The sequence below is a fragment of the Homalodisca vitripennis genome, chromosome 5, assembly GCF_021130785.1.
Source record: "Homalodisca vitripennis isolate AUS2020 chromosome 5, UT_GWSS_2.1, whole genome shotgun sequence".
Lineage (NCBI taxonomy): Eukaryota > Metazoa > Arthropoda > Insecta > Hemiptera > Cicadellidae > Homalodisca > Homalodisca vitripennis.
Genome location: NC_060211.1, coordinates 180,793,139 through 180,865,227, shown reverse-complemented (window position 1 = coordinate 180,865,227; position 72,089 = coordinate 180,793,139). Strand labels below are relative to the sequence as shown.

Here is a 72,089-nt window from a genome sequence, read left to right as displayed (position 1 = left end):
AGGTTAAAGTACATTCTTGAAGCTCTTGTCTTATTGGAAATTATATATTATTAATTTAAACAAACTCTCCAATAATATAAAGTTTTTATTTTTGTGAGCGAGTCCTCTTCGTACTCAATGAGTACATCTTCGGACTCACACAACTGAGTCAACCGAGTACAACTTCAGTTGAGTCAACTGTTGTGTGAGTCCGAAGATGTACTCATTGAGTACGAAAGGCCTCACAAAAATAAAAACTTTATATTATTGGAGAGTTTGTTTAAATTAATATATAGGTTAAAGTAAACAAATCATACCAGAGCGTTGTGACACGCGTAAGTCAGGAATCACAACCACCATGTTGTGTGTCAACTTCATTAACTCTAAAAACATGCACTTAATAAAAAAAGATAAAAAAACTAAGTTGAAAAACAAACTACAGTTGAAACAGCGTCTTTTCGTGGAAAAAAATTTTACGGCATCGTTGTATCTCGTGTATTACCACTCCCTAACATTATTTAGTATTATCCACACAATTGTGGTTCTAATTTCATTCTTTTCACGCCTTCATATGTGTGCTGCTTTTAGTAACAAACACGATTTATTCTCATTGCACCTTAATGACTTCTCAAGTATTAAGTAATATGTTTTAATATAATACGAACTAATTGAAATACTCATTTAAAAAATCTATACAAACAGTTTGAATGTTTCGATTAAAATATTAAGTTATCCTAATTTTGCTCACAATACGTAGACTAATTCAAAGGAAAATAAAAACGCAAATGTTCCTGTTTCTATATAAACATACCTAAACAGTTTGTCTGTTTTAGCCCTATATGAATTCATTGTATTGTTTTACAAAGTAACTTAAGTAAGAGAAAATGTTAAATATTTACTTATTCTGTACAAAATATCCACATATTTTGCGTATATACCTATAAGTACATTTTGTACAACCATTTGTTTAAAAACGTTCGCTGGATTTATTATAGACATTGTAGTTCAGGAGTCAAAAGGAAATTTGCATTGTCTAAACACACAACCTGTTTTTTCTTGAAATCGATATAGGACTTTTTTCTAAGAAAGAAATCGATGGCCAGCTACGCTAGTTTTGGTGAAGGTCAAAACGGAATGGTACTGTAAGGGTTTAGAAATATCAATGACTTTTCTTAGTTTGTATTTTTCCTAGCTTATATTTTTTCCCTTTTACAATTAAAGTTGTAAAGGGGAAATGCCTCTAATGATTTACAGCAAACAAAGTTCTGTGCCTGTGTAATGTAAATTGGTTCTTAGCTACTAAACTAATGGCCATTAGTAATTCTGTAAGTTGATTATGGATTGATATTAGAAATCATTCTAAAAAAATCAATCGTTGTTGTTGTCAGAAATGGTGATAGTTGAAATAATTGCCGTTATCAACGAAAATAGTTAATACTGATACGGATTCCGACAACAAATACTTGGATTTATTACTGTTTAACGGTACATTTGAATTTTCGGACAGATATTGGTATGGTGAATAGTGTGGGTGCTGTTAGATTAATGTTCTGTTCACAGTGACTTAATATGTGTCACTGTATAGTGATTACTCCCTCGTACTAGTGAAGTGGATAGTGATTCACCTGAGTTTCCAATATTAAGTTACTAAACCTTTCGATGAAATTTAGGGTGAAAATAGAAAAAAAACCGTGTCATATATTGTTTCTGGACATTTCCCATCGGTCAGTGATACACAAGATCTCTAAAACATTCACGTGTTAGTGAAGTTGACACACAACATGGTGGTTGTGATTCCTGACTTAGGCGTGTCACAACGCTCTGGTATGACATGTTTATTTTAATCTAGACTGTAATTATGTGTTAGGTTAGTTATTTACATGTAGAACATATCAGATTGCAGATCTCGAAACGCATTACTTAATTTTTTAGTCACTGAACTATGGAAAATTTCCGGAAAAAATCTTGTTTCCTTCACAATACTTCCATCGTTAAAAAAACTTCAAACAAAGAAGCGTTCATATGGCCGTAAATAGTTACTTAGCGTAGCACAAATGGCGTAAGAGTGACAAAGTATGTACGCTTGTATTATCAACAGATAGAAGTACGCTGCCACGTTTCGTAAAAGCCTTCTCTGGGGTTACATACAGCGTTTCAAATCTACAACCAAATTCATACACTATCTAGTAGGTAGTCCGTCAAAAAACCACACAAAAAAAAGAAGTTGACACGAAAACAATGCATTATAGCGCTTAATCGTGTCTATTTGAAAATTAAATTTCATACATAATTTAAAGTAAAGCCTTCATATGGAATCTTTAAATGAGACATTTATACTGTCGTTCATTAAATTGGATTTCATATGAGTGTTTAAATAATTTAAATGTGCCCGCCAAGTCACAATAAAGTGATGGTTGTGTTGGGATAGTTAGGTTACATGAGTTATATTTCACAGTTTCAATTCCCCATGGGTGTTTCGAGTTTGTTTTTTACAAGTTGATTTATTCTGATACTCACCGTTGCCATAATGGTTACCAACAAGACCATTGTAAAGTCGCTTACGCTCAGCCAAATCCCATGGTCGAGCTCAGTGTTCGTCATATACTAATGAAGCTTCATGTCAGTTCGTTTTCGAGATATCGTGCGGACAGACAAACAGATAGAAATGAAAATTTTCCATGAATGGTAGGCTTTGCTAAAGCTCAGCCAATTACAGTGACCATATCAAGTTCATTAACGTTCTCGAAACAATATTGGATTAATAATGATAGCGAAGAAAGAACTGGGATATTCGTGATTGTGTTGTGTCTACAGTGTTCCGGGAAACAATAAGTGACAGTGATTCGGTCACTATCAATCAAACAATAACTAATATTGATAGCGTGATATGGCTTATTTGAAGAATTCATTAATTCAGTTTTTCGTGTTCTGTGCAAACAATTCCAATCAAGTTAACGTTGAAAGAAAACACAGTTTATTACCTTAAACAGCTCACAACTTGTAGAAAATGAAAAAGAAAGTCACTTAGTAAACATTTAGTTCGATTTTGGATACGTTTTATACTTTGTTGGCTGAGCGTTAGCGAAGTCTATTACTCGACTGCAAAAAATAAATTTTTGTTTATTCATCTGTGCCGCAATAAATCTCGAGAATAAACAAAACTTTAGCCTTTGGCTGAGCGTTAGCGAACATTATTACATTGGTCTTGTGGGTATCCACGATGGAAACGAGGAAATCTCAGAATAAATAAATGTGTAAACAAACTGAGTACAGTCATATACATATTTACACACACATATTTATCAATGAAACACTCAGTTTTAGTTCAACCTTTGGATGTATACGCTTTTTACTTTATCCGACAGGTAGAAGGTAAAATTGTTTGTTTAACACTTCATTGAAGCTGCCAAGACCAAACTTTGTTCCATTCCTCTGCCATATACCAAAACCGTAGAACAGATTGTGCATTAGTTTTGTCCTGAACTTTCTTATTTTCAAAGAGAAATATAAAATAAGGATTAAGCATTGCCATTAGTAATCTTTGGTCATTACTGTGACTGTCTGCCGAAGAAATTAATATTAGATGGATACAGTGTAAACTGAATCACAAAAGCATTTTATATTTAATTAAAAGTTAGGTCTTTTTTCTATGTGGAATTCCCTAAATCAATAAAACCTACCGCTTATCCGTCTTAAATATTGCGGTTAGTTTCACCGTATTCTGAAAATCTCGTTGTAGCCTAGTATGTATAAAGTGTACATACGTGTATTTGCATGTATATGTTATGGTAGTTCAGGAAGTCACTTATGATGGCTGTAGTGCACGAAGTGGAAGTCGATTACAATCCGAGGCTTGCCGTAAACTTCAACCATAACCATCTGTATGTGGTTTATAATGTGGCAACGGCGTTTACAACATTATGTGTGTCTTTATTGGACAGAAATTTAAAAATGCTGCGTAATTTTAAAAAATCAAAAACTTTTTTGCTGAGTAGATTTGGCTCTTGTATTAAGTACTTAATAAAACACCATTTGTAAGGTAATAAACTGTTTTCGAATTATTATAAAACAGTTGCTAATGAATATGTTGATTTGATTCTAAACATTCACCTTTAGGTTGCACTGGATTTGACAACGTAAGAGCAAATAATTTGGTTTATTCTCATTGTGCACCTAAAGTTCCAGATCAGTTTCAGCAAATGATCGCTGAAATTCCAACCATTTGAACCTTTTGCACAAGATCCTACTAAAAGATTCCGGAGCCAAATCACCATCTCATACTTGCGTACAGACACGTCTTTATGTCAGCTATATTATTTCTTATAATTAACTATCCATTTGTTTTTAATCATCAGTGAGTTTTTTGGAAAGTATATATATGTTTTGGTCGTTTATTATGTAATTAATTTAAAATACATGATTTTACAACAATTAAAATAAATTATATTTGTATGTTTTAGCATATAACAACAATGCATGTGAAAGATAATCAAGCATACGATAGGCTTTTAAAATTCTACAATTCATAAAAAGCATACAAATATTTTGTAAGAATTTTGTAGATACCTTTTCGTGTATGAAGATTATAATGCATTTTTGGATTATTCTTTGCATGATATACGTATTGAGAAACAAAAGGTTACATGTTGTTAACAAATTTCACTAGCCTATTATGTTTGTATAAATACAAGTCGTATATAAGAGGTTCGTGGCTTTTGGATTATTGCACAGCTACTTATATGAAAAAATTTCAATATAAAAGGTGGATACGCATGAAGGAGGTTTTATGAACTAATATACATGTTTTTCGCTTTACATTGCGTCGAAATATTATTAACGCAGTTTAATTCTTGACCTATTTCGACCTCACTTTGGAAAGTCATTATAGTCAACAGATGGCCGAACAAAAATATTGTTGAATGAAGGTGTTCTGTAGACAACTAAACACTTTCAAGTATTTAATAATGCGTGCCATATTTTAACGTGGTGTGAACCGAAAAAAGGTAGGTGTTAGTTTAGACACTGGCCGCGTTGTATAACCAAGGGTTTATGGAATTTATGGACATGTTGTGTGTTTAAAGGTTTCTGGAGTTTAAAGGACAAACGTAAAGTGATATTCCCACTCGCCACTTTATGGACTAGAAATTTCTGAGATCTGTATATATTAAGGGGTTAAAAGAAAGATGACAAATTTTCTACGCAACTACGTTATGTGTAGAAAGATCGGTTGCTTCACCGTGCTTAGAGCTCATGTCTAAAACATCGTAGTGCACTCAATTAATTGTGTACTTGATGAGACAATTAGAACACCTTGATTGCAATGTATTTTGTAATTAGGTGTATGTGATGTCGAAAAGATGCAAAGAGTTCATTTGGAGCTGCTTCGTCACCGATTTTCTTTGGATCTTTTGAGACAAACATGACTCCAGATTTCATGAGCCATGCTTCTAACAGCGTCAGGTTCCAGACGCTGCAGTAAGAAGAAGTCCACTAGTAAGGAAAAGTGTAATTGTACCTAGTTAAACATCTTGAACTGCTTTATTGCAGTTCCAAAAAGTGAACGTGTCATTTAAGATGAGAAAATCGTGGTGAACATTAATCTTTGAGTTTGTCTCATCGAGGGAGGCCGCATCCTTGGCATTTGTTTACGCAGCGATTGTGTAAATGTGTTGGCCTTCTTGTTATCACTAGTGTATTTCCTACTAAAACGCTCAATTTATGTTCCATATCATTACATTTTGATCACAACTGCGACAGTATTTTTTATCGCACCTTAGAACAACATATCATTACCAAGAAGAAGGGCATATTTCATTGTCTGAAATGAAATTTACTGACTAGTTTTAAATAAATAAATCGGATTTTACTCGAATTCCTCGGTAGATTTGTACAAGGCTAGGATCGCTCAGCAGTCACTCATTCAAGCAGCAGCCACGCTCGACGTTGCTTGATCTGGTTACCTTGCGATAACCGCCGTACCCGTTACACTGCGCCTACACATTGGCAATCATTGGGTAGTTTTGTTCAAAAAGAGGACAAATCAAGAGGTAGAGACAATTGACGGTTTCCTTTTCAAGTAATCAAAACGCGATACGAGGCTGGTTACAAATAACAAAATATCCAATGCATTAGTACATCTAGTGGCATTAATTATTACAAAAAATGTTTAAAGAAGAATATCTCTAAATTAACGCTATTTTGAGAACTATATACGATACAGACTAAAACACGACAACGAGTTGGGCCAAGACGTTATCATACTAATAAATTAAACTTAACTTACATAACTAAAATATAAACCAGTGGTATACCTAAACATTATTGTGCATGATCGTCCTAGCGACTAGTCTTTGTAAGAGGGGACAAAGCGTTCATCTGGAGGTACTCTTCTTTTCTGTGCAGTGATAACGTCTGGGTTCGATTCTCCAGTCTGGACTTCAGGCTATTGATGTACCAGTCAGGTATGAGATATATGCCACACTTCTTATTCTTTTTAATCGAATTTCTATGTATTAAGTTTTTTACACCTGAAGAAGAGGTTAGATTTCAATCCTAGAAACGTTCTGTTATAAAATTGTTAACATCGACGATGGCAAATTTCCGAATCCTAATCACTTATAAGATCATATTTTACTATTCAGGGTTACTGTAGTTCTACAATATAGGAGGGACTTCGTTGTGAAGGCCTTCTTTTAAGGTTGAAGGCCCAGGTTAAGTGTTAGAAAGGGCTTCTTAGCTCTAACTTTGCCTGGTAAAATAACGATATTTTACTTCTTTTCAAAGGAAGATATTTTTACTGTTAAAAGGAACTTACAATGACATTTTGAAGGTTTATTAATATCAAATATCAGGTAACGAATCTGTATGACAAGTTTCATGAAAAAATTATCTTAGAAAATCCCATTTTCAATAATGCAAACGTTGTTTTCGGACAAATTTTCAACTATTTAACCCACTTAAAAGATGTATGTTGTGAAACATCATTTTAAGTGGCAGCTTACACTAACCCCAACAAACGGGAAGATACGGGGATAAGTGGAATTGGTGATGTCTGGCTTATACTGGGTGTTCCAAAAGTATCCTCATTCCCCTTATCTTTTAAAACGCCCGTTAATTTTCGATCTTCTTTGGGAATAATCACCTGAGGGCGTTTTAATGGATTTTAACATAAGCCTCGTCTCTCAATAAGTGGGGTGTAGAAGTAATTCAAAATTTCTAAAAAAGACTACACATAGAGTACGACTTCAAATTTAAGGGCTTGGTCGAAAAAACATACGGTAACAAGAAACCCAATTTCTGTCAACTCTATACCAATTTCGAACAATTTTAACAAAGGTCAAAATTCTAACTATATTTGGAGCTGTTTGGTATGGAATCAACTTAGAGTTCTGTAATTTTGGCCACTGTTCTTGACCTTTAAAATAAAGTGGTATTCTGTGGAGCTACTTTTAAATAAGTTTACCTCTCTCCAAATATGGGGATTTAAGGAAGTAAAGTTCACAGTTCAAATAAGTTTATTTATTGATAGTTTTTATACACATACATATATACACATGTGCCTCACACAGCATGTGCGGGATTATAAAAAAAACAAGCATTATTAACACACTTCTTCATATGGCTACTATACAGTGCAATATTCCTACCACGTTAATCTAGAAAAAGTCTACTCTACAAATAAATGTCTTTAATTTTAATTTTATTATTACTTAAAGGGTAATTCTATTTAGAATTTTGAGTTTCCTCCTTCCCCCAACGGAAGAGAGTTTGCGGAAAGAGAGGTAACTTTGAAATCCTTTAAAAACGTGATCAGCTGATGCTGTTTACTTATCCATAAAGAAAACCTTAAAATGTGCAATAGTTTAAAAGTTTAGGATACACCGGTATATCCATCCGATATACATAGGATACACTGGTATATCCATCCGATATACATTAGGATACACTGGTATATCCATCCGATATACATAGGATACACCGGTATATCCATCCAATATGCATAGGATACACTGGTATATCCATCCGATATACATAGGATACACCGGTATATCCATCCGATATACATAGGATACACTGGTATATCCATCCGATATACATAGGATACACTGGTATATCCATCCGATATACATAGGATACACCGGTATATCCATCCGATATACATAGGATACACCGGTATATCCATCCAATATACATAGGATACACCGGTATATCCATCCAATATGCATAGGATACACCGGTATATCCATCCGATATACATAGGATACACTGGTATATCCAATCCGATATACATAGGATACACCGGTATATCCATCCGATATACATAGGATGCATCGGAATATCCATCCGATATACATAGCATACACCGGAATATCTATCCGATATACATAGGATACAACGGAATATCCATCCAATATGCATAGGATACACCGGAATATCCATCCGATATACATAGGATACACTGGTATATCCATCCAATATGCATAGGAAACACCGGAATATCCATCCGATATACATAGGATACACTGGTATATCCATCCAATATACATAGGATAAACCGGAATATCCATCCGATATACATAGGATACACTGGTATATCCATCCAATATGCATAGGATACACCGGAATATCCATCCGATATACATAGGATACACTGGTATATCCATCCAATATGCATAGGATACACTGGTATATCCATCCAATATACATAGGATAAACCGGAAAAGCCATCCGATATGCATAGGATACACCGGAATATCCATCCGATATACATAGGATACACCGGAATATCCATCCGATATACTGTACATAGGATACACCGGAATATCCATCCGATATACATAGGATACACTGGTATATCCATCCAATATGCATAGGAAACACCGGAATATACATCCGATATACATATGATACACCGGAATATCCATCCAATTATACATAGGATACACCGGATTATCCATCCGATATACATAGGACACACCGGAATATCCATCCGATATACATAGGATTACACCGGAATATCCATCCGATATACATAGGATACACTGGTATATCCATCCAATATGCATAGGAAACACCGGAATATACATCCGATATACATATGATACACCGGAATACCCATCCGATATACATAGGATACACCGGAATATCCATCCGATATACATAGGATACACTGGTATATCCATCCAATATGCATAGGATACACCGGAATATACATCCGATATACATATGATACACCGGAATATCCATCCAATATACATAGGACACACCGGAATATCCATCCGATATACATATGATACACCGGAATATCCATCCGATATACATAGGATACACTGGTATATCCATCCAATATGCATAGGATACACCGGAATATACATCCGATATACATATGATACACTGGTATATCCATCCAATATGCATAGGATACACCGGAATATACATCCGATATACATATGATACACCGGAATATCCATCCAATATACATAGGATACACCGGAATATCCATCCGATATACATAGGATACACTGGTATATCCATCCAATATGCATAGGATACACCGGAATATACATCCGATATACATATGATACACCGGAATATCCATCCAATATACATAGGATACACCGGAATATCCATCCAATATACATAGGACACACCGGAATATCCATCCGATATACATAGGATACACCGGAATATCCATCCGATATATACTGGATATTTAAAGTCTCAGACTCTACTACTGGCCTTGTGACCTTCAAACAGATTTCTCAAGTTCGTGTTGCAACTGGGCTATATACTCCCCCATAGGTTATCACACTTATCGCGGTGAGAGAGTAAAGTCTGCACGGACCACGTGATGGGTCGCACATTTCGAAATGCAAAATATTCAAAAGAAAAATCTTATCAACCTTTAACTTCTTGTTTTACGAGATATTTCCTGAACCATATAAGACGGTTTTTCAAAGGAGTTAGAGAGAAGATTAATCTAGCTATTTTTTCTGTGAGAAAACATTTTATGCTTTAAATACACCCAGGAAGGTCGTATCAACATCTATACACCTCACAGATCCCATCATGTGTGTAAAATAAGTAGTTTGTGTGATACACAAACATACTCGAAACACGTCTGATCTTATATCTTGTTTTACGAGATATTTCCTGAACCAAAATATGACGATTTTTAAGAGGTGTTAGAGAGAAATTTAATTTATCAATTTTTTTCTTTTCTGTGAAGAACGTTTTATGCTTTAAATACACCCAGGAAAGTCACATAATACCTATACACTTCACAGACCCCATGTTTGTAAAATAAGTAGTTTGTGTGATACACAAACATACTCGAAACACGTCTGATCTTATATCTTGTTTTACGAGATATTTCCTGGACCAAAATATGACGATTTTTAAGAGGTGTTAGAGAGAAATTTAATTTATCAATTTTTTTCTTTTCTGTGAAGAACGTTTTATGCTTTAAATACACCCAGGAAAGTCACACAATACCTATACACTTCACAGACCCCATGTTTGTAAAATAAGTAGTTTGTGTGATACACAAAACATACTCGCAACACGTCTGATCTCATATCTTCTTTTACGAGATATTCTCTGAAACAAAATATGATGGTTTTAAAAAGGCTAGAGAGAAGATTAATTGATCTATTTTTTCTTTTCTGTGAAGAACATTGTATGCTTTAAATACAACCAGGAAAGTCATACGACATCTATACACCTCACAGACCCCATGTTTGTAAAATCAGTAGTTTGTGTGTGATACACAAACATACTCGCAACACGTCTGATCTCATATCTTCTTTTTACGAGATATTCTCTGAAACAAAATATGATGGTTTTAAAAAGGCTAGAGAGAAGATTAATTGATCTATTTTTTTCTTTTCTGTGAAGAACATTGTATGCTTTAAATACACCCAGGAAGGTCGTACAACATCTATACACCTCACAGATCCCATCATGTGTGTAAAATAAGTAGTTTGTGTGATACACAAACATACTCGCAACACGTCTGGATCTCATATCTTCTTTTACGAGATATTCTCTGAAACAAAATATGATGGTTTTAAAAAGGCTAGAGAGAAGATTAATTGATCTATTTTTTTCTTTTCTGTGAAGAACATTGTATGCTTTAAATACAACCAGGAAAGTCATACGATACCTATACACCTCACAGATCCCATGTGTGATACACAATTATTTTTTTCTAATTGCTTTAAGCACCTATTTAGTTACATTTTGTCGAAAATTCACTTTTTTTATTAATTTCATCTAATTAAAAAGAGTTTTCAGAACTGTTGCGGCGTACACAGTGCTGGTTTTACATTTATTGGGCCCTCTCATATCATCAACTGAAAGTAATCTGTGTAATAGAAGAAGTTTACCGAATAGATATCTACATTAATCGACGAGAAGGGTGACTGATATTCATATTACAAACTTAATTATGTTGTTACAACAATAATTGTATGGTGGGTTCCCATCTACCATTGCATCATTTTTACTTGTGTAAGCGTAATTTCGTTGAATAACCAACTATATTTCCTTAACCGCAATTAAATAAAATTTGAAAAGTCCCCCCTTAGTCACTTAACTCATAACGGTAAGTAATGTGCACTGAAATGGGATTACGTTCAATCTTCTTCGTTAAATATTCAAAGAAACTTTTTTGTTGACTTAAACTTGTGATCTTGTATTTGACACCTGAAAAAGAATACGGTGTTTTAGTCCTCGAAACGTCACGTTTTTTTCTGATTTCAACACTTGGCGATGGCTAATGTCCATAAGGCCTTTATCTCTTCAAGTCACCCATGCTCAATAATGAATTTTAAAACAAAGAAAAACAGTTTTTAAATTCTGCATTCTATATAAAACCAAAGTCACTTTCCTTGAAACTTTTCACAGGGCCCAGAAAAGTTTTTAGGTTTGTCGGAAGATAGTTCGGGAGCGAAATAGTGCGAATTGAAGGTAAGCTTGAATCGTGATTCTATATCTCATATAAAAAAAGTTCATGTACAGTTTCCTATGCAGGCCCTAATCTGTATCACATCAATAGCATTTTCCACTGCCGCGTGTGGTACAAATTTCATCAAAACCAAGTGAGTGTTTTGGTTACAAACAAATTACAAAACCGCTAGGGATTTATTACGAAAATGAGAAATTTACTACGTCAACATTACTAAATTCATTTTAATTCTACGTGGTGATTAACTCCGATTTCTTTGAGAGCCTGGGATAGCAAATTGAGATATGAGAATGACGGAAGTAAAAGCAGAAAGAATTGGAGCAAATTAAGTTGCGGTATTCAGCAGTCATTAGGCGGAATGGGTTGGTGTGGGAGATTGTGGGAGGGAGTGTAGGGGAGGGGATGCGTGAGCGTGACTTGTACACTATCAGTATCATCATCAGTGAGGCAGTCAGTTAGTAATGTGAGTGAGGGAGGGATCACCAAATCAGTGAGGATCACGTAGGTCGCTACCCCACTTGTGTTAAATACGTTTAAAGCGTGTTTTCCTTGGCCATTTGCGTTCAGTAAACACCTTTTTCCATTGCCAGATTTAAAATTGTTTTGAAGTTTGGATATTCAATAATAAAAATCATTTGTGAGTGTAAATACGTAGTTCGATAGTCCGATTTGGTTTTACAACTGTTCTCCGATGTTTAGAACAAATCGAAAAACATTAGTCTATTTGAAACAATTTCAACTGAGATGTTTGTTTGTGACGCTCAACCCTAAAATCTACGCCTCAAATTCCTTAAATATTCAAATCGCCAAATTGAGACTCTGACATAGCCAAGTGATAAATTAGATTAGGGTATTTTCGGAATCAAAAATTGTTATCATCCCAAATCCCTGAGGGTTATTCCAGTTGCAAATCCCCAATGTGATAGAGGGGTTCAGATACTCCGATTGGCTAAAACCACCCAAATGCTTGGAGCCTGCTCAAACTCCAGAATTTCTGAGAAATCAGATTTGGAATGAACCACGATCCAGGAGCTTCAAAACATAGGCGTAACTTTTATGAGAAGTTCGTACAGGCCAAAAACTTGCATAGGACAAAAGCCGAAAATACCTTGAAGATGAAACCTTTCCGATTTCAGTAGGTCCCAAAGTCTAGAGACCGAACTTTCCAGAAAAAAGATCTCAGAAGCTGAAGGCTTTCCACTTTAAGATTCCTGGAGCTTCCAGAAGTCAAGAGCCACTAGACACCGCGAACAAGAATCACAAGAGATAAGATTGTTCCAGATTTTAACGCATCATAGAGACCAGGTTCTTCCTGGAACAAGGTTACCTACTTAAGTGCCTGGAAAACACTAGGTTTTACGAAATATGGACCCGAAGTGTACTCCAATAGTCGTCGATTTGAAAAAAAAGTATCTTGTTTACAACATGGCAAAGTGATTTCCCCTTCCAATATACAGAAAAATCAAAATAATAATGTTTTGAATTTACAGTACAATACCTCCTAATTAGCTCGTCGTTCATCGTCGATATCGCTTTGATAAAAAACGTTCTTCAGTACGCAGAGCCGTATTTTAGGACAAATCTGAACATACGAGGAATGTTTGGAGTGTAATAGAGAAATAAAATTATGCAGAAGTAGAAACAACATAAAAATATTGACATTAACAGTTAGTTTAATGTATAAATACTCTTACAATATATCTGCATACAATTTAATTTATCTGTTATTGCAACAACACTACACAAATAAAAGGCGTTTTTCAATTAAGATATTTTTAACATATCCTATTTTCAACTAATACTTTAAGATACGCGTCGAAATAGTACAAATAGTGCCGTTTGAAAAAGGAAAGATATTTCTGAATACAGTGACGAGATTGAATCATAAACACGTCAGTCCTTGCATCTCACCCGCTGTGATACTAAAATAAGTATTTTTACTTTACAGTAAAAAGCATTGTTTTTTTTTCTGTTTCCGTACGGAAAGCTGTTACCTCATCAACCCTTCAATGTATAAAATAAAAGTAAGAAACTCAAACCGTATTTGTGAGCCTAAGTCAATATAAACTATCATCAATAAAGATTGATTCACAAAAAGTACTTGCCCTACCGAGACTAGAACTCAGGACTCTCACTTGCAAGGCGAGGAATGCTGACCATTACACCCAGAGCTCTCACTTTTAGTGATTCAATATTTAATTTGTTTGCTCACTGACAACCTCAATGTGGCCGGGGCTTGTGTTTACACAGTAAATCTGCTGTAAATCAATAACTTAATATTTTCGATTTAAATTATTTTGGTAATCATTTATATTTTAGAAACATTCTCTATTTCATGTAACTCTGTAGGAAAATTTGATGGTTTTTTAACATATGCAAGTTTTGAACATATTATCGTATTTTTTTATTAAGTGGCCTTTTTACCATAAAACATTTGACCAAAAATATAGGATTTAGTTTATTCGTTTTTTCATATATTATTTCTTATAAAAACACATACAGAGAGAAATATGAGAGGCTCCGCAGACCATACGATAAAATGTGTTTGTCTTGACCTCGTGAATAATGAGATATGCCTTTCTAGAGAATTACGGAACAACCCTGTTATAGGACACGGCACGGCACGGGTTTTTTAATATATTCCGAGATTTTTGGCACTTTTTGCTATACAAGTGCTGACCTATACGTTTTGGATATATGACACCTATATTCTTCCTTAAAGACGAGAAAGTTTCTTAAAATATAAATGAAGATAGTGTATATTTTCTGACAAAAAAGTATTAAAAAAGCTTTGGGTAACTCTGAAAAATACCAAACATTTTTTGAAAACTTTAATCTGATTGCATTGTAGCGTTGGAGCTATGTGTTTTGGACCGCGGTAAAATACTCACAAGTACACGATTGGTCGCAACGAAAATGTAAACAAGACTATTGCACAGTAGTATAACAATAAAAACTTATTAGCAAATAACTTATGAGATATATAATACTCGGTTTGCAACACAGAAACAAAAATGGCATGTTGGCTAAATGTAAATTTTATTCAGTTACTTTATTTTCTCCTTAATAAACAACTTATTAGCTAAAATAACAAAAACATTGATTTACATGCGTTATATATGGACACTATTAGTTTATTTGCAAAAAACAAATTGAAATTGCGAACAATTGCCAAACGAGTAACCGAGCTTTCCGATCTTTTGCCCCAGAAATTGAGATAGTGTATCTAAGCAACGTAGTTTATTGTAAAACAAGCATCTTTTCCACATTTTAACTTGACCAACTGATACTTCTTTAAAATTTTGAGTAAGTCCGACGCTTGAGAATTAAATTCCACAGATAACAAGATTTCTGTTTTATTACATTCTTAATGATGACAATTAAGGTGAAAACAACTTGAAAGACAAATTTGTAATATAAGTAATGTAAAGATGCCATTGAGTGCCGATGGCCGCGCGGTCTAAGACGCTGGACTTTGGGTCTGGGTTGGAGATAGTTCGGGTCTGTCTGTGACCGTAACTTCTTTTATCAGATCATCGACCTTGAACTGTATCGACTTCCCCCACTTATTCTGTTCGATAAGACCCTCGCACTGGCCATTAGGCCCGTTAGGATGGGCAGAAACAAGGCCTAATAAGGGATCGGCTCTACAAATTAATAACGAATGTTGTTATTGTGGGGGGGGGGGGGTGGGGGGGGGGGGGGGTGGGGGGGGGGGGGGGTGGGGGGGGGGGGGGGTGGGGGGGGGGGGGGGTGGGGGGGGGGGGGGGTGGGGGGGTTTTTTGCGATTCTATAAATTCCTTTACTGCACGGTTTTTATCATAGTTGTTGTTTAGAGGGGTATGTCTGAACACGTTAAAATGGCTAAAACGGGGAACGAGTAGTCAAGAGCACAAAAACACGCCACACCAGCTCAAACGAAACTGGGACACTAACAAAAGAAGACCAATATCGGGTTTTTCCCGTGCTATCGTGGCATATCATCTGTAACAAACAGATTAATAGAGAATACATTTTAATCCTCTCCAAAAATGTAGTGTTATATACATTTTGTAACATATAACGATGGAAAATTTCTGAAAACCCGTCATCCTTCTAAGCCTTTCTTCGTTAATAACTAACTTTAAACCTGTGTCATTATTAACCCTACGATTAGCAACATTGAATGGACAACGTAGAAAGGCAACATGGGGTGACGCGTCACCCCATTTTGGCTTAAAAGTATAATAAAGCATATTAAATATACATTAAAATGTGCTTCTAACTTCATTATTTAATAAACCTGATTATAAATGACACAAAATACTGTTAATATTGTTTTTTTTTTCCTAATAAAGTATTAAGATAATGTATTTCCAGGGAAGACTTAATGAACAAGTTTTACATATCCAAAATGCATTCAAAACAATGATAGTTAGCATAAAAGAATGAGAATAAATACGCTTACTCAACAATATTTTAATGATAAGATACATGTGAGTGAAAAATAGCATTTTTGAGTAGATAAAATACTTTGTAAATGTATAATTATGTTCAAATAACAAAGTTAAAAAATCATTAATAGATAAAAAAACAATACGAGTGTTTATATGACCACACTAGTATAGTATATTAATGTTTTGACTAAAAAAAAATATAATACAAATGAAATATAAAATTATAACTTATATTAATTAGTAGCTAAGGCCCATATTAATTTGTAATAAATTTACCTTTTTTTCATAAAAACATTCATCACAGAACTTTCTTGCTGATGGTCACCACAAGTGTTGTTTCCTGCATTTTGAACACACAGTTTTCACTTTTTTGTACCTGTACAATTGACATCTAGCTTGTTTAGCTAGGCTTTGCCCGGTGGGTTGAGGGGTAGCTGAGAGATCCTCTATTGTGACGAATTGCCTTGATGGTAGCCTTCAGCTCCTTTGGAAGATGTGTTTCCAGTCTTCTTTTCCATGTTAGGTCTTGCCAACTGCAGTCCAAGCTCCTTTAAAAATTGCCTTCGCTTCATATTCTCGTAATGGTACAGTTTTTTTTGAACAGGACCATTGCATATAACGTCTGCTTGGACCTCAAACATCACCATAGAACATGCGGAGGGGCCATCGTCTCCGTAACCTCTTGATACACTGTATGCGTGTACCATTTTATCAAATGTTATCTACGCCTCCTTTATCCGAAGTTGTAAAACTCTATGACTTCAGGCATATGGGAGTCATTTATTTACATCAGGTTGGGTTATGCATAGTTGACAGAATCAAAACGCATTTGTTCTTTTTAGGAGTAAATGATGTAAGCATATCACTTGACCAGAAGAATCCAAATTGTGTTTGAGTTGACATCTTTTTGTTTGTCTGCCAAAAATGAGGATAGGAATTTCTCTTTAGTTGCGCCTTACAGTTTCCTACAAGTGTTTAAGTTGTGATCTTAGGCCATTGGCTCCAACAAGAGGCACAAGACATAAACCAGTTTATCACAAGTTTATGGTTGCGACCCGTACCAGTTATCTTGTTTTTGTCAGATTTTTTTGACATAATAATCAGCTATGAAGTTTTACCTGGGTCTCTTTAACCAATGTACGGAATTTGCATCAATCATGTAGTAAAGTGCGTGCATCACACATAGTCACTATTTTAATTCCATACTTATCTGGTTGTCTTAGCGATATAAACCTTAAATGGACATCGGCCAGCGAAATGCCAGCAATTGCTCATCAATAAGTAACAATATAGCATGGGGGCTCATAAAACTGATTTGCATTTATCAATGAAAGTTATCATCCAAAGCTCTACTAATGGGGGCAAAATTGTCTTTTTGGTATTTTCATCATAGGCACGCACGTCTTTGTTGTCGAATTTCGTAAGCATATCAGTAAAAACCTAAAAATCGATTTTCAGTCATAACACAATACTTATAGAAACTGTGGATCCATAAGGGAGACCACATTTCAGAAGTGCTTAAGAGTGCCCCTCTTTCTGGTTGATCCTGCTGTGTTATAGCAAAGGCCAATCAAAGATAAAATCTTCAGTTGAATCAGTATCACATCAATACCTTTGAGGAGAGGGTAAAATTTTCTCTCTAACCGCCTTAGCTATCTCTGTAGTTTTGTATGAAATGAACAATCATATTTATGAGCTGACCTGGTCTAGCAAATATTTTAAAAGCATCCTCTTCCAGTTGTTATATTTAGAGCTGTTCCCCTTGCCATTGAGGTATACGAATTATATTTCTATAATGACTGTTGTCTAGTAGTGAGGATGTGGTACACAGTGACCAAGTAATATACCATTTTTACCTTTTACTATAGTTCCTTAGTACTTGAGACGCAGGATTTAGTCCGTTCCGGAGTCAGAAGCGAGGCTGAAGAATCAATAAGTCCGGTCGGGTATTCAGTATTGTCTTCCCAGCAGAAGTTTATAGAACTTTTGATCATTCATCAATTATCACACTGTCTTCATCTAACATATCCTCTAACTATATCACCTAAAGTTTTGGGTCTATTTGTAGCTGTGCCATATTAGTAGATAACAACTTTAAACACCAGCACTCCTGCAATTGGACATACACCGAAGGCAAACAGGAGGTTTATACGTCACCCCAAGCCAATTATTTAGTAGTCACTTTGAACTGATCAACACACAGAACTTGGTTATCTCGCGTGCGGGCACAGACTGGACTGCTTTGTAAGAATAGGATAAAATGATCAAGATCCGTAATTAGGCAAGAATGCCACAACAAACAACAAAATAGTTATGTCTGGTTGGGGGTGGGGTTCACGCGTAAGCCCCTGTTGCCGTTTCTAGGGGGTTAACAAATTAGCTTGTTGTAAACCTTTATCCCACAGTGCCATATGTAATGTTTTAATAATTATAAAATAATAACTTAACAAACGTAGGTAGTTAAAGGTAAGATAAACACCAAAAACACAAGATACTGTTAGTTTATATTACAGTTTAGGAATACTTCAATAAGGTTTGGTTTTAGAGACTAAGAGTTGGTTGTATGAAACACGGCTAATGATTGCAAAGGATTAGTAAGTTATAATAGATGTGCTCCTGATGTCTCCCAAGATCTCTATCCAGCAAACCAGTTGGTAGGTAATAGCAGCCAGTGCTCAGCTGGCCTTGGGTTTGGTAATGGGTAAATTCGGGGGAACTTGGATTAGATTGGCCGTTATTGGAATTTTAAGTAAGGATGGAAGCGGTACGTGTTTTTGTTGGATCTTCACTTACACCTGACTTTTACTGTTCATTCAAAATTTGGAGTTGTTGTTGATGCTCACCTAATAGGAGTTGTTGTAATATGTTAGGTTATAATGATGAGTATGGTTTTTGTTAAGTGGAAACTAATGCAAAGTTAGAATAAACAATATCTTTAGTGAGTCTTGTGATTCTAAGGTTGGAACATTAGACTGATCGAATACATTAAGAATAATTAGCAAAATTCCTCTTGGAATAAACGTTAACCAATTAATAATAATTCGAACATTCAAGATTAGCGAAAGGAAATTACAATCTGAAAGTATATACAACTATTTTGTTTTGCGTTTTTTTTCAGTATCTAAATTATCTGTCAACCAATGTGTAGTTTATACCATTTTGTATCTTTTTATGGCTACTAACACTAAAGAGCTTTAAGTTATTTTTACGTTTTAAACCCATAGAAACTGGCAATGGTGTCACTCTGTACTGGCGCGGGCTCTATTTTAACAGCCTCGCAGGACGTTTATTATTAATGTATCACATTTCATAACTGTTAGTCCAAAATATAAACATATTATATTCGTCAATGTTTAGTATTCCACAACTTATATGGATGAGCATTATAATATTAATAACAATATCTTAATGTTTCCATGGAAACATATTTTTATTTTTGGGTAAGGGTACGATAAAGCGGGACCCCGGTTATTTATATCGAAAATTGGGCCAAGCGGTATTACTTAATACATGTAAACCCCTGGTCCGATGAATAATCGAGCACAGCGGAATCGAAAAATTACTGATTTATTATTTTGAACTTATTAACTTACAATAATCTATTAATCAACAGCTGTAAACATTATACCAAATTACCACGTTAGGATAAATATTTCAATTTTAATAAGTAATTCTGGATTATTTAGAAAAATGGCAGTTCAAATTTTTATAAAAACTGCACGACAGTTGCTTTTTTTCGTCGGGCTTCAACATGGTTGGAACTCCCGTACCGAAAAAACCCATTATGTGAAATTTGTGTGGGAAAGAATCAACTGTAACTGTGAGAGGGAATTTAAGTAATGGTCGGTCTTCAGTTGTTTCCTAATTTTGGTTATAATAATTTGTTTGATCACTAAAATATTAAATTCACATTTTAATTTAAAACTTTATGATTGTTACTTGAGGACATAGGTACTTTTATTATCGAATTGATAGGTCTATCTGATTTGAAGTATGCGAATACTTAGGTATCGATGAATTGTATTCTGCGGATATAAAAAACGGTGGTCCGCTTTATCGTACCCTACCCTTATTATTTTGGTACTTTGGGATATTCTATACCGACCACACCAGTCATTGAAAGAACACAAGTCAAATTAGAAATTTATAGAAACATACATGATAGAACGAAAAAACATATCTCTTCAAATTACAATAATGACAACACTTACAAGCATTTCCAGGTATTGTGATCGGTATTGTTGTTGCTGTCTATCATTATCTTTTCGAGAATCCTGGAGTACGGCAGGCCCGCGCTGGCATCAACGTGATTTGCACGCGTTACATAAATTGCCTTTCCATTTCAATTCAATTTATTATTTATGATTAGCCCCTCTAGAATTTGATATTTTACTGATAGGTACTACTACTCGAGGGATGTTTTTCTTTCGTCGAACATCAGCGCGGGGCCGCACCGACGGTGCTGTCGGAAGACCGCCGCTGTATGGGCCGGAGGCACTCGCATTTGGGTGGCGGAATGTGTTCAAGGAATAAAAAACAAGTTTAGTTTTTAGTGTTTTTTTTTAATAAAACGTTTTAGTTTTGGTAAAATGTTTGTTTTTGTTCGAAAAAATTTTTTGTGTTTGGTGAGGGGAGAAATGTAGAGGTTAAAACACGGAAGTACAACAAAGCGATGCTCCCAGCTGAACGGGCGGCGAGACCTCGTGCAATCCGTTATCTACTAGGACGCTCGACTTTGACCTCTGTCTGAGGGATGGGGAGGTGTTGGCGATTAAGGGGACAATTCCTGTTTTATATTGACGAAATATTGTTCTCCGCTATTCTTGTAAATCAGTAGAAAACGACAATGTGAAATAAACGATTTCTTGTCTGGGTGTGGTACCGGTATATTCCCAAATTACTCCGTAGTTTTTTCTACAAAAATGATAAGTAAAATGTTTTTATGGAAAATTTTTTTTTGTAAATATTCCGTTGGTGTGATCTTGCTTAGCAATAAGCTTGTACATCAAAAACCGTTAAAATGTATAAACTTATTCGAAATTTTGTTCTGATTCTAAAAATATATAATTATTGTACAATAAACTTTTACCTCAAAACGTATGTGTTACAGGGCTTTGTATGAAAAACACGCACCCATATTTACTTATTTTCAAAAAATGCGTACATTTCTAAATAAATATTATTGTTTCGTGGGTAAACATAATCTATTGATCTGCATTTATAACTTTATATACCTAAGTATGACAGGTTAAAACAAAAATAAAATAAAAATTAACTAAAATTTTAATCTTACCTTCTTATATACATATGTACAATTATACAAAGTTTCAATTTTTCACTCAGCGTCACTAGATCCCGCCCTGGCGGGAGCTCTCTATATCATTTGATTCGGTCTCTAAAGTTTTCACCCTATACTGAACAAATTAAAAACTATAACCATCCCAATATGAAAGGCTAAACAAAAACAATAATGACAAACACCAAACTACTTATTGGATTCGTAAACCTAAAAACACAAATACCACCGGCACTTGTTTACAGTTTCACAACAATGTGGTTGAACCCGTTTACTACGTTTGTCACGTCAGCTCGTCTCAAAAAACCGATGTTTTACAGGTAAACATAAGATAGGACCCAAATATATCGATGTATAATGAAAACAGTAAATCGGGTACTATAGTTATTGCTCTTCCAAGTAATATATCAATATAAAAATCATTTATATGACCTTAATTGCCTTACAAAATTTCCAAAATAAATTGTACATGTCTACTTTGGCGACGGAACTATTCGTTGTTGCCAAATCAGGGACGGGCCTTTGGCGGAACGAAAAATTCGTTTTCATACCAGGCTCTAGGGGTTAAGAAGTGATCATGGTTTTTGTCATCAGTTAGTTTGCCTGTCCAACAAATTTTGTGCTCATATTAGTTGGTTACTTGCCCATTGAAAGGTTTTGGAGGTTAAAATAATAAATTCTTCAATTCAATATGGACAGAGTACAATGGTTTTGATATTACTTATTGGTAGGGTACGATAAGCGGACCCGGTTTTTTATATCGAAGAATGTAATCATCGATACCTAATATTCGCATCTCAAATCCTACACTATCAATCGATATAAAAGTATCTATTGTCCTCAATAACAATCATATGTTTTAAATTAAAATATGAATTTAATATTTACAGTGATCAAACAAATTATTATAACCAAAATTAGGAAAACTGAAGACATATTTGCTCCTCTCACAGTTACAGTTGTTTCTTTCCCACAAATTTCACATAATGGGTTTTTCTGTGTAAGTCCAACATGTTGAGGTCACAAAAAACATGTCTTATCATCTTTCAAAGCAATGTCGTATAGTTTTCTAAAATTGACTGTCATCTTTAATAATAAAATGTTACTTATAAATAATTGAATTATATTTCATTACGAGTATTATTTGAAAGTGTTTACAGCTGTTGATGTAGATTATTTAAGTTAATGGTTCAAAATAATTAATCAGTATCAATTGATTATATCGATGGTTATAATTGAGTAATATTGTTTGCCAATTTCTATATAAAAAACCAGGTCCGCTTATCGTACCCTACCCCTTATTACAATCATAAGTACTTTATATATTATGGAATAACAGAACTATTAATCAGTATCAACATATAAAATACAAAATTAAAGTCACATATTTCAAAATTAATAGAAATAGTTTAAATAATTGCGTAATGTCATACATAATAAAAAAAAACCATAACCATTAATAAAACAAAACATTTTAGAATGGTGACATGAAAAATGTCGTTTGAATAACTAAGAAAGCGTAACAAACAAAACAAACATCTTGAAACCAAGAAAGAACCCATAAATTAATCTTTTACTGTTATTTTGTATAGTTTTCGTGCAGAATATGATAAGGGGACCTGGTTTGTATATCGCTTATTACAATCATGGATACTTTATACTTGAATAACAGAATTATCAATCTACTTATATAAAATACTGAATTAAATTCACTAGTTTCATATTAATAGAAATAGTATAAACAATTACGTAATGTCATAAATAATTAAATAAAACCATAACCATTAATAAAACTAAACATTAAGATAGGTGACATGAAAAGGTGTTATTTAAATAATAAAGAAAACTTAAACAAAACATCTTGAATGAAATCAATAAAGGACACAGTAAATTATCTTTCAGTGTTTTTTTGCATTGTTTTCTAAATTTTTTTTATCTTTTTTTTTACTTAAAAGAAGTTACTTGCAGAACAAATTGTGTTTAGAATATGAAAATGCATGTAGAGTTAGTGCAGATTATTTTAGGTATTGTTCAAATAAATTATTATTGGTTGAATGTATCGATACGTGTAATAATTAAATATAGTTTGATAATTTTAATATAAAAAAAACCGGGTCTACTTATCGTATTCTACACTTTAATATTACTTACTTACTTAAACCTGCCTTTACCAACATGAAAAGCACCAATCCTCTTTTTGTTTGATTTTTTTATATTTTTATATATTTTTAAAATAAGAAGATACCAAATTCCCTTTAACCTTTTGAGTGCCACTGCTACTTCTCCAAGTCATGTACATAAATTACTGTAGGGCCACAGTTTCTTACAATTTAACAAGCTTCTGGTAAAAAACTGATGTTAGTCTGAAGAAACCCCAAAAAGAATCGCCGATGGAGAAGCTCAAAACAAACTATCTACATTGTTTCACATCAGATGCCTTAGACTACAAAATATAAAATTGTAGTTTAATCTAGGTGAATAGGTATTCTCGTTGAAACAATTAGAAATTCTGATGTTCCATAACATCCAACGTGATCTAACGTTGGCAAAGTTGGATGGTCTGGGATGTGATCTGAAATTGAGAAAATACCAATTGGAAATGTTCCTCACCACCAGTGTGGGCTTCGGTGGCGCTTAGGCCACCCCGCACTTCTGGAAAAAAAAATCATCCCTCTAATAAATAGTACCAAATTTAAGCTCAGACTGTGAAGCGCTTGTTAACTGTTTATATTCACAATATCTATTACATATGTATTTATTTAAACTTATAAGCATAACAACAAATAGTAGATAGGGACATAATGGCGTCCTTCTTGTTGACATTGTTCCATTTTGGGAGGTAGAAAACAAGAATCACTTATCATAATGAAATTATTATTTTCACTAGAAGTCAAATGAAGTTTATTCTTTGTAATAATGTAATTGTTTTGTCCGTGTTAAGTAAAACTTTTTCAAAAATAGTGGCCTCTAGATAATACCAAACTACCATTTTTTTTTGTAAATCTTTAGTTAACTTCATGTTATTTATTATTATTTTTAGAAAGGTCAACATTTTTGAAAATTTTGATAAAATGAAGTAGTTGAAGAGCCTTTTGCACATTTAAAATGGTAATGAAAGCAACAAAAAAATTACGCTAAGGAGTACAAATAAAAGAAGTTTAAAATCTATTAAAAAAGTATCTTATTACATTTTAAAACAAAATTCATGGGGATTACATGTTTTACAAATTTTAATTTCAATATATTTTTTTGGTGTGAAATTGTTTGAAACAGGATTAATGCAAAGTGCAACACCACAGGTAGAGCACTCGTACAAGGTGTGCTTCCATTTTTTTGGTCTTTCCTGCGTGGTGCAGACAGGCATGGCACTTCCTTTGGATATTGCTGTTTTATCTTTCACTTTGAGACAGGAAGTAAAGACCAGATGTACGCAGTGGGTACTTATCACCCACTGGAGTAACAAGTCAGTTTTGGGCGGGTGATCTGTGCCCTTTCACTGAAGTGCATCTCTAAGGTTAGTCTTATGAGACTAAGTGTAAAGTTCATGAGTGGTTTATTACCGGGAAGCAAGGAGTGGACACTGCAATACTGACCACTCTGCTCATTGGCTAGCCTTATGGATGTTTTTACAAAAACACAATGTTAACAAACATCATATGACGTTCATACTCTTTTGGGCCTCTTATACAGAAGACATCATTGATGTCCATACTCATTTTGTTGAGTTTTGACGGATGTATTAAATGGCTAGCCATATTATTACACGCTAACTGCTACCTTGAGAGTACACAAAAAATTCAAATTTACATTAAAAAGTAAAAGAAAAGAAAACAACGTATTTTCTGTCCATTCTGAAACAATAGTTAGTAGTATACTTTAAAGTGCACTCATGACTCTAACCTTAAACCATTGAATATGCATAAAAACAACACTCACTAGCACTACAAAGGAAAATAACATTGACTATTATTAATTGACTATGCAACTAAATCCAACCAACTAGAAAAACTAACATTAAGATGCTCAATGAAGTTGTGCAGTAGCCAACTGAACTGAATTAACTAAGAAAAACCGTGAATAATCTTCAGCATGGAGGTGAAATTGGGACCAAAATGATAAAAAACAGAAAAAAGTTTGAGGGTATAAGTAAGGCGAAGTTTGGACTGAGTAAATTTACTACTAAAGAGAAAAATGTTGATTTTTTTACTCCAGGGAATTCTTGAAATTAATTTTGATAATTGTGCAAGGGGATCTATTCCAGGCTTTTTAAAAAGCTTCTCGGAAGCATTTGCTAAAAAAGCTTGGAGTGGTTACCTTTTTTAGACAAGACAAAGTATTGTTAATATGTGAAAGCTGTATGATAACGTCTTAGTGCTCGCTGTGAAAGTGTGTGACATTTCCATAGTTACAAAGCAGCCCACTACCATCTGGTCTAATTATGTGCCTCAATTTGAGCATTCCGTAATATGTGTTGGGTGATTTTAACAGCTACCACAAGCAATGGAATTACTCCATGGATGATGAGGAACGATAACCATCCTTGCTATGTGGGCTTGATAATTGTCCTTAGTGTTCAATGCGAAGGACAAGTCTACATATTGGTCAGCTCAGTGTGAGGGTTATTCAACAGAGTTGTGTTGTTTTGCTCGTGTGCTCATTCATCTAACCCAAAGCCAGTGATCGTGAAGGTCTTTGTTACCTTCCCTCATTCCCAACATAGAACTGTTCTTCTATCAGTCAGAATACAAATTCCTTATTTTCCTCGATTTATGTGGAATTTCAGTAGAGCGGATTGGGAAAACCTATCAATCTAGGTAGAAGGAGGGTATCAAATTAACTCCTGTATCAGTTAAGAATTATGCTTGTCTTGTACATAGAAAATGGTACATATCAGGTTGGAGCATGGAGTGTGATGATCTTTATACTAAACTTAAAATCACTGGAGATCCTGACTGCCTTGAAATTTCCAGGCTATATAATCATGAAGAGCTATATAATTAACGCCGGTAGGCCTATTAGCATTTTACAAACAAGCAAAGCTGCTGGTATAGACGAGATATTCCCTGAATTTTTAAAGCATTCAGACCATAAAGTAAAAGAGTTTAATTCAGCGTATCAGTATTTTATTTTTCTGAAAAAGGAGGACAAGAAAAATCTAAAGCATGTTTACTATCTAAGTTGTAGCCCTTTTTCTAGGAGGTCAAATAATTTGTTGGAATCGTTAGATAAGGTGCTACTCTGGTTTGTATGACATAATTAAAATTATTATGAAACTCAAAATTTACTATGCTTATCGGTAATTTGTTTTTCAGAAAAAGGAGAAAAAGAAATCAAGCTATGAAGCCGAAGAAAGGTACAAAGAGACGTCGAATGGGCTGCCTCCGTTGGATGCTCTGGTTGATCCATTATATCTTGGACTCTCTGGTGGACTTCATCTTCAAATTCATATACGATGATGCCAACCGGAAATTGTTGATACCAGTCAAACATTCTTTCCTGGTCGAGAGTGCTACTGGTCTGGCTGAAAAAATTAGGAATAAAGAGGTGGGATGTATAATTAAAATAAATAGTAATAACTAGCGAGAGTAGCCGCACCGACGCTGCCAACCTCCAGCTGTTTTGCTATGGCGTGGCTATGGTCATATAGCCCACTGTTTGATTTACATTTTGTCTGCAAAACAAATGGATAAAATCATGTGTACTTATATTTTGTTTTTTGATGTTTGTTTATCGCTACAGATGTTGAGATAAATCAAATAATTTTCCTTACACACATAACTGACAACAGTGATAGGTGCAGAGTGTAGAGTGCAGGATAGGTGCAGGAGCACATTGTAAACGACTGCCCTTTGCATTTTTTTCTGGTGGTCTGGCTGGTCTAAGTGGTTTAGAGGAATGGGTCTCTAAACTGGCTCAGTAATTTGGATTTAGCTTTGTGACGGGAGATCTTAATATTATTTTTAACTTATGACTCAAGAGCTTTGTTCTTACGTACTTTTTAATAATTGTAATTTTTAATTTATTTATTTATGGATAGCATGTCGCCTTTGTCCCCCCCCTTACGATATATATATATATAGTATATATATATATATAAATATATATATATAATTAGTGTAAGTGAGGATTCAGAGGTTCACCCAGCCACTATCTGACTTTTTTTTGTGCAGGCGTGCTCCATCACAATTGTTGCTATTTGGCCACGGAATGAAATAAATGAACAATGTAATAAATTTTTTATTGTTTTATTGTGTTCAAGATCTTATGGTAATGGAACTATATCAAATTATTTACTACAGTGTGGTCAATCAGGTTATATTATAAGTTACAAAAGATCAACTCTTTTTTGATCAAACATTAATATGTTAATGGAACAAATGAAATTAAATCATAATTTCCATATTGCAAAATCATCAGGCTGTTGTTAAAAAACTAACTAAACGAGCATGGTCTATGGACAAAGCTAGGAGCAACAACAACTGATGCCTCTCAAACTGTGACGTGTTTGATATTGCAGAATAGCTTATATTTGTAACGCAGGTATAGCTATTTAAATTAACAGGGACTGGATATTGTAAAAAAATTTATTTTTCCATTTTTAAACATAATTACTTATTATCCACCTTCGAATATACAACCCCTTCTCTATCTCTGCAACGCTCCATGCGAATTTTCCATTGTTGAGAAACAATGCTGAAAGTCATGCTTCCTGTCAACTCTTTCAGGAGTCTGTGTTGCCGCTTTTTTCCTTGAACTAGCTTCTACCGGGATTGCAAATCTTTCGTACCTTTCAATGCAGATTTCACCTTATGGAAAAGGATAAAAGTCGCATGGTGCTAAGGTCTGTGGCGAGTAAAGGTGGATGTTCACTAAACACAGGGAATGCTGTACTTGGGTCAGAACCACTTTGGACAGATAACGCTGAATTGAGCTGCACAATTGTCTTGGTGCAAAATCTTATGATTTGTCCCTTCTTCCACAATTATCGGGTCGTTTTTTTTTCTTACTCTTTCACGTAGATTTATTAAGTACCCTCAAGATAGTAATGTTGATTAATTGTTTGACCTTCAGGAAACCCAGTGATGGTACACAATCCCACGAAATGTTCGAAAAAAAACAATCATCATTGCTTTAAATTTTGACTTGCTCATTCTTGCTTTTTTTGGCTCTCGGTGAAGTTGAGGTCTTCCAATGCATGGAATGGCCACTCTCCGTTTCCAAATCATAAGTAAAGAAAAAAACCACGATTCATCCACATGTTATTATTCTTTCCAATAAATTTGGGTCATTTTCAATGGCATTCAAAGTGTCAGTACAAAACATTTTTAAAACGAGCTGCGTTGTTTGATCAATCGTAAGAATTTTTTGGTACCCATTTTTTGCACACACGGCCCTTTCTACATGTTCAAATTGTCATGTAACATTTTGCCTGTACCACAGCACCATTCTTTTATCAATGCCCTTACAGATTCAGCAACTGCACGAATGCTTAATCATGAGGTCAGACCGAATCAAATTAGCAACTTTTCGATCATTGTCTTCCGTTTTTTTGAATGTTGAAGGATCGACCTGGGCTGCGAATTCATCTTCACTCCCACTCCCCACGTCTTGTCGACCATCCTTGAAAATGCTTAATCCATTCCAAAAAACATGAGTCCGCGATAAACATGGTCAATGACATACACTTCTTTTAGTCAAATTATAGGTTTTGGTAGTGGTTTTTTTCCAAGTTTTAACGTGAAATTTAATAACAATTCGTTGCTCTATTATTACACTACCACCATTTTATTCCAGCAAAACAAAATAACAACACTTACATAAATGAAGGTATATGACACAAGGATGTTGTTTACAGAAACGAGACTAAGCTGCATTCTGAAGAGGAAGTCTCAAACTACGTTGGTCATTGTTGGTTGGCGCATGCGCCACCCGCTGTCACTCTCGTTCCACTGCAAGCGTCAGTCCCGTTTATTTTAATATCCATACCTCGTATGCAGATACTGCAATGGATTTTAGTTTTGTCAGTAAATGTGTCTGTTTCAAGAGTGGACAGTGTATTATGACAATATATTTTATGTATTCCTTCAGCTCGTCGTCGGAGAAGCTGGTCCAGGCCTGCATAGGATCGTATTGTGGAGGTGAACGACGACCTCAACTTGTGTAGTAGACTCCAGGTTCCCAGGAGGCACTGGCAGAAGCTCGGGGTGTATAGACCATATTCCTAGAGTCTACAATCTCTAATCTGTTGACGAACTCCGACGTGACCAAACCCTTCTCTCGGAGTCCCTTTTCAACGTCCAAAGAGAGCACGTCAATGCTTCGAGGGTGCGTAATCATAGTTTTGAGATGAGTCTGAAACATATTAAAAAAGTAAATACATTTTACTAACGTATTTTTTTATGTAGGAATACATTTTTTATAAAAAAATAAATTGATAGCTGTATGAAAATTACTTTTAATCAGAGTCTGAATAAATGAGATACTATTCTAAGCATTCCTCATCGGCCATGAAAAGTATCCGCATTCTTTGAGGCTGCTTCACAGTACACTGAGCAAAGAATTATGTGCTGGGCTGAACCATTCTTATCTTATGTTGATGATAGTGAGGCTACAATGTCCCAGTTAAGAAGAGATTGTCAGGCTAAGGCTTGTTAGGTCCTCCTTGCTAAGGAGGAGAGTAATTTGGTTCTTTTGCAAGAGTAACCTGATGAGCAGTTTTGCTTGTATGTTGCCCATGGTGTATTTTACCTGGACCTTATTACTTGTTATTATCTTCCCACTGTATGAGTTTTCATCATTACCTGTCCAAGCAACGGCACTCTCCGCCTCTGTGGGCCCAAAAATAGGAGGAGACCACTCACAGCTTTATTCCAATTTTGTCAGCGCTGCTCATTCCCTTCTTCTTATACCAACATGAGGCTTAGATCCATGCAATGTTTTAAATGATTGGTCCTATTGCCACAGCAGTTTTCAGTCTGTTAATGGCATTTGCAGCATGGTTCTTCGACTCACAGACTTTGGCTATTCCCAGTTTATTGACAATTCATTGCAAATTTATGATACTGTTTTGCGTTCCAAGTGACAAACATAATAATAAAAAGGCTAGGCAGTGTGGTTGCCCCAATTGTGTTGTCATTTTCTCAACTGATTTCCAATTTCGCCTTCATTATCAAAAGTTATTTGAGAAGGCGCAGTGGTAACCAAAAACTTGTAGATCATCTTAGAAAAGTATAATTCAGCTTATGATAACGAGCTAACATGGATTTTCGTAACAGGTAAATTCAACTATATAACCCCCTTTATTAAATTTCATAGATGGTCTTCAATTGAGTCATCTGAGGAACAAAAAAAATATTATAATAGTGTCCTGCGAATTTATACATGTGAATTCTATCCCACAAGCGTTTTGATAGTATCTTCACATTCTAAAAATTGATGAAGAAACCAGGAATTTGAAATGGGTTTTAGTCTTATTATATCTTGTAGAAAGCAATATGTTTTGGAAATACATTAAGTATGGGAAAGTCATAACATCTTCTAAAGATTATCGGTCAAAGTTCCAACAGGTAGATTTAAATACAGTTGTAACCTCAAAGGTCTATTCCTTGGTCCCTTTTATTTATTCATTTTGCCTACTTAGAAAGATATAACAGGAAACGTTTAAGTAAACTAAGACATATTCACAAAACCCAGTCTGTGTCCCTAAAAAGACAATTCTAATCTAATCCATTTACTAGCTTTCAAAGAAAGGGACAAAATTAGAGATTAATTCTTTTATATAATTGGGCAAACATGCATGATTTTTTACCAATAATATCTTATTAATGAACAGGAAAAAAACAAATTGTTATCATTCAGCACTAAGCAAAGTAGGCAGAATACCAATTTAAAAATTTGTATTCACGATGAAATCATAGAGGAAACGGAACAGACAATATTTTTTATACCTTTACATAGGTAATAATTTGAGTATGAATTTTCACAAATTGAATATATTTTAGGGAGATTGAATTCTGGAATATATGCTTTAAAAGGATTATCTATTTTATGAAATATGTCAAAAAGTGGTTTTCCCATGCTCATATTCAATTGTATATATCTTACAGAATTTCAGTATGGTGGTTACATCTATTCAAAATTTAAAAAAATTAAATTGTTAATAGTATAGAAATATATCTTAAAAAACTGTAATATTCATGTATAGTGACACTTTATTTATTGTATGGAATGTGCAATATGAAATAAAGACATTTTTATTTGATTAGATTCTAGGTAAGGTGACGGTTATGACCGTCATTATTCCTCAACAGGTCAAATATTACAATACACATGTAGGCCTAGTTTATTATGTAAAATATAATCAAACCGATCGCAGGTTAATGAATAAAATTTAGGTAGTGTACAAATAATTTGACTTGCATTAACTGTAGAGAAACACACAGTTCAACAAAAACGGCCATATTTAATGTGGAGTAGTAGTAGGTGCAAACTTATAATCATCTGTTCAAGCCCATTCAATACTTAATAAAGTCATTCAACTTACTACAAACATATATGTTGTACTTCACTTTAACAACCGGTGAGATGGATGTTAACAACTCATGGTATACCCTGTGCAGGAATGAAAAATACATTCGGCTTGGTATCCCCGAAGGAGACTGCAAGGCGACGGTGGATGCAGAGATTGTGGTTAGAGTGAAGGCAGGGGGAGGGATATTGCTGGCCATCACGAACGTGCCTGAGCTCAACCTGTGGCAAGAGACTCGCAACAACGTGTACGGTCAGACCAACAACCCCTTCAATGTCAACAGGACTGCAGGTGGCTCCTCGGGCGGAGAGGTAACTACTGTTACATCAGAGTGAGAGAGAATAATATTTTTGCCATAAATACACACCTGTTGTATACACCTAAATTGATATGAAAAATCTTATAAACTACTGATATGTTACATTGTCATTATTGCCAAGTGACGACCATTAATCAAGAGACTCAGTCTTCTGGAAACATAGAAGAAATCCAATACCAGGAAAGTTTATTTCTTTCATGTAGATGTGGCAGTGTTGATAACACAAGTAACAGTATTTCACCATTGCCTACTGGTAAACACTGAAAATCAAATACTGGTGTGTATACACATAATCCAAAAGCCCTGTTGCTTGGATATGTGTTTTACTCTTTATATTGAGGTTTGGGTTAAGGTAATTCTGATCAGGGTGACGAGTTGAGGCTTTGAATTTCAAAACAAAAATTTGATATGGAGACAATGTAACAATGTATTTGGTATTATCCAGAGGCCACTATTTTTGGTAGAGTTTTACTTACCGGGGATTTAAAATACTAAATTATCAGAAAGGAACAGAGTTTATTTGCTTACTGTGAAAATTACATGTCATTGTGGCGATCGGTTCTTCTTTTCTGCCTCCAAAAGGAAGCGATGCCAGGGAGGAGGCCACTCTGTCCCTATCTACTACTTGTTACAGTCCAATCACGGTTATCTGAGGCCCGATTAACCGAGCCTCTGGATTAACCGAGGTAATACAGTATTTGAACAGAAAAAAATAATTTAGTAAGCATGAAGAGCGCGATGAAGTGAAAGTGTGTGCACTGGCTGATGGTAACGCGAATAGATGAGTCACCAGCGAGCAGGGCCGCATTTACAAATTCGGCGCCCCTAGGCCTACAGACCAAAGAGCGCCCCCCCCCCCCCCAGAGGACTCTGATTACACTGACGTAGAAATCCAGTAAATTTCTTAATTACGTAATTTTGATGAACGATAATTACAATAGTATAGTATATATATACCCCCGGACCTAGTTGACCTTGGCCACCCGCCCCGCCGAGCGCCAACACCCACCCGCCGCCGCAACTTTTTTTCTTTTGTGTACTTTAAAATTTATGCGCCCCCTAAAATTTGGCGCCCTAGGCCTGGGCCTAGTGGGGCCTATAGGGAAATGCGGCACTGCCAGCGAGTGTTATTGTTCTAGGCGGGATTGTTTCTCTCTACTGGCTGCTGTTAGATCGAGCCGACCCCGGCTGGCCGGCGTTCGTCACCATGTCACCCGTCCGTCAGTTCAGTTCAGTTTGAGTCACTACAACCTGTTCGTTTCGACCCTCTTCTACGTTTTCGTTATTGTGCCGTTGCTTAGTGTTGTTTTTTACGATAAGTTCATCATGAGTTTAAAACCGGTATAACGGGGTAGTGGTTAGGTTTAGAAAACAAAGTTAAGTGTATAATAAAAGCGTTTAGCATAAGGGTGAGTCCGTTAAAGAAAGAGTTGAGCTCCGTCTCTGACCTAGGTTGCTTTGGCAGGATAGATGACTGTATGGAGATATTTTGAGACGTTAAGCGGAAAGAATTATTGAACAGTGGGGTTAATAAAAGTGTAAGATGATGGAAGCGATTATGTTTATGCGGAAAAACTATGAAAGAAAGGGGAGTAACGAACAACAGACTTCTTAAAAGCTGTTAGTTTTTTGGTGGTTTTCCTAATCTCTCGAGGAGGTTGGGAAAGCTCCCAAGATAAGTGGTCCCATGCTTCAAGCTAAAGCTGATTGAGTTTAACAAACGAGTATTTTAAGGACGGTTGAGGCTAATTTTAGTGCAAGTGATGGTTGGCTTGACACTGCGGTGGAAGAAGAGGTATGGCATTCACGACAATTAAAATATTTCCTGTGTGAAAAAGCTTTCTTTTCTTGACTGATTCGTCCTGAAATTGAGGTCCGTTTAGCTTAAGAATGAAATAACTTATTTTTAGATCGATGGGCTCCACAATCAGACCAAATTATTTAATTGGCAAACGCAAGACCAGGGTACTCAATTTTAGAATGCTTTCCTAACAACAACATTTGGCAGCCCAAAGTGAAAAAAAAAAAACCCCCTTGCCCCGCCCCCTTTGGGGGGGGTAACAAAAAGAGTCAAAGATACCGAGTAAACATCTTTTTGATGTTGTAGCAACTCTTTCTCCCCGCAACCCCCCGGAATCCTTTAAAATTGAGACCTCTCCTTATTGGAAAATCAAAAGAACCCAAGGGCTTTTTAAAAATATCCAAGTTTAACTTTGCCTACCCACCGATGTACAAGGCATCAACGAAGTGCCATGAGGATGCGATGGCCAAACTTTTAAAGGAGTGGTTTTTTGAACGAGTTCCGTTCGTGGTTGTTGAGGCCTATTTGAAAAAGAAGAACCTACCAAGAAAAGCCTATTTCTTCTTTAATGGACAACGCGGCCATCTCATCGCAGTGTAACGCAGAACGTGAATTTGGTTGAGTGGTGACATAAAAGAGCTGTTTTTTCTTGCCACCAAAATGTCACATCCTCTTATTCAAGCCTCCTGGACCAAGGGCGTTTTTAGAGGCTATGAAACGGCACCTATTCGAACGAAGGCGATTCTCCCAAGTGTTTGTTGACATGGTTGGACGAGGGAATCACGGTAACTGCTCAGCAGCACTTTACAAAAGATCAACCGTTAAGGGACGTCTCGTCACCGGATAGCATTCCAGCGTGGGATGATGTCGAGAGTTGTCAACTTTGCAAAAAAAAGTCATGAGCGAAAAACTTTTCCAAATTCATAACAAAAAAAGCAATTGAAAATGTAATAAAACAACAACTTGTGATCGTTGAAAGTAGATAAACCTCGCTAAATCAGGTTTTACCAATGGAACCTGCTGAATTAAATGATGAAGACGTCAACGAGTGGTTCATAGCAAGACCTGCAAATGGACACTTACTGATGATGCGATTCGCCGATATGGTCAACCATACCCTGCCGATATAGGGTCACCAACTCTCACATGCGTCGCAGATGATGACACTGACGAGATAGTGGAAAAAAATATTCTTCCACTCCAGGATGGATTAGAATCGGCGCTGCGGAAAGTGCTGCTACTCACGGATGCGCTACATTGAGCATACAAGGAGCCAGTCAACTCCCTGCCGATGTCCCTTGCGATCCTTCTTCAGCGCTTCGGCGTCAAACAGGTGCAGCGTCAAAAACGACAACAGAAGTTGAACGCGCAGAAATCAATAAGAGGACTTTTTCAAAAAATGAAAAATTCATTCAGTATGTACATATTTTTTCTATTTAAAACCTATGCTGCATATATGTTTAACTAACTCGTTGTATATGAACTAAGATAATTTTACAATCATACTTTTACGATATTTTTTTCCGTATCATTTTAGAGTTAATACCCGATCTCCGCGTTTATCCAAATCTCCGCGTTTATTCCTCGAGTCTCCGCGTTATCCGAGTTTTGCGCGTATCCCTCGAGGTCATGGCGCGGTCCCAATTAGCTCGGATGAATCGCCAGTTCTACTTGTATTTCTAAAACAAAATCGGGGGGGGAAATACTAAGTTATATTACGTTATCATTTAACATGATTACTAGTAGTACCAAAGTTCTGAAAGTCAATCACTTTTCACACACACACCAAGAGCTCATGTGATCTGAGCTTGAATTTAGTATTATCTCGAGGGATGTTTTCTGTTTTTCACACAAAAGTGTGGGGCCACTGAAGGCCCAAATTCCAACTTTTCCAATGTCAGATTCTATGGTTAGATGCATCATAGATCTAGGGTCGGGGATAAGAGTACCGATCGGAAAATGCCCTAGTCATCAGTGCAGACTTCAGGTGGCGTCCTCCGGCTTCTGGCGAAAGGAAGAAACAAATCCCTCAAAGATATGTACCTGAATTCAACCTCAGATCATGTGAGCGCTCGGTAAAGGTTCATCATTAACATTTGGTACTATTTAGCAAACACATTTATAATAACCTAATGGGATCCTACTTAGTAATAGCCGCTCTAAGACATAGTAGATGGGGACAGAGTGGGCCTACTTCTTGTTGACCTACGCTTTCTTTTTGGGAGGCAGAAGAAACAAGGTGACCGATCATCATAATGACATGTTATTTTTCATAGTAAGTCAAATAAAGTCTTGTTCTTTTCTAATAATGAAGTTTTTCTATGGCCCGGTAAAGAAAAAACTCTTAAGAAAAAATAATTGCTTCCAGGATAATAACCAAAGTTACCCAATGTCCATCAGAATTGTTGTAAACTAGATATTAACCATATCTAGGTCCAATACACATAGGTGAAACACTAAATGATAATTTCAGGGCCTGTGGCAATTGCTGCTTGATGCATCTCCGTTTGAATCGGAACCGACATTGGCGGCTCAGCTTTGGATGCCATTGGGTTCTTCTGTGGCAATTTACGGTCACAAAAGCCCACTACAGGTAATGTTTACTTTCTTTGTCTTCACCTCAGTCAATATATACTTATCCCAGTTAACCCTAGATCTGGCCCACCATTATAATTTTTAGAATGACAAGCTGATTGCAAATCCGTTTTTATAAAACTAATCTAATGAGTTTTTCACTCAAATATAATTTCGTCTTTATTATGGTATTTTTCAGTATGAAAAGTGGAAATGTAAATTATTTGCTTAATTAAAAACATTATTGTCTTAAAGAGAAGAAACAAAAAAACTAGCTTTCTGTTGCAAAACAAACAAATCTTAACATAGCCAATTATTGCTCAATTTATCAATGACCTAGTAAGGACGTTGCAAAACAAAAATTGTTTACATAAAATATAGTTTTACTTAAAAATCTATAAAAGAATACAAAATTGGAATAAAACATGCATGCCTTTTACATTTGCATGTAAAAAAAGGTAGATTTCTAGATTATTAGCTCATACATGTAGCATGAGAATCTAAGGTTCTGTTCATATCACAATACTTATTGATAACCTTTACTATAATCTCCTGAATGGGCTGAAAAAAAGTACATTTCCGCCAAGGCAGTTATTCTTCTCTGTATTAATATCCCCCTCCTCTGTTCTAGGCGTAGTCCTTCGATTATTTTTCTGGTACAAAATGATGGTCACATTTTCATTAGAATAAATTGCTCCATCATGATATAAAGTGTTCTGTAATCTCATAAAGAAACCAAACACCTTTGGTTTGGGTTTTGGGTCTTTGGCCTTTTTTGGTGTTTTTGGTGTGTGTTTCAGATAAAGAAATTTTATTGGGGGGGTGGGGGGGGGGGGGGGTGGGGGGGGGGGGGGGTGGGGGGGGGGGGGGGTGGGGGGGGGGGGGGGTGGGGGGGGGGGGGGGTGGGGGGGGGGGAAACAGTTAAAATTCTTAATTGTGCAAATAAAATGTTTAACGGTTGCTTGCCATGGTAAATTTAGAATTAACCGTATTGATTTTTTTTGTAGTATAAGAATTTTTTCAAGGTTTTTATTTGAAGTAGCTCCATATACACTGAATCCCGTAGCTTATATGGGAATGTATTAAAGAAAAATGAATTTGCTTTAAAGTATCCTGGTTACAAAGGTTTGCCATCTGGCGTACAGGCCAGATGATGCTTTTTTTTATTATGGTTTGTACATGTTGATTCCAGGTTAAATTTTGATCTATTATTAGACCTAGGAAAACAAGTTTCCTCTACCTCCATTATATTTTGGTTATTTATCTTAATGTCATATTGAAAATTAAACTTCGATTGGGTGTGTTTTAAAGGGTATAAAATCGTCGGTGCATCGTCGAGAGTCTGTTGCACCTAGTTGTGTACAACTAGTCGCAGTACGCAAATTACTGATTTCTAAAATCAGTGTTTTTCTAGTTCTTTATGTATAAAAACTATTTTATAAAAATACAATAACAAAATTAACGTGATTTAGGAGTAATATTTAAATTGAAATTCGTATTTTATATGTCTATATATACCAACCCCAGCGTGTCTGGGGTTCTGTGCACTGACGTTGCTGCTCTGTAGTAAAAAGATGGTCGCTAATTTTATTTTATCTATACATCATACTTTGTATAGTTGTACATAAATAATTTTCTGTAAATATAAATATATATCCATACATTTTTAATTAAATGGAATATTCTTGAAACTACCATTTCTATTATTTAAAAATAAAAGGTACAGTATATGACTTGCAGTTTAAAACATGTTTTCATTTCTCTAAATCCCTGCAAATTCCTTTCAAGTAGCATTGTATTTGTATGCTTGTTTGTCTCAAAACGTCAAGTAAAGTGAAAAGTAGAGTTCAGATGAAGTATTTAGTTTATTAAATAAATAAATAAGAATTTTATTGTGATTAAGCTTTACATTCAAGTAATAAACAAAGTCAAATCTGCTATATTAAATTGAATTAATAACTTAGAACAAAGTCAGTATACAATGAAATCCAAAAATTTAAAACTCTAAGACAGATGAAATAACTTAGACCAATTGTGGTAAATGGACAGGGATTCGAAAATTTTCGACTTGGAAAACCGATAATTTGAAGAGGTTTTCAGGGGCCACTCTGACCAGGAATACAGTAAAAAACATTAAAATTCAATATTGACTAATTTACTAATAATTTAGGGTAATATCTAACTTAAAAGTGAATATTCAAATTAATTAAACAAAATTAAAAGTATTTAATGTTCAATAATTCAACTTTTATAGTTTCAAACATTGTAGGTATTTTAATTTCATTTGTTGGGTTCACTCAACTTCATAGCTACAAACTACTGAAGAAGAGACAGCAGAGTCATGCTGAGTCAATAGCAAGTTTGCTTTTTAATTCTCATGAGAAAGTTGGAGGAAAGTAGTGCTTGCAATGGCAGGAGCTTTCTGAAATTCATTAGTTTATTGATACTATAGAATGGCATCAATTCTTGTTACAGATACAACTGTAAAGTGAAATCTACTTTTTAGAGTTTTTATTTGGCAATCTTCCCTAAATGTTACCTCGTGTGGAGGCACGGGTACCCCTGCTTGCAGTTACAAGTGGATTAACACATAAGTTTATAAATAACTAATCAGAAGATGGAAGCCTGAGACCGACCTGATAGGACCCGTCAGGCAGCCTCCGCCCGCCCTGGATGGTGAAGTGACAGTCCTGGTTGGGTTTGTTCGATCTCTCGTAGAAGTCACAGTAGATGTGTCCCAGCAACCCTTCCGTCTCGTGCGTAACTGAACACAACACAGTAGTACTACTCCGTGTATCCATTACGGATTATTATGGACTTACACTATCCGTAGAGGAGTCTCACCTGCCACCTTGTACACGTCAGGGGACCACAGTTCGCCTGACTCCGTCTCGTCCGAGTGGAGGGTGATACCGTACAGCTGTTGGAACAGCGAGTTCAGCCCTTCCATACAGCCTCCTAGCGAGAAGTACGGAGAGAACTCGCTACTGTTGGCCTTGAGCCACTGCCTTTTCGCTTGGTTCGTCAGGTACGGAATGTCCCAGGCTGCTAGAGGCTGTCGGTAAACACAGTGCTTTTATTAGTTTTAATTAAGACTAATATCGTTAAAAATTCAAAGAAACTTTCATTTTTCAACACAAGACATGAACAAGAGACAGAAAATTTGTTTTAATCGCTTAAGAAACACAATTAAAAGTTACATGTGTAAAAAACTAGAACCTGTGTTTCCTGGAAAAATCACAACAACAATTTATGTAAAAGCCACATCTGGAATTTGTTAGAAGACCCAAGTATGTAGAAGGAATGGATAGCTAAGAGTGATTAGAGTTCTCTTGTAAAATCTTTAATAAAGAGCTAAAAACTAAAAATCCTAACCCTTTAGAGACCGTCCAAAAATGAAACTTTTATTGTATAAAATAAAACTAAAGGTATAAAAATTAAATTTTTCTAATTGGACCAAGAAAAACATTTTTTAAATTTGTAATTGACTTCATCTACAGTTTTGTTATCTAATCTACTGCTATTTGACAATGCCATTTCCAAATCTCAGTCCATTATTTGAATTTTGATAGTATTTATATATTTTTTTTAAGTTACGGAGGCAGTAAAATTACAATCTTTTTAAATTGTAAAAACTACCAACTTTATTAAACATAATGTTTTTTCCTTTATTTTTGTTTTTGTCATTATACTTATTTTGTTTTCATAAAAAGTTTGTGGTCTTTAATTCTTTTCTACAGAATTTTTAGGCTTATGTAGAAAAACATTGCCTACATAAGTTGTATAAGAATCAAATTCTACATACTCATTGTAAAGTAAAACGCACAATTGTATCAGTGCTTGAATGTAGGTGAAGTAATAAAGACATAAATAACTGTTATCTCCAACTGGAACAGAACAAGTCACGTTTGCTGACTGATAATGTTATACTTGGGTACAATGGTTAATAAATAACACAAAAATACTATATTTTATTGTTATTTAAAAGTCTACTTTCTAAATTTCTAATGGAAGTACGTTTGTCATTTAGGCAAATAGTATGAATGCCTGACAGATCATACATTGGTCTCCAAAAAGTTAATCCTCCATTTGAGAGTCATTTCATACAAGTTGGCAAGCTTCTGATCAATGTTACAAACTAAAAAAATAACTCTCCCTCCTCAATTCGGACATTTTCCATTTTTACATTTTGGTAAAGAAATGCCGATGGTTGGTTGGGATGTAAAGGATCTTGCAAGACCCTTAGGGGATCTTTGGTATTAGGTTTTTATTTAGGATGTGTTGGAGTTTTTTTCCCATACAACTTAGTCTGTTGTCAAGTTTTTTCTAGGATGAAACAGACTTTTTTTTAATTGGTGGGGGAGTGGAAAAAGCCCCTGTTTTTAGGCTGATGTGCTAATGTTATGTGATGTTTTGGGACCGCCGAATGAATGAAAGTTCATCGCCATAAATTGGTTAGTTTATAATTTTTGTACATGCTCAGCATTATGTCTTAAGGTAGTTGTGACACCTGAGAATAGGGTAAATTCCAATCCTGGATATTCAGTGTTCTATTAATTTAACATATAACAATGGTAAATATCTGTCCTATTTTCCTTTCAAACTGTCCACTGTCGATAAAACACTTTAAATTAAAACACATTACTTACACCGGCATGAGGGTCAGTCTGCTGTTTCATCTTCCTCATGTTCTTGAAATCCTCCTCTGCCCGGGGTCTCAACTGTTCTGTCAGTGTGTCCAGAAACTCCGCAACTACCTCTGGTTCCTCCACAATACTCGACTTGAGAGCTCTGCACAACTACTAGCCATTAGTGACTGATACAGCAACATTTGTAACAATCGGATTCTGTGCCATTACTCTCTCAAGTACCTGTGTGCAAAGGTGGGGAAATCACAGATGGACGCCAGTTTGTGTCGGGACTGCAGCATCTCGGTCAGTAAATGGTTCTGGTGTTGGTCCGGGTACAGGTAGATCTTGTAGGCTGCTTCTCGCGCAATCTCGTCCGGTGAGTCGGCGTACAGCCCATTCACCAGCACCTTGTCCCCCTCTATTGTGAATCTGTTAAGCATCATTCGTTATGCTTTAACCATCAAACATTCTATTAAATTAAGAGCTAAAAGTAACTACAATTTTTAAATTAGTTTCTGACATCAAAACTACAAGGTGTATTCAAACATCTCGGATTAGCTGAACTTTAGCGGAGCCTATCACTCTTGCGGCTGGAAACATCTTATTTATATCAGTCTGTCCGCACAATATCTCGAAAACGAACTGATCATTTTACCATTAACCAATTTGTGGAGAACTACTAAGTCAGCTACAGTCCCAGATGTTCTAGATCAAGTTTGGAGTACAGATCATCAATTGGTACTTGTTGATACTGGTATCCATTTCTGACACCCACCAATAGAATAAAACGACGCTCGATTCGTTCAGGATCGTCACAAAGTATTTTTAGTTTGGGTTCCAAACAGTCGATCCATATTCTAGAATCCATATTTTGTATATGTTTAGAAAAACAGGAGATAAAGCCAAGCATTCTGTTAGCCCTTGAGCAGATATTATGAACGTGAGCCTCGGGGCTAAAATTCTTTGTCAGAATAATTTCAAGATATCTCAAGTCACTCACTCTGGCGATGGTTACTCCTTGTAACAAATAATTGTATATTATAGGCGAAGTGCAACGGTAAAATGATATGGCTTGACATTTCCTGGTGTTTAGTGACATTTTGTTTGTTAAGCACCATTCATATACATTATGAAGACTATTTTGAAGTGATTCACAGTCCGCAACATGAGTAATTTGTGAGAATAACTTGACATCATCCTCAAACATTAGGCAGTCACTGTTGATATTCAGAGGAAGATCGTTTATGAAGTGTGCGAAAAGATAAGGTCCAGTGATAGAGCCCTGGGGAACACCAGAAAGTGAGAAGAACTCAGATAGTTAGCCAGCAAACTTAACAACAAGGCTGCGCTCGGAGAGGTAACTCGACAGTCAACGAATTGAAGTGTTATCGAAGCCAAGTGCAGAGATCTTTTTGAGTAACAAAGCATGGTCAACAGTGTCAAAAGTCGACCTTCCTGGTGAGAAGCCGTGTTGCTAAGAACAGGTTAACTGAGCAATCCTAAATCTTATTCGATCAAGAAATAGATCTTAAAAAAACTTTAGACAGAGCTGAGAGGATAGAAATGGGCCTGTAGTTAGAGGCGATATCAGTAGGTCCTGATTTATGAATGGGGACCACGTAGGCTGCTTTGAACGCCTCAGGAAAAAATCCCATCACAAGTGAAGTATTAAATATGTGGCAACCTGGAGTAGCCAAAATGCTTCTACTGTACTTAAGTACACCTGGTGGAATCTCATCAGGGCCTCAGCCTTTCTAAGCTTCTCCAATATTTCAGGGGTGAACTCATAAGCAACTCCGTCGCCGAGATGGTCATATCTGCTTGGAACAGAGACCTCCGGTGAAAATTCATAAGGTTGCACCTTTTCAAATCATATAAATGTGTCTTTTGAGTAAGTGAGATTGGTTGGTATGTTGGAAGTGGATCACAAAAGATAAAGATAGGTGGTGTCTCTCTTCAACTGGCAAAATATTATCACTCTCCAGTGACACAGTAATATCTTAGAACTCAGAATCAGGTCCAACATGACGTCTCTGCTGTTATAGATTTGATTGATTTGGTAAATCTGAAACAGATCCATCAGTGACCATACCACTCTTGACGCTGGGGAATGTGTACTAGTTGACAACCCATTCCAATCAATTCCGGGAAGGTTGAAATCACCAACGACAACCACTTCAATGAATATTCGCAATGTTGACATTAACATAATGTAACCAAACCCAACCTAACCTAACCTCACATACAGTAACGTAACATTACTGAACTTAAACTAACATAACCTGACATAACCAAATGTAACCTAACCAAACTAATATTACCTACCCTAACCTAAACTAACCGAACTTCACATAACGTAGTTATGGTAGGAAGGGTTCATTCCTTCAAATTTTGAGTTTAGCTCCAGTTCAATTTCCTTTTATGGCAGTGTGTGGTATCTGACACTGTCTCAGACTTGACTCCTGGAATCTGAAGTCATGTTCGTCTGAAGAGATTGAAAAAAAGTCGATGACGAAAAAGCCCAAAATGAAACATTTTAGTTTTTTCGACTTAAGAGACACATATATAAAAGTGAAATGGTAGTGTCATTGTCTCACCAGGAACAAATTGAACGAACTACGATGTGATAGATACGATCTCTCAGCACGGTGGAACAACCGAATATATAGGCTTGGAAATTTTTGTATGAGAAACACTGAGTTTGATGATGGTGCATGTCACTCCATGGGATTTGAGTGTTAGTGAATATTTTAAAATTGATTTTATGGATAACAATGATGGCAAGGAAAAAGTAATAGAATAAATCAATTTGTATACAAACTCAATACACCCACACAAGATTAAGACATGTAACATATTAAAACATGTAGCCTAACTATCCCTACACATAAATCTTTTTAACTTGACTTGTTGAGTATACTTTGATTATTTAACCCTTAATATGAAAACCGAAGGAAAGAAAAGTGAATGAATCATCTGGCAAGATATGTTCAGAAAGATTTTATATGTAGACAAAAATTCTCTCATACACTGTTACCACAAGGTACTTACAGGCCACGGATATTTCTAGGCACCAGTTCAGACGGGACGGCCCGAGGACTGACAGCTCCTGACATGAATCGCTGTCCCATCTGCAAGATGTAATCGTTGAGAGCCACCACCTCCTGACGTTGGTGCTCAGGCAAGTGTATCCCGCACAGCTCGAAGTCAAACATGAACAGGCGAGCCACGTGTTCGTCTATCTCTGTTGTTGCCATCTTGTCCCCCTTCTCCACCACGTGCCGCAGTGCCTGATACAGCTCTTTGTTTGTGTTCAATCTGAATAGACAATAAAAAAAGGAACCTCTCTCAAATATAAACTACTGAATATTCAAAGAGGTTATAAATAGTTTTCAGGCTAATTATGGTAATTCAAAACAGCTGCAGTAAATTCTCAGTCATCGCCAGATTCAAACCTTATGTTATCACCAACATACGTTTTCGGTTAATAACAGTAACAAAATCACAGTTAGAACAAATAATTTTGTCTTTTGAAAATAGATTATCTGAAGAAAATGATATTCCTAGAAGTATTGTTTTGAAATGTAGTAGTTTAAAAAAATATTGTACCTTATTGACAGTAATTAGAAACAATACAAGAATAAGCAATAATTGTGTTGAGGTTATTTATGGTGCACACTTGTTACATCATGTCACTGAGGGTTGAGGGATGACACAGACGGTCACTGCCTGTCTGCCATCACTATCGACACACCACTCATCATCCCATCCCCACTGGGGGACAATGACAGACTTCATTATCCTGATAAACAACACATAGCATCACTTTGTGACGAAATTTTGAAGAAACTTCAATCACACATAAAGAAGTGTTTTAAAGCAAGAAATAAAAGCGGTTGGCCAATTTTTTGCAAATAAACTAAACAAATGTTCTTTGAGTGCTATAATGTACATAAACAGTTTTAGTTATTCAAGTGCACTTGCCTATTACTGAACCAGGAACAAACAGTTAAATTTACGTTTTTCAATCCTGGTTTCAACTAAGAGAATGTAACAAACTATTTTTATGTTTGTTCACTAACACTGAACAATAAATACTGTAATATTGAGTTACTTACTTCTCGACAACTCCACTGATGGTGATACAGGCATTCTCAGCTGCGTGGGAGAAAGCTCCTCGTGGTGTGAGCGATACGGATAAACTCAGCCAAGTCTGCCACCCGACACAATGAGTCCGACAACTCGTCAAATATTGATACCATCTTGCGACTCCTGAACAAATACTTATAAATAATGAATATCATTTATTACTCTCAAAGGAAATATATAGTTTTGATAAATCATACTTTACATATTGTTTTATATTTGGTCAATAAGGCTTTTCTTCACTTAGTCCTCAATTAATACTTGGAAGAGGATCACATAATGTACAATGCCATGCTGGTAAACTGATACTTGGAAGAGGACCACATTACATATGATATCATGCTGGTTTGCTGATTCTTGGAAGAGGACCACATTACATATGATATCATGCTGGTTTGCTGATACTTGGAAGAGGACCACATTACATATGATATCATGCTGGTTTGTTGATACTTGGAAGAGGACCGCATTAAGTATGATAACATACTGGTTTGCTGATTCTTAGAAGAGGACCACATTACGTATGATATCATGCTGGTTTGTTGATACTTGGAAGAGGACCACATTACGTATGATATCATGCTGGTTTGCTGATACTTGGAAGAGGACGACATTACGTATGATATCATGCTGGTTTGTTGATACTTGGAAGAGGACCACATTACGTATGATATCATGCTGGTTTGTTGATACTTGGAAGAGGACCGCATTGCACGTATGATATCATGCTGGTTTGTTGATACTTGGAAGAGGACCACATTATGTATGATATCATGCTGGTTTGTTGATACTTGGAAGAGGACCACATTACGTATGATATCATGCTGGTTTGCTGATACTTGGAAGAGGACCACATTACATATGATATCATGCTGGTTTGCTGATACTTGGAAGAGGACCACATTACATATGATATCATGCTGGTTTGTTGATACTTGGAAGAGGACCGCATTAAGTATGATAACATGCTGGTTTGCTGATACTTGGAAGAGGACCACATTACATATGATATCATGCTGGTTTGTTGATACTTGGAAGAGGACCACATTACGTATGATATCATGCTGGTTTGCTGATACTTGGAAGAGGACGACATTACGTATGATATCATGCTGGTTTGTTGATACTTGGAAGAGGACCACATTACGTATGATATCATGCTGGTTTGTTGATACTTGGAAGAGGACCGCATTGCACGTATGATATCATGCTGGTTTGTTGATACTTGGAAGAGGACCACATTATGTATGATATCATGCTGGTTTGTTGATACTTGGAAGAGGACCACATTACGTATGATATCATGCTGGTTTGCTGATACTTGGAAGAGGACCACATTATATATGTCATGCTGGTTTGCTGATACTTGGAAGAGGACCACATTAAGTATGATATCATGCTGGTTTTCTGATACTTGGAAGAAGACCGCATTCCGTATGATATCATGCTGGTTTGCTGATACTTGGAAGAGGACCACATTACGTATGATATCATGCTGGTTTGTTGATACTTGGAAGAGGACCACATTACGTATGATATCATGCTGGTTTGTTGATACTTGGAAGAGGACCGCATTGCACGTATGATATCATGCTGGTTTGTTGATACTTGGAAGAGGACCACATTATGTATGATATCATGCTGGTTTGTTGATACTTGGAAGAGGACCACATTACGTATGATATCATGCTGGTTTGCTGATACTTGGAAGAGGACCACATTACATATGATATCATGCTGGTTTGTTGATACTTGGAAGAGGACCGCATTACATATGATATCATGCTGGTTTGTTGATACTTGGAAGAGGACCACATTACATATGATATCATGCTGGTTTGCTGATACTTGGAAGAGGACCACATTACATATATATCATGCTGGTTTGCTGATACTTGGAAGAGGACCACATTACATATGATATCATGCTGGTTTGCTGATACTTGGAAGAGGACCACATTACATATATGATATCATGCTGGTTTGCTGATACTTGGAAGAGGACCACATTACATATGATATCATGCTGGTTTGCTGATACTTGGAAGAGGACCGCATTACATATGATATCATGCTGGTTTGCTGATACTTGGAAGAGGACCACATTACATATGATATCATGCTGGTTTGCTGATACTTGGAAGAGGACCGCATTACATATGATATCATGCTGGTTTGCTGATACTTGGAAGAGGACCGCATTACATATGATATCATGCTGCTGGTTTGCTGATACTTGGAAGAGGACCACATTACATATGATATCATGCTGGTTTGCTGATACTTGGAAGAGGACCGCATTACATATGATATCATGCTGGTTTGCTGATACTTGGAAGAGGACCACATTACATATGATATCATGCTGGTTTGCTGATACTTGGAAGAGGACCGCATTACATATGATATCATGCTGGTTTGCTGATACTTGGAAGAGGACCCCATTGTTCACGACGTCATGCTGATTAACTGTTCAGAGTACACCAGCATATCCTGGGAATCCATATTCATTCAAACTTATTTATTCTCTTTCTTATGCTATTGCAAGTTAAGCTTGAATGGTCTGAGAGATGAGTTTGAAAATTTGTACATCAACTCCATGAAAACCAAGTTCTGTGCGTGTTGTCTCAATTGTGGTAGCAGTTGTTAAGAGTTACTCCACACGGATGCAAAGAGATTATTGAGATACCGAACAAAGTAAGGGGCTTACTAACAGCTGTACTTTTCTGTTTGTGCAACATATATATATATATATATATCTATCTATCTATATATATATATATATATATATATATATATATATCGACATTGATTGATATCTCCTAAATATACCTCCCACTTCATTGTCCATTTGTTTATGTTTATAAATATTGTGTCCTTTTTCACATGATGTCTTCTGAAATATGCAGTAATGTTTACTTTTATTGAATGGTTATTTTGTATTTCAAAAGACTATGTTCAGTAAGAATAACTACATGGCTGACTTCCAGAAAAAGTACCTATCCATTTTGTTTTTTATGTATTTACTTTTTGATGGTCTAAATAAATTTTGTAGTGGATTTCTTCAGTTTTTCTCTAAAAATTATCTTTATTCAATGAAATGTCTGTTGCATTAACTGTTTATGTTGGTCTGAAATTTTTTGTAGTAATTGTTTTCAAAGACCTTAAAATTATTTTAAGTTGATTATTCATTGGAGTTACAGACTTTTGTATAGGATGGCATTTTTTTAAATTACTTTAGGACAAGGAGGCTGAGTATTATCTCAACTGTATACTCTTATGTGCGAGGTTCAGGTTGGAGATTGTTGCTGTCAGGAGTCCCCTAATAAGTAGCAGTATTAATAAAATTGTTAGTAGCACCTAAGGGCGTTGAGGAATTAATTACATGTAGATTGTTGAGTAGAGCACTTTTTCTGTTTTTTTTTTCTGCTGGTTGTTTACGTTTATGGGTGCTTTACATTGTTTACTATAATGTTACTTTTGGAGGAGGATTCGTGTTATTTTTTTTACTCATGTTACTTAATCAAAACTTAAGGTGAGAAAATAACATTGACTGATAATCATGGAGAGAAAAATAAATTTGTATGCGTACATATTGCTTGCTCCTGCTTCTTTAGACTCAAACTCCTCTGCAAAGTCTTTACCATAATATAACAGGACAGTCCCAACACAAAAATTATGACTCACCAGTGGGTTAAATATTTAACAACCAAACTATTTTTAAAACATTGACTAAATTTTATTGATAAAAAATATTCATAGTATGTTTTTAATTGTAATTTCACATCACTTTCAAAATTACACAACTATTTATTGTATCTTAACCAAGTAAACTTTAAGACAAATAATTGTAACATTATGCCATGGCAATGAAATAAATAAGGGAAGCCCTGATTTTTGCATATCTTATTTTATATACAGGGTGATTCAAAACTAAACGGCAATCTCTCGAGAGCTTATTCTATAGCTAAAAACAAGTAAAAAAGTTCATATATAACTATATGCCCGGAAACGCTTCGTTAGCGAGTTACGCCTAGCGAAAGATTTCGCCCGGATTTCAGAACCCTTGGTGAAGTCAGGCCGTATAAAAATGGTAAAGGTATTTACAAAGATACAAATACGATTGTTTTTTTATGTTTTTATATCTGAAAAATTTATTAAAAATTCGTCCCAGAGCTGTAAATGCAATACTTTTAGAGATATCTTACGTAAAACACAAGAATTGGCGCAAAGAAATAACACATTTTTGTGTTTAACGTAAGATTACTTCCATAAATGTTAAATAAAGGTCATTTTTTTCTTAAACAGATTTGTAGAACATTTAATTCTGAAAAGATTCATGTGAATTACTTAGGAAAAAAAATTAATTAATAGGTATTGAAATTTAGCTTTATTTAAAAATAAAACAGACGCACAAAAATGCATATTCTTATATCTGCATAAAATATTAACTAATGTTTAGGTTGTGAGTAACAGCTGATCATTTATTCAACACTTTTTAATCGTCATATTTTTCTTTGCAAAGGTTGGCAATATCAGCTGATCAACAATTAAGTTCATGAAGTAATATTTGAATAACCTTTATGGAGGTTTTTGTATTGTGGCGTGTGAAGATTGTATTTTGTGAGATCCTGTGATTATTTGGAAATATTTTATACAAGTGTATAAAATATTTTATTAAATATTTATTTTTAAAAATATTTTATTAAATATTTTTATAAAAGTGTATGTAATTATCTTAGTAAATAATGCCAGATAATGTAAATGGTATGTATTCGTTTGAAGAGTATACGGGACATGATACTGATTTACGGCAAAGTTAACAAGAATGGTTTAGCTGCAGTTCAGGAATATCGTGATACTTTTCCACATCGAAGAACACCTGATCGCAAAAAACATTTGAAGCTGTGGAGAGACGACTTAGAGAAACTGGTAGCTTTAAACCGAAGCGAATAGATACTGGTCGTCAACGTAGCGCAAGGAACTATAATAATGAACAAGCAATAATAAATGCTGTAGAATTATCACCAACCACAAGCACCAGACGATTATCACGTCAGTTAAATATTTGCCAGTCAAGCGTATGGCGGACACTTCATGAAGCACAGTTTGTACCCATTCCATATAACACGTGTTCAAGACTTATTACCGGGGGCAAGATCTTAATAAACGGAAGATGTTCTGCCGCTGGTTAAGAAGTTGTTTACGACATCAGTATTTTCTTCGGCGTATTCTCTCGTTACTGATGAATCATGTTTTAACTAGAAATGGAATTGTAAATTTTCGTAATACCCATACTTGGGCGTAACGACAACCCACATGAAACTGCTACGAGGCATTTTTTCAACATACATTTTTCAGTCAATGTATGGCTTGGTGTTCTGGGTGATAATTTGATTGGTCCATTTTTTCCTCCCTAATCGACTTAATGGAGTAGCGTACTTAAATTTTTTTAAGAACAAACCTGCCTACCCTCTTGGAAGATATTCCTGTTCAAAACAGAATAAATGCATGGTTTATGCACGACGGAGCACCTCCACATTTTTTCTAATGATGTGAAAAACTATTTAAATGATACATACGGTAGACAATGGATTGGTCGAAATGGACCAGTAAAATGGCCACCACGTTCTCCTGACCTCACGCCAGCAGACTTTTTCTTATGGGGTTGGATGAAGTCAATTGTTTATTCAAAACGGATTAACAACCATAGAGGAGTTACGTAATCGCATTACAGAGGCGGCAGAAACTATCAAGAATGCTCCCAAACGTTATGAAACGCGCTAGAAAAGAGTGGATTCGTCGTGCGAAAACGTGCATTGCTAACAAACGGAGGACACTTTGAGCAACTATTATAGGTGATTATTACAGTTTTAATAAAGGTAAATACATTTTATGTTAATGTTCAGTCTAGAATAAATGATCAGCTGTTACTCACAAACCTAAAACATTAGTTAATATTTTTATGCAGATAAGAATATGCATTTTTGTGCGTCTGTTTTATTTTTAAATAAAGCTAAATTTCAATACCTATTATTAATTTTTTTCCCAAGTAATTCACATGAAATCTTTTTAGAATTAAATGTTCTACAAATCTGTTTAAGAAAAAAATGACCTTTATTTAACATTTATGGAAGTAATCTTACGTTAAACACAAAAATGTGTTATTTCTCTTTGCACCAATTCTTGTGTTTTACGTAAGATATCTCTGAAAGTATTGCATTTACAGCTCTGGGACGAATTTTAATAAATTTTTCAGATATAAAAACATAAAAAACAATCGTATTTGTATCTTTGTAACTACCTTTACCATTTTTTATACGGCCTGACTTCACCAAGGGTTCTGAAATCCGGGCGAAATCTTTCGCTAGGCGTAACTCGCTAACGAAGCGTTTTCGGGCATATAGTTATATGAACTTTTTTACTTGTTTTTTAGCTATAGAATAAGCTCCCGAGAGATTGCCGTTTAGTTTTGAATCACCCTGTATATAGACAATTTGACTTACATTAGGAAGACTGAAACTTTAAATTAGTTCATTAACTAACCTGTTCGGGTCACAAGACTCTTCAACAAGCTCATCAGCTTTAGCGATAGCATTCTCCTTGAGTAAATAAAACCCTTCATGACTATGAAGTTGTGGGATTCCAAATAGTCCCTAGAACAATAACAGGCTATTTGTTATAGATTATCATTGTGTTCAGCATTCTCCTTGAGTAAATAAAACCCTTCATGACGATGAAGTTGTGGGAGTCCAAATAGTCCCTAGAACAATAACAGGCTATTTGTTATAGATTACCATTGTGTTCAGCATTCTCCTTGAGTAAATAAAACCCTCCATGACTATGAAGTTGTGGGATTCCAAATAGTCCCTAGAACAATAACAGGCTATTTGTTATAGATTACCATTGTGTTCAGCATTCTCCTTGAGTAAATAAAACCCTTCATGACTATGAAGTTGTGGGATTCCAAATAGTCCCTAGAACAATAACAGGCTATAGTAGTAGGCCTATAACAGGCAAGTAGGCCTACTTGCAATATTATACTTGTAGACTTGCCAAAAAAGGCATGACTTAGTGAACTGGTCATGTGTTAACACTGAAGTCAACAATACAAATTTTGCTCTAAAAGAACTGTGTGACAAACATAAAAATGTTACTCTAGTTAAGGCTAGCACAGCAGAGAGAACACTACATACAAGACATGGGTCGCACTTGAATTTAAAAGGGAAAAAGTGGCTGGCTAATAAAATTTGTGGAAAAGTGTTAGGCGTATGTCAGTAGGCCTGGTTTGTCCCAACCCTAGTGAAACTACTCATTCGGAAAAACTCCAGACATTCTGTAAGGAGCCCTCTAAAATAACTTCAATTAATTTCTTACATCAGAATGTACAGTCTTTATCAAATAAAGTTCAGCTGCTTGAACAGATTTTATCTGAGTATGACATAGATTTTCTGTGCATAACAGAACACTGGATGTCGGAAGACGAGTTTAAACGTAGTACTTACTTATTTAATGATAGGCTACTAGTGTCTAATTTTTGTAGAACAACTATTGGTCATGGAGGGACTGCTATTTACTCAAGATACTCTTCTCAACAAGTAAAGGTAAATCAAGCAATTAATAGTTTGTCAGTTGAATTGGACTGTGATCTGTGCTGTGTTGAAGTTGTTGACCTGGACCTAGTGCTGGTTACAGTTTACAGGAGTATGAATGGAGATTTTATTTCTTTCTCAATACAATGGAAAAAGTACTATCATATATTAATAGACTTGACAAAAAATCTATAATTTGTGGGAGATTTTAATCTAAAATTTTTAACTAGTGATAAAGACGCAGACCAGTTTGTGAACCTGTGTCTTACTTATGGCCTACAACTGACCATTCACGAACCTACTCGAGGTAAAAAACTGCTTAGATAATTTTTTTACTTCTTTGACCTTACAAAATTGTACTGCTACAGTTATTAACTGTCATGTGAGTGACCATTTGGGACAGCTATTAATTGTTAACAATACTTGTAAAGGAAAATAGCTCTTATCTTGCTAAAAAAGAACTGTCATATATGGGTCCTAGCTTAAAGACTGTTCCTATTCTAAGTGACTCTAACATCAATGTATTCAGATTTTACCTTGCCAAAGAAAAATGGAGTGATATTTTATTTGCTAAAACTAGTGTAAATGAAATGTTCAATGCTTTTATGCTCACAGTTCAGTATTATTTTAATTTAAGCTTTAATAAACAGGTTAAGATTAAAAGGAAAAAATACAGTAAATATTGGTTCTAAGGCTAATGTAGAGTGGTACACTGATGAGCTGTGTGCTAAAAAAGATAGGCTTCACTTATTTTATGAAACATTTAAAATCTTCAAAAGGGCATGAGTTTGAAATGTATAATGTATTGTACAAATCTGAAAAAAAAGATTATCGCAAGCAAATTAAACACACAAAAAAAACAATATAATTTCTAAACTAGTAAAGGAGTCAGGAAATCAGAGCAAAACCCTTTGGCAGATTGTAAATAAAAGTAGGAAAGGTGAAACTAAAACAAAAGACCCAAATATTTTTTCATCAGATGAATATAACAGGGTTTTTTATTAACATTGCCAGTAATGTAAAGCCGAAATTAAACAGTGTAGCAAGCTAATGGGCTTAAAGCAATGCAGTATGTAAATAATTGCAAGGTACCTGAGCATATGGTAGGGTTAAGTTTTAGCTATGTAACTGAAAAAATTGTCTTGGATGCAGTTAGTCATTTGTCTAGTAAGTATAGTAAGGGACCATTATGGCTTGAGTAACGTTTTACTGAAAAAAAATAATAGATTGTATTTTGAATCCTTTGACAAGAGGCTAATCAATTTTATGTTTGGCCCAAGGAATTTCCCAGATTGTTTAAAAATAAGCAAGGTCATTCCTATATATTAAGAAAGGTAAAAAAAGATGACTTGAATAATTATAGGCCTATAACGGTAGTTTCCTGTCTTTTTCTAAGGTCTTAGAGTTAATCATAGGCAAACAATTAATGTTTTATTTTGAATTGAATAGGCTAATATGTAACAATCAGTTTGGCTATAGAAATGGGTTATCTACCACACATGCCCTTATAAAGCTAGTTGAGGGTATACATGATTGTTTTGAGGGTATGGACCTTGCTGCGGTCACGTTCTGTGACCTCAGCAAGGCCTTTGATTGTGTTTCACACGATCTTATAGTTTCTAAGCTTGAGTATTTTAGGGTAAAGGGTGTGGCTCTTCAAATCTTTCAATCCTACCTTGAGAACAGAGTACAATATGTACAAGACAGTAATGAATCCTCATGTCTCTTGCCTGTCACGTGCGGTGTTCCGCAGGGATCTGTTTTGGGTCCTTTATTATTTATTATTATGGTTAACGACCTCAGTAGTAATATTCCTGCGGAGATTATTCTCTATGCAGATGACGACTACTGTCTTAAATAGGCATGATAGTGAAAGTCTGGCATTAGAAAATGCTAAATATAATCAAACCCTCATTGAGAATTGGTTGGCTGCTAACGAACTAGTGTTAAACAAGGAAAAAAAACCAAAACTGTACTTTTTTCTCTTAAAGAAAAAAAATATGAACTTAGATAGTCCCAATGTTTTTAGGATTAACTTTAGACCCAACCCTTAATTGGCACCAAACACATATCTGTCCTCAAAAGTAGGCTTAGTAAAAGCATTTACGCTTTAAAAAAAGGTTAAGTGGTGAGTTGGAAAGGGAAGGCCTAAGGCAGGCCTATTTTGGTTTATTTCATGCCCATATGTCTTATGGTTTAATAGTATGGGGTGGTGCTCCAAGTCAGAAGATATATTTGTTGCACAAAATAAAGCTATAAGAGTAATTACTGGTTCCCATAGATTAGCCCATTGTAAACAATTATTTATTGAATTAAGAATATTGACTTTACATTCCCTATACATATTTCAGTGTCTCATGTACTTGAGAGCTAATTTAGACAAGGTACATACAAGAAGCTCCATTCATTCCCACAATACTAGATCTGCAAATTTAATTAATTTACCACAAAATAGGCTATTAAAAAGTGAAAGAAATCCCATAGTTATATCAAGCCGATTAATTAATGAATAAGTTACCCGACCCAGTCAAGAATTTAGAAAATGATAAAATTTAAAATCTGTATCATAAATTTTTTATTAAAAAATCCGTTTTATAAAGTGGAAGAATTTCTTTCTGAGAGTTGGTCCGAATTGGGATTTTAGCCTGACCTGACGCTTTCCAAGAATCTTTTGTCACTTTGTGCTAAACAATATATATGTTTAAGTAAAATAATATCTATTTATTGTAATGTCCAATGTGTTGTTTATTATAATGTTTAAGTTTAGGCCTGTTGTAATTTATAAAATGCTATTTTGATTAAAATATTTACTAGTATTGTAATACTATATTGCTGTTATTTATATTATAGGGCCTACTGTAGTCTTAAAATAGTCCATTGGCTTAGGTTATATTTATGTAAACAATGGCTTGTGTGTAGAAATATTAATCTCATAGTTACATGACTTGCCTATGTATTCTATGGAATATCTTGTGGTGAATAAAGATTCTATTCTATTCTATATGTTATAGATTACGATTGTGTTCAGTATTCTCCTTGAGTAAATAAAACCCTTCATGACTATGAACTTGTGGGATTCCAAATAGTTCCTAGAACAATAAAAGGCTATTTGTTATAGATTACCATTGTGTTCAGTATTCTCCTTGAGTAAATAAAACCCTTCATGACTATGAAGTTGTGGGATTCCAAATAGTCCCTAGAACAATAACAGGCTATTTGTTATAGATTACCATTGTGTTCAGCATTCTCCTTGAGTAAATAAAACCCTTCATGACTATGAAGTTGTGGGATTCCAAATAGTCCCTAGAACAATAACAGGCTATTTGTTATAGATTACCATTGTGTTCAGCATTCTCCTTGAGTAAATAAAACCCTTCATGACTATGAAGTTGTGGGATTCCAAATAGTCCCTAGAACAATAACAGGCTATTTGTTATAGATTACGATTGTGTTCAGTATTCTCCTTGAGTAAATAAAACCCTTCATGACTATGAACTTGTGGGATTCCAAATAGTCCCTAGAACAATAAAAGGCTATTTGTTATAGATTACCATTGTGTTCAGTATTCTCCTTGAGTAAATAAAACCCTTCATGACTATGAAGTTGTGGGATTCCAAATAGTCCCTAGAACAATAACAGGCTATTTGTTATAGATTACCATTGTGTTCAGCATTCTCCTTGAGTAAATAAAACCCTTCATGACTATGAAGTTGTGGGATTCCAAATAGTCCCTAGAACAATAACAGGCTATTTGTTATAGATTACCATTGTGTTCAGTATTCTCCTTGAGTAAATAAAACCCTTCATGACTATGAAGTTGTGGGATTCCAAATAGTCCCTAGAACAATAACAGTCTATTTGTTATAGATTACCATTGTGTTCAGTATTCTCCTTGAGTAAATAAAACCCTTCATGACTATGAAGTTGTGGGATTCCAAATAGTCCCTAGAACAATAACAGGCTATTTGTTATAGATTACCATTGTGTTCAGCATTCTCCTTGAGTAAATAAAACAATTCCTTCCTTTTATATCTATTGTACTACTCTCCTGTACCTTTTATTTATTTTTCTTAAGTTGAAATTTTGACAAATAGTGTGGAGTAGCATAAGTAAACAATTACCAAGGTTTACAATCAACTGTTTTGTCGGCTTCTTATGAAACTACAGCCAAGAACAATGGTACATTTTGGCCAAAAGTTGGCCAGGTACTTTAAATCTAGAAATGACACAGCCTGAGTTTATCCAGTGTATATATCAAGGGTTGTTAATAAGTGGGCATGTGCATACAATTAGCATAATATATTAAACAAAATGTATACTTATCTATATTCACACTTTAATTAATAGTTGGAACAAAATGTAAACATAAATATATGTTAGGCCTACTTCTTTATTTAAAACGGATTTAAAAAATAAAGCCCAAAATTAAAAAAAATTTGGAAGACTATTAAGCGGCCTACACTTGTTAGTCAGCTATTATCAAATGATTCGATATATTATCTAACTTCGATATTATACATAATAGTACACAACAAGAATTATACTACATTAACTACAAAAATAATACATCACAATTCTTAGTAAAATTAATATAAGAATAACATTAACAAACACATAACAAGATACAGTCCGAACCACCTACCTGCAAAACTTTTTGAACTCATTGGTAGCCCAATAAAAAATGTCTCAGCGCATAAAACCATTGTATTATATGTAATAATGTAGTGTATATTGTGTAATTTCATGTAATATATGTATCTTGCTGGAGCCATTTTGTATTTTTGAGGAGAAATTAAAGTTCGGACCATCTGCGTACAAATTTGTGTCTTTGTTACGATTTTCACATCTGCCACTGAAAATAGCCAGCTATGATATTGTGACATTTTTGGTTTATTTTGTTTCCAGCCGCTGACAATGTAGTTATAAACGATAAATTTATGGTACTTTGGGATTATACCGACCACACCCAGACATGAATCGTTATTCGACATTTTGCTTCTACTGATTACTAGATTAGCGTAGAACAATATTTGGTCAATATAAAACAGGAATTGTCTTATCGCAAACCCCTCCCCATCCTCAGACAGAGGTCAAAGTCGAGCGGTCTAGTAGATAACGTGATTGCAGAGTCTCGCCGCCCATTCAGCTGGTGCAACGCTTTATTGTACTTCCGTGTTTTACCTTTACATTTCTCCAAACACAAAAATTCAACAAAACCAAACATTACCAAACTAAAACTAAACTCTTTATTGAAAAAAACACTCAAAACTTGTTTTTATTCTTGATCACATTCCGCGACCCAAAATGCGAGTGCCTCCGGCACCAAAGGTGCTGCCGAAGCCCGCGCTGATGTCAAGGAAAGAAAAACATCCCTCGAGATAGTACCTATCAGTAAAATATCAAATTCTAGAGGGGCTGATCAGAAATATAAATTGAATTGTAATGGAAAGGCAATTATGTACCGTGCAAATCATGTGATGCTGCGCGGCCTGCCGTAATCGGGATTCTCGAGAAAGATAAGATAACAGCGACAACAATACCAATCACAATACCTGGAAATGCTTGTAAGTTTGTAATTTTGTAATTAAAGAGTTGTTTTTTCATTCTATCATGTTTATTTCTATAAATTTATATTTTTGTGTTCTTCATACTGGTGTGGTCGGTATAATCCCAAAGTACCAAACTTATATTTAGTAATGTAATGTTCAAACACGTAGATTATTTTATTTAGCAAACAGATTTCATTTGCAAGTTTATAGCTTAGCTTTCAATGACTGTTGTCCGCAATTTTCTTCTCTCGCTTTGGTAAGTGGTGGGAACTGGCTATGAAGTATGATGGGGTAATGAGGGGAAACTCTTTGGTGAAATCCATTGGCAGTTTCAATCCGGTATAAATTTTAATTTTAAATACTTCATTTTATTAAGGTGTCTATGAGGTTAAAGGCCGACCCGGCAAATCACGAATTTGACATTGTTAACATATTCTGCTTATCCTCCTGAAAAAATATATATGGTTTTAGGGGGTACAAATGACAAATAACATGGTTTTAGGGGGGGGAATATACATAAATAGATAAGTTTTTTTAATACTTTAATGTTCTGTTTGTGTGCTGTGTGTCTTGATATCTGTATACTTCAATTTTATCTGTGGCCGGGAATAATAATAGCGTATCTGTTATCTAAGCGCTCCAGGGCTGTGGTCCATTAATTCACAAGATATCGTGTACTTAAGTTCGGATCAAGTGAGTACTTTTCAATCATGGATCAACCATCCACTAGTTCGACGAATCATAGTGAATTGTGTGTGTCGGAGTGTTTTGTCGGGCATGGTAAGAGTTTACGTTTTCACCGAAACGAGATTATTTCCTTTTAATGCTAAGTGTTCTCTATTACTGTCCATTTAATATTAATATTGGGTTTTTACGGAGGCACTCATCTCAACCTGATAACAACTACCGTAATTAATATGTAGCTCGAAATTAAGAAAAACATAACGATGGGTCAAAGTTCTACTCATTTGAGTATTATTTTTCATTTACATTTCCAAAGATTGCAGCGCATCCGATGACATATTCACGAGGTTGAATCACGATCACAAAAAGGTCGAACATGACACCCGACGCGGTTGTACAACATGGAAATATTGCTCCGCGAGGGAAAAGTAGTTCCATTTGTTATGTTCTACAACTTCGTTATAACCCATTTTCACCGCATGAAACCTTATATTGTTTTCTTTTGTAGGACGATTCCAATAAGTTAATAGCGCAAAACTCGTATTTTGCCACTCCGGCCAATTACTTTTACAATTACATTTATTAAAGCAATCAAAACATTTGATAAAAACAACCGAATAATTAGTTGGCCCGCTTATTAGTCTCCCCTAAAAAATTTTTAATTTTTAATTTGTTTTAACAATTTTGTCAGAAATAAAGAATGTACCATATAACAAGTTACACTTAAAGAATTTGTTATAGTTAAAATAATTATTCAAATAAATTGCAAATCCGTTCTTTAGGCTGTGCGAGTTTTATGAATCAAATGTTGTTGATGTAGACTTTGTGTAAATATCCTCTTTTTAGATATGTTTTAATGGTAAATCTTAAGATCAGCGACTACCGCTCCAATCGCCATAATTTTTTTGCATACTAACACAGGTTAACGTAATTTCACCGAAAAAAATAGTCCCGATTATCGCTAACATATAAAAACCAGTTTTTCGACAGTACAATGTTGGCAATACAAAACACATAAATAACAAGATTTTTGACTATCAAACTAAAAACAATGGCTGACCATGGTCGTTTTGACGAGTTTACAGTAGTCACGTGACGAACAGGAAAGTTTCCGATTGGCCGGGGCGGATCACGTGACCTATGGGAAGGCTTCGATTGACCGCCAGACGTAAACAAACAAACCCACATCACCACATGGACAAGGAATAATTAGTGAAGTTATTGACATGGCGTGCGATGGTTCTTGTCACACGCTAAAAAGACCCTAGCTTGCCTATTCAAAACTCAAATTACGCGAAGCTTGCCCGCTGCGCAGCGCTTTGCGCTGCTTGCTCTTTTAGAAAAAAAATTAACTAGAGCTTGCAAAGTCCAAGCCCAGATCACGCCATGACTGCTTACACACACAAAACAGACAGAACGAACGCAGGTTTCATTACAGGCAAAAGATAAGCGGCGTGCGTTTATCACTGATAAGATAAGACGAGTTTATACTAGAAGTAGTACCTGGACTACTGCCCTACGAACTAATAACACCAAAAAAACAAATAAATGCACTGTCAGTCAGGTTTTTTTTTAATTTAATTTTATTTTTTTCAAATTTTTGTTGGGGGGGGAGTAAATGGCTACGGCGATAATCAGGACTATTTTTTTCGGTGAAATTACGTTAACCTTTGTTAGTACGCAAAAAATTACGGCGATCGGAGCAGTAGTCGCTGATCTTAAGATTTACCGTTTTGATGCTTGTACAGTTTAACTTGTTTTGCATAAACATTGTTACGTTATTTTAGATATTATTTGCTTGTATTTTTTGACTTGCTTTGCAAGCTATGAAATGCACTATTGTTTTATGTTGTTTATCTTTATTATAGTTGTTTTATGACTGACAAGATCTGATGCATGTTTATGTCCTTGAGATCAATAAAGTTATTCTATTATATTCTAATAGATTTTGGCAGTAGGCCTAAAATAATAGTGAGCCACTAAAGAACTTACACCACTTTGAAGGTTAAAGTTAAAATATAGAAATCTTTGACATTAAAAGCTTAAACTGTATAACTTAATCCTTTGATGCATTCATTATGTGACTTACTGTCCCATCCTTTGTTAAATTCAAATTTAACTTCCTTCCAGGTCTTGAGTTAAATGCTGTGGCCAGAGGTGACCAGGTACTCACACTGCATCCTCTTGGAAATAACTTTGAGCTAAAATTTGTCTTTATAGGGGATAACCATAAAGCTCTTTTCATTATGAATATATTTGTTGTTATAACTCTAATATAAGTTCATTGATCTGTAGTAGTACAATTTTGGAGTATTTAAAATTGAGTTAACATATTAATTTAAACAATATAGCCTATATAGACTGTATGCGTTCGTGACACAAAATACATATATTTTAATAATTTGCACAGTTCATAAAGTAATGTGACACACTACAATTCACTGTGTTAAACCAAATTTTTGTTAATATAATAGTATTTTAAAGTACATTGCACTATAAATTCATGATTGAGGTTATGATTAAGGTTATAATACCGATTCTTTTGAAAAGAATCAAGGACGTCCAAAGTGTAAATCATACCCATAAACGTCGTAAATCAACTCCTATTAAAAGTCCAAAATCTGATTTACAGCTGTTGTCCATATATCAGTATCAGTAAGTCGCATGAGCATGATTGTTTTCTGTTTACTACCTGTCGTCCTGCGATAATGCTAACTTAATTCTCACCTAATGCAGGGTACCACAGGGCTTGCTATTGGGTCCCTGTCTCTTTAATGACTTTGTAAATGATCTCCTGGATGCTGTTTGTGTCAATTCATTACAACTTGCTGACGACCTTAAAATATATTCTGAAGTTTCATCAATTGAAAAGATTCTTAAAGATTTGAAGATAGCTCAATAGGAACATGGTGCATCAGAAATAATATGTCTGAGAACGTCAATAAATGTTCTACCGATACTTTTAGAACCAAATCTTCAATTTTTTATTCATACACTTTTTTCCAATTTAAGATTGCGAGACTCCGGACCATAAAATACTTGAGCGTTCATTTTTTTAATGATATGAGGTTCGATGTTCACCTGGATAAAATTTGCCGTGAGGCGAACATAATGGTTGGTTTCATATCCAAATTCTTCTAATGCCTCAATATAACAAGTGGCCTACGTTCTCTTTACTGTTGTCTTGTTAGACAACTCGTAGAGTATGCCAGACTTTTGTGGTCCACTTATAATAAAACTGGTATTAAGACACGTTTAGAGGTCTGCAGCGGCACTTCACGCATTTGGCTGGATTAAGAATTGGTTATGGTTATCTGGAGGGTCCAATATATGTACTATCTGAAGAACTAAATATTCCAGCTCTCGCATTGTGGCGTGATGTGGCAGACGTACTCATGCTGTGGAAGATTGTAAATTTCCATTTGTACTTCCCAGATCTCTTAGCTAAGATATTTTTAACCCTATAAACACTAGATCTTGTGAGCTTTTTAACCACATACATACACTATAAACTACAACTTCAACGGCCCTCTAATGAGATTCGTCAATCTTGGGAATCGACTTCTTAGAATGACTTCTTTTATAATAGCATTCAACAGACTGGGATGAGGGCCTCATATGTTCTCACACTAGGCGTCTGATGTTTATATGGAGTACTTCCTACTGTGCACATTTAAAATCATCAATACTCATTAATTCATTATTTTTTATTTATAATTATATGTTTTACATACTGTGTTATTTATTGTTGTTAAGTTTAGAATTAATGTGTCGTCAATGGTTCGCCCTGTTGTATCTGTTGTTGCTAATGTATTATTATTATTATTATTATTACACTAGTATTATTTACACGTTATTATTTTTACCACGACTATCTGTTAATGTTAGAAGGACTTAACTTCTTATAGGTAATTAGATTAAGCCACCACAATCATAATTTTTGAGTTTGGTATTTGTGTTGTTATTAATATGTAAACGTATTTAAGCCCCTATTATTGATGTTGTATAATGTTTACTTTTGATAGTACTAGTACAGTATGTGATTTCGTTATGTTAGGTTCTAATGTATTATTATACTGTGTACTTTTAGAAATGTATATATTTCGCCATTGTAAATTTACTGATTTTAAACTGGCTACTTGCAGTTAATAAATAAAAAAGTAAAAGCGCAGTCCACTGGTCCATTAATTTAAAACATTGAAATCCTGTTGTCCCTTCAAATTTCCTTCCACGACAGTCAATAATCAATTAAAATCAATTAATTTAGAATTTTTGTTATTCCTGCTTCCACACCAAAACATATAGCTACAGCTTCAAATTCAACTCCTGTTTTGACCGCAAGTAGTTGTAGTTTTTATTATGATGATTTTTAAGGGCATATAGGAGTTGTGTAAATTCAAATAAAAAATACCTATGTTAATTACAACAGTAATAGTATCAGAACTCAAACCAATCTAGTAATTGTGCACCAAAATGTATCATACATTAGAAACAAATTAAGGGAGATCGAGGTTGTAGTGGAATCCGATAGTGTAGATATACTTTGCCTCACATAACAGGACATTGGTTGACCAATGATGAGATTGAGACAATCAGACTTAATGGTTATAAAGTTCGTATATGATCCTTAATATAGAAATTTGATTATACTCGGTGGAGTATTAATAAGCCTCAACTTTCAATTTATTTTTTGTCATTGTATGGAAGCGTTAATATGAATTAGTTTAATCAAATCTTCCGTCTGTGGCACAGTATTCCTGCTGCCACAAATTATAACCCAGATTCTTTCTTTTTTTTTTAATACTGAGACATCTGAAACAATTCCACAGATCAATCTTTGGATTTTCATCCTCTCTAATTAAAAAAAAAAACATCTGCAACGGAATTGGCTCCGATACTAACCTTTCTTTTTAATTCCTCCATCTCCTAAAGTATTTTCCACACAAACTTAAAAATAAACAAAAAACCTCTTCCTTGCTTAAAAATGGCTTTAATTTATCTGACGTAAATCGTATAAACCAATTTCTATCTCTTCAATCTTTGCTGAAATATTCAAAAAGATTGTTCATGATAGGCTTTATACATTCTGAGAGAAATAATTTCTTAACATTTTTCCAATTTGGATTTGGGTGTAAATTCAACACCTCATCTGTTACAGCATTCGCACTAAAGAAAGTCCTGTCTTCCCCAGATGCTTGTGAACACACTCTGAGACTGTTCTGTGATTTAATCAAAGCCTTCGACGGGGTCTACCATTGCATCCTCCTGGATCAATAATTGGCCAAATATGGGATCTGTGGGCTCTTGCTGAACTGGTTCCGCTCATACCTTGTTGGTAGAGCTCAATGTTTCAAATGAAACATTGTGAAAAAGCCTGCTAATCAGTCTTTGAAGCTGTAAAAGCCGAAGAAACTCAGGCCTCAGTGATGGGACCCCTGTTGTTTCTTTTGTATATCAATTATCTCCCGGACCATATAATTGATAATCACTATAAAGATTCACTTACGTTATATCTATTTGCTGACGACACTTATTTAATCTTTAATCATGATGCTTTTCTCCATCAATTTTTCACAGCCTCGTCTAGACTCTCAGATTGGTTCTCCTCTAATAAGCTATTCTTAAATCTACCAAAAACCCACATAGTTGAATTTTACACTCAGAGGACATCAAATTTATCCCCGCTAGTTTATCTGAAAGGCCATCGTCTTGATTGCATACCTTCAACTAAATTTCTTGGGATCCTTATCAATTCAAGTCTGAGATGGGACTCTTATATAACCAAATTGGTTAAACAGTTGAATTCAGCTACATTTGCCCTGAGTTGCATTTTGAGCTCCCTACAAAATAAGTTCTTTTTTAGTCTGAAAAAGTTCAAATTCCACTTGAGGGGTCCACTTGGTTGTAAAGGCTGTGTACAGTCTTCAGGTCCTTGATGAGCCTATGTGAAGATAGCCTATAAGAATGCTATGAAGTTAGAACGTCAATATGTAAATAAACTTCATATCCATGTAAAAATTATTTTATAGCATTACCCCATTCTTGTGTATTTCATTTATCTAATGTAACTTGTATGTGCTCTGACTTGCACTAAAAAACTGTAAAGTTCAACTGTGTCAATAAACGAATATTGAGTATTAAAACAAATAATGTATATGCTTATTTTAATCTTTGTATGTACCAAAATAGTTTAGGAAAAGCGATGAATTATTTTACAAGATTAATCCAAATTGAATACTTATTAGAATCACCTACCCAACTATCACTTCCTGTTCAGCCCTTTACTCCCTCTGAAGTAACTGAAATAATTGTGAAACAATTGAAGCCGTACAAAGCTCCTGGGTATGACCTCATTACAGGAAGGATTTTAAAAGAACTGCCGAGGAAAGCTATTATGTTTTTGACTTTTGTCTTCAACGCAATACTGAGAATTGAGCATTTTCCAGCACAGTGGAAATTATCGGAAATTGTCACGGTAGCTAAACCTGGGAAGCCTCCACATCAGGTTAGTTCTTATAGGCCCATAAGTCTATTGCCTGTGACTTCAAAAGTTTTTGAGAAGCTTTTTCTAAAACGATTTCAGCAAGTTATTGATAGCGGCAACCTTATCCCCAACCATCAGTTTGGTTTCCGCCAGAAGCACTCTACCATTGAGCAGATTCATCGTGTGGTCAATGTAGTGAAGGAAGATCTGGAAGCAAAAAGATACTGCTCGGCTGTTTTTCTTGATATCAGTCAGGCTTTTGATAAAGTTTGGCATGAGGGTCTCCTCTATAAATTAAAACTACTAGTTCCTCATTCTTTCTTTAATGTCATCAAGTCCTATTTGTCAAACAGGTTTTTTCGAGTCAAATTTCAAGACGAATACTCCGACCTCCACAAAATTGAGGCGGGCGTTACACAAGGCAGTGTATTGGGTCCCATCTTCTACACCCTCTTCACATCTGACATACATGTACGAGCCGATGTCACCATGGCCACCTTTGCTGATGATACCGCTATACTAGTCTCTCATGAAGTCCCAGGAATTGCATCCCAACGACTACAATCTGAGCTGGATGACTTGTCGGAGTGGCTTGTGAGATGGAGGGTGAAGGTTAATGAAACCAAGTCCACTCATGTAACTTTCACAACAAGGTCTGCTAACTGCCCACCTGTCTCTCTTAATAATGTCCTCCTTCCCCATTCTGAAGAAGTGAAATATCTGGGTATGCATCTAGACCGAAGACTAACTTGGCGTTCTCATATCTGGCACAAAAGATTATTTTTAAACTCAAAATTCAAAAAAATATCCTGGCTTTTAAACAAGAGGTCGAAATTATCATTAAGAAATAAGTTGTTAGTATACAAGGTGATTTTGAAACCTGTTTGGACTTATGGTATACAGCTTTGGGGTACAGCCAGTAACTCCAACATCGAAATTCTCCAACGTTTTCAGTCTAAAGTCCTTCGGAACATCCTGGAAGCTCCGTGGTATATAACTAATCAATTAATACATCAAGACACCAAAATTCCCACAGTAAAAGAGGAAATAACTCGCTACAACAAGAAGTACCAAGACAAGCTGTATTCTCATCAGAACTATCTTGCGATGAACCTGTTGGATAATAGTGCGTCAGTTACACGTCTGAAGAGACACTCAATCCTGGACTTACCTCTTAGGTTCTAATTTCAAACTTTCTTGTTTATTTGTGTTAGCTCTATCGCTGCATAGAGTCTAACTCGTGTTAATTTATTATTTTATCTAATTTACTTATTGTTCTAAGAATGTCTGAACAGATTGTAAATAAAATTGTCAAAAAAAAAAGAAAAAAAAAGATTAATCCAATATATAGAGAATGTTATTACGACAGCCATAATACAATGTTTTAAATGAGTCAAGAGGTCAAACTTCCCTTCTGGCTTAGTTGGAAGAGAGGTAGATTTCACACGTGCTGCTACCTTGGATTTTTATAAAACATATATCTTCTTGTATCTATTAATAAATCTTTTGAACAGCCGCTATCTTGAAATGTTAAGGTTTATAAGAAATAGAATAACAGTGGCTTTAAATTGCTTAAAAGTTTTATCTTAAATCTAAATATATGTTGTGAGATATACCATCATTGCTCTACGTTATGAGTGAAAAGCTGGATTCCTCCGCCATGATTTGGGGGTCGTGTGAGAAACATTACGATGTACACTACGATGCACTCAATTGTGCACCTGATGAGACAATGAGAATACCACTTCGTCTGGATTACATTTGTATTGGACTCTTGTATTGCAGTGAATATATACTTGCATTATAATTGTAACACAACTTGGTCTTCAATTAGGAAAAACCATGTATTTAATGTATTTTGGAAACAGAAAAAATATATTGCTGGTTGCCAAACCTTCAGACTATGGAGTACACTAAAGGCCTGGGAGTTATTGAGGATTTGAATTTATCATGGAATAATCACGTTAATATTGTTTATAGTCAGCTGATTAGTGCCTTACTCGTCACCAAAAGAACTGTAGCTGTCTATAAAATGGAGTCAGCAAGGGTGTTGTGTATTATGCCCTTTTTGAGAACAATGTGAGCTACAGTATCTCTCTTTGGATAGACTCATCCAGAAACAATCTGGAAAAAGTGCCGCTGCTTCAAATGAAGAGAATAATACTTATGGCCTGTCTTGGGATGCGATGCAGCTGATTCTAGGAATTCCAGGATTTCTAGTTGTTGATGATGGTCTCAATCTACACCTTAATAGTGTACACAAGAGGGCTCCTAAAACATGCTGAGACAAGCCAATAATCTTCATCGCCAACATCACCATACAGAATTTATTCTTTTTGATAAAAGACCACAATACACTGGTGTCAAGTTCTCACCATCCTGCCTGCTAAGAGGAAGGATTTCCTCACCGAAACCCCTACCAGAGAAGTACTATAAAAATCATTTAGTCTGTAAATAAGTTCTTGTTCTAGAGAGACTTTGGATTTCCATCTTTCATAACCAATGTTTCATTCTTCTACCGTACTCAATAAAGCTTGTCAAAGTCTGGACTGCATGAATATTAGTCTGGAAGCGAGGTGGTCGTTGACAAAGACATTCAAAGACATTTTCTAACCCATCAAAATGCCTAAGAATATGACATAACTCCTAGAGAACACAATATGGTTGTCCAAATATTTACAGAATTTTTAGTTTTAACATTTCATGTTCAACGCAGTCAAAAGCCTTCTTATATAACAAAATGTGACATAAGCAAACTCCCTTCTTTCGGAAACTCAATAAGTTTTATATGGTGTCCGTAGAAGACCAATTTTTTAACGTTAAATTGTGATTTCAGGATATAAATTGCCACATAAAAATAAGGTACTGGATGGAATATAAATAAAAATAACATTATTAAATAAATATGAATCTTTTTATTGTAAATATAAATAAAAACAATAAAAATACGGCTGAAAGACAATATATGTTATTATTTTTCGATGTATTTATAATTTACAATATAATTTTCAAAATAGATTTATAACTGCCGTCATAATTATTTTATTTATCAGCAGTACAACCATTTTGTATCAATATATAACAAACAATAAACATATTAAATACAACAATAATAATGTGAAATACAATAAGCTCAAGAGGAAGACATTATAACAATTTTAACAGGTTAATATTGTATAAATTCACAACGTTTCAGGCTTTATTAACAAATATTTTTTATGTATGTATATACACATAATATGTACTTTAATTTTGAATGTTTTCATTCCATGAAAGTGATTCTTCCTTAGTTGGCGACGGCTTGTAATGGCATTGGCCAACGGAACGAACAGTGGCTGGAAATGTTGTTATCAAGATAACCGTGATTGATTTTACAGGATTTTATGTGTTTCTAAAAATGTGAATACAATTAGTTTGTGCTAAAAGTTTTATTTTGAATTATTTCGCTTTTATTTTGTGTATTACGCGAAAACTCACCATGTCTTCCAAGAGGTAAGATTTCAAATTTTGATTATATTATGGAATAACCTTCATTTTCTGTACTAGCCTATGTCCTTATCCGCTGATGGATAGGATGCATCTTTGTGTTGTTCAAAATAAAAGGTTTTTGTAGATGCCGCATTCCTGAAATTATGTAAAAATTGCCACTTTCGTTCCTCAGATTGAGTCATTGACGTTAAATTAGACTTCAATAATCAAAGCTGATTTCCCTTGAAAGTGATCATTTGTATTAGGGATGTAAATTTCAACCTGTGATGTGTAATAGAAATTATATTAATAAGCATAATGAAATAATTTTATTATTTAAAGTTACATACATGGTTACTCCTCAACATAATCAGTTGAGAGATTTATCACACCAGGATATAAGCTTTTCCAAGTCACTCTTTATAGAATGTTGTCGCCAAAGACTTGAGATGGGTTTTCACGTTGTTTGATTGGAAACACTGCCCACTAGCTACTTCTTCAATTCAGGGAACAGGTGAAAATTGCTTAGCCATACTAGATCGTCAAAAATATCCTATTGAAATCTGTCAATAAACCATTTGCTAATTGTGAACTAAACAGACAGAGTGACAATACGAGTTTCACATTATTAACCTACTGTTTTCATCCTCCTGAACAAAGCAATATAAGGTTTGAATGGGTGGAAATGACAAATAATGAAGTTATAGAACACATAAAGAACAAGTTTTCTTGTGGGGTTTCATTGTTTTACAGGCATCTCGTGGTCTTGTTATGATCGTAAGTCAACCTTTTATTGGTTTGCTATTGACGTCAGCTGTTATGCTATCTTTGAAACATTAAGTAACAATAATGCTGAATTCAGGGGAATTTTACCGAAATATAATATTTTTTTAAATTTAGACCTTTTAAGAATAAAATTTCATATTAGCCTGACACTAGTACCTCTGGCCAACAGTGCGGCTGTGGCAGCACCTCCCCACGCTGATGGCGACATACAGAAAACATGCCTTCAGCTAATAACAATTAAAATAATAAAATTCTTAAGGGACTGATCATGAATGCCTCCGGCCATTACTGCTTTATAGGTAACGCAATTTGAAAAACAAACACATTTTGTAAAACTAATAACAACTTTGTACTATCCTGCAAGAAAAGTAGTTCCACTTTTAATGTTCTACAATTCATTATTAATTTGTCATTTACATTCTCTAGAACCATATATTGTTTTGTTCAGTAGGACAATTACAATAAATTGACATCACAAATGGAATGCTCAAATTTACTTTCCAAGACGTGATATCCTCCTGCCACTTTAAATCTGAGGATGTATTGAAAGTGCTCAACAGTCTCGACGTCACCGTAATTAAACACTGCGCAGAACTGCTTGCTCAACCTCTCACAAATTTATACAATAAATCTCTATCCCGCGGAGTTTTCCCTGAGATCTTCAAAATAGGTCATATAGTGCCCATTCACAAAAGTGGCCCTTCCAGTGACATAAGAAATTATAGACCCATAACAATATTACCAATCTTGGCAAAGGTATTTGAGAGACTTGTCCTGAATAAGATTACTTTCCAAGTCAGAAATATGCTACATCCAAGTCAGCACGGGTTCCTGTCTAACAAATCAACAACCACTAACCTCGTACAGTTTCAAACCTACATCATAGAGGCTTTTGCACAAAGACAGCAGGTGGACTCAATAGAGCTGGACTTCTCAAAGGCTTTCGACAGGGTATGCCACTCCATCTTGATCCGCAAACTTGAGGCTTGTGGCTTCACAGGACCTCTTCTCAACTGGTTTAACAGTTACCTGCGTGGGCGCATGCTTCAGGTTAGATACAAGAATACCTTGTCCTACAGCTTTCCAGCTTCATCTGGCGTCCCACAGGGTTCTCACCTAGGCCCCATCATTGTTCAACCTATACATTAATGATGTCGTTAATGGCCTCAAATGCAACCACCTGCTCTTTACCGACGATATAAAATTATTCATGAAGATTTCTACCGACCATGATGCGGCTCTGCTGCAGGAGGACATCAATTTGGTTGTCCGTTGGTGTAGTGCGAACAAAATGTCTTTCAATATCAGCAAATGCACCTCTATTACTTTTAATCGCACCATGAACAATCATATTTGATTATTCAATCACGGATAAACCATTGGTCAGGGTTAGTGAAACCAAGGATCTTGGTGTTATATTTACCACCAATCTAAGTTGGGAGCAGCACGTTATGACCACATGCAGCAGAGCCCTCAAAGTTCTTGGTCTTCTCTTCAGAGTTTCTAAGCCTTTCTCCGACCTGCGCGTCTTGAGGACGCTGTATTGCTGCTTGATAAGACCACACCTTGAATATTGTTGCGTGGTGTGGTCCCCTCACCAGTTGTACTTGAGAGATAGCATTGAGAGGGTGCAGAGGAGGTTCCTGAGACTTGCGGGAGTGCGCCTTGGATTTAGGTATCTGGATGTCTCAGTACAAGAAATTTCGTCTTATCTTAACTTACCTTCACTTGAAACAAGACGCTCCATCCAAGACGTTCTCTTCTTGTACAAGCTGGTTAACGGAATCATCTGTTGCCCAGACCTGCTACAGAAAATAAATTTCCAAATTCCCACTGGCACAAGATCTA

At 35.3% G+C, this 72,089-nt stretch overlaps 1 protein-coding gene across 1 annotated transcript; it reads right to left on the bottom strand.

Annotated features, from left to right (window-relative positions):
- Window positions 1-39,492: 39,492 nt before the first annotated feature.
- On the bottom strand, window positions 39,493-62,197 carry LOC124363260 (mitochondrial intermediate peptidase-like). Its single transcript, XM_046818467.1, is given in 9 exon segments — window positions 39,493-39,665; window positions 39,746-39,956; window positions 41,551-41,692; window positions 41,773-41,961; window positions 44,584-44,850; window positions 45,651-45,715; window positions 45,717-45,804; window positions 52,225-52,334; window positions 61,593-62,197. Coding segments are annotated over 9 exon segments (1,386 nt in total). The 5' UTR covers window positions 61,749-62,197; the 3' UTR covers window positions 39,493-39,507.
- Between the last annotated feature and the right edge of the window lie 9,892 nt (window positions 62,198-72,089).